This window comes from Theobroma cacao, chromosome 3, assembly GCF_053813885.1.
Source record: "Theobroma cacao isolate CCN51 chromosome 3, ASM5381388v1, whole genome shotgun sequence".
Taxonomy (NCBI): domain Eukaryota; kingdom Viridiplantae; phylum Streptophyta; class Magnoliopsida; order Malvales; family Malvaceae; genus Theobroma; species Theobroma cacao.
Genome location: NC_142641.1, coordinates 38,878,539 through 38,950,627, shown reverse-complemented (window position 1 = coordinate 38,950,627; position 72,089 = coordinate 38,878,539). Strand labels below are relative to the sequence as shown.

Sequence of the window (72,089 nt, the reverse complement as noted above, 5' to 3'; positions counted from 1 at the left end):
TCCATTTTTTATATCCTGCCTACAAGAATAAAGAGGGAAAGCATGTGATCGTTCATCTCTAAAATTGAAGTCAGCAGTGATGCCATGTTATAACAATAACTTATAAAATCAGGCAATGCAAAACGATAAAGGGAACAACATTTTGAAACAAAAAAATGGAAGATATAAATTCCTTCAAGTAGGCGAAGTCATTTGCACGTGTGACCCCCGATCTTGCAAGTCCTTCCGCTTCCCTGGTAATGTGGTTGAGGGATAAGTTGGAAATTCTACTCTTGAAACTGTTAATGAAGTTGCAAACCCTCCTCATTTTTCAAGGAGCTCGATCACTGTTCTTTGCACACATAATGGCATTCTTGGAGTCATTTTCCCTAATAGGCTACTATTATTCAAGTGTTATACATATTGTTGGGTGAGGGCTGATCATGTATCAAATACAAATAAAATGCAGTAAAAATAAATTTAAAAAATTAAATTTACGCCTCACTCTCCTAGGATCTCTTTCATGCTAAATTGAGTATAGAATTAAATTAAAAATAAAAGTATATGATCAGATCACTTTACCTAAATAACAAAAGTTGATGAATCCTTTGTTAAACCACCGAATCAGCCTTCGAAAAAGCTCAACCACCTCATCCCGGTTGTTGTAAACCAAAGCTGTCAAAGGAATCCTTGTGTAACCTCTAATGGTGATCCACACCAATGAATGAGAAAATCCTTCTGTAAGCATTGGGAGTGCTAAGCCTTGACAATGTGCTAGCAAAGATGAGTTTTATAAACTCATAATCCACACAAAATTGTGGGGCTGAACACATAAAAACGAAGTGAATGAAAAACTATTTTTCTTCACCCAAAGAACGGCAAGACAAAAGAATTTCTAATGTGCCGTTCACTCCTTTTTTTTTTAGCCGTTCTCCACTCCCTTGTTTGGAGGCTATAGCAAGGTATTTATACCTTAGATTAATTTTAAACCTAATTACAAAACTATTTTGTAATTACCAATTAATCCAGTAATTTGATTAAATAATTTAATTAAATCCTTAAGAAGTCCAATTAACTTAATTGTTTAATTTAATTAATTAGGCCCAATAACTTAATTAAAAATTTTAATTAATTAAGCCCAACAATTTAATTAAACAATTTTAATCAAGTAGGCTTAATGACTTAATTAAACAAATTCAATCAATTAGGCCCAATAACTTAATTGTTTAATTTAATTAATGAGGCCAAATGACTTAATTAAACAATTTAATTAATTAGGCCCAATGATTCAATTAAACAATTTAGTTAATTAGGCACAGCTTAATTAAACAATTTTAATCAAGTGCTTGAGAAGCTCATAACTTCTAATTTGATTAAGTCCAACTTAATCACCTCTCCCATTTTATTTTCAACATTCATTTTAGGTGTGTGACCCATTAGGCTTCTAACATGTTGGTAATGAACTCAACATATAATTCTTAAGTTAAACTTAGAATTAGATCAATTTAAACTACTTTAAATTTATCATTAATCAAGTTAACTACCTAAAGTTCATAGACGAAGATTGAGATCTAGCAATCCATCATGGCCACCCAAATGTTAAAAGAGTTAAGATGGTTTGACTCAACCTTTCAGTGATCAGCCTTTCAACGTAATTCATTCCCTCATCATATATTTCGGAGATGATAAGAGCATGGTGCGGTGTCTACTCTTATTGATCTCTATATTTGTTCTTAAAGTTTGATCATCAGCTTTATAAAGATTTATGAAATTCCTTTCATAAACTTTAAATCGCCTTGGTCAAGGACTTCAATAAGCTAATATCAACCAAGAACAGCGAGGATATGTCCCCTACATCACTTGAGGTGATGATTCCTATCTTGACCACTCATTTGCCTTCACATGCTTCATGCTATACCCAAAAGCATCTTGTTTAGGCATCCTTGGTTAGGCACCCGTAGAGATGAAATCAAAGCATAACACTTCACACATAAGACAACTTGGTGTCTCAAGTCTAGAGAGTATTTACACAACTGACACATGACAAGTATTGCATAGACCCTTGAGTGAAATACCCAATGCACTTCTCATGGCGGGTCATGTTCAGTGAACTTGCTCTCCTAGGCAAGCACCTACATTCTAGTTCCAAGTATTTCTATACTTCAACCTATGAGATCAGTTGCTTACTTCTCAAGAAAGAACATAGAATGCACTAGTCTCTAAGTATCACTGATGTCCAATCTCAATGATACATTGACCAAGAACATTTTGAGATTATGCTTTGGTGCATAAGGATCTCATAACCATAACCCATTACGGTTCCCTTGCAAGGCATATTAATCTCATGGACTTCATCCAATTAGACTTATAACTTGTTGTAATTGATGTCTTATTGATGAAGGAAAACCTTTAATCATTCAACATGAATGATGTTGTTGCATGATTGGAATCAAGCCTTAACCAATCCCAATTGGCTGTAGGGCTCATCCCAACATCTCCCACTAGCACAAAGCCAATTGCTACCTCATCGCATGTGGATTCAAATCCATCTAGCAATCGTGTCTCCATGTAGACTCGCTTGTGCCCTTTAATGTGGTTAATTGTTTTTATCTATCTTCATGATGTCCACACATCACATCATGTCATATTACTATATCTAGATCCAATGAGACTTAGGTTCTACTATTATGGCTCAATTGTTACATTAACAATGTTTAGAACCCTTTATTAGTTCCATGAACTAGCGATCTAAATATCTTCCCATTTGAGCCCTTTATAATATGATGTATATGACTTTATTTATATACACGTATAGTTCCTTTTGCTTCCTGGGACCATTCCAACTAGACTATGTTGTATGCATCATATGCATGTGTCACTCTATGTTATGCCATTTGGCCCCTTTAAACCTTTTATTATCATTGGGCTCCCACTGAATCCAAGATCCTTTGTGAGAGTAATATTCAAACTCTTTTAAACATCCCATGATGTATATACATCTCAATGTATGCTTATAATTATATTGGTTTGGAATATCATAATGGGTTTTTATGTTGGAGAGATATGGACCAAATCATATTGCAATATGAAGTTGTTTTCTTTCTTGAACATTCATCTGTATGTTTTGCTCTTAAGAAAGTTCCATTTTATATGAATTAATATTCAATCTTTTGATCAATTGAACATATTTCATAATTGATCAAATATTATTGCAAGGATAAACATGAAGCTAGGATAATTAAATATGACATAATTATTCCAAATAATTATTCAAACTTGAAACATATAAGTTTCCACATCCAAATGCTAAAGACAAATGTTTCATCAGCCATTCCCATGGCAATCACATAATTAATGTTTCAAAAACATCTAAATAAATTATCCAATATGTCGATAAAAATAAGAGTGTAACCACCCAATGTAGCATCTAATGCTTTAGGTAGTCCATCCATGTGGTCACCTCCTCAGCCAAGATCCTACTCATCTTTATCTTTGGTCCCTGCAATATGTCAAACATATGAGAACCAACTTTGAGGTATCTTATACCTTTAATATATAAAGTAGAATTATTTAGCAAATGGAACCTAAATCAGAAACTTCAATAAGCTTCTTTTTCTTGCTCACAGTAGCTAGGTACTCCTTACAATTCCTCATCCAATGTCCAAGTTTGCCACAATGATGGCAAATATCCTTTTCTTTGTCCTTTTTGACACCTCCCTTAGGCTTTAAGGCCTTCTCATTTTGGGATTTTACCTTCTTCCTGTTTTGGGCTTTCTTCTTCTGTTGCTTCGTATGAGCCTTGGAAGAAAAAACAAGAAGCAATGATCCCTTATCTTTCCTGATAGACCTCTCTGCTGTGTCTAGCATATTCAAAAGCTCGGAAGAGTGGCTTCCAATCGATTCATATGGAAGTTCAGCACAAATTGACTAAAGCTATCAAGAAGAGATTGTAGAACTAAGTATATACTTAGCTCATGATCCATTGCTAATCCTAATTGTCGAAGTCTTTCTATGAGCCCAATCATCTTCAGCACATGGGGTCTAACATAACTGCCTTCTACCATCTTGCATCAGAATAGTTCTTTAGAGATCTCATATCTCTTAGTGCACCCCTCCTTATCGAACAATTCTCTAAAATGAAGAATCATGGATTGGACATCCATATGTTCATGCTACTTTTGGAGCTTAAGGGTCATACTGGCTAGCATAACACATGTTGCCTGATCATCGTCATCCTTATGACGTTGATATGATTCCTTATCTTCAGCACTAGCATCAGTAGCAGGGACTGGTGGAATAGGAGTGTCAAGGACATAGGATTTCTTCTCCTGTTTCAAGACGATCTTGAGGTTCCGAAACCAATCGAGGAAGTTTGGGCCATTGAGTTTATTTGCATCCAAGATGCTCCGCAATGACAGATTATTAGCCATGTATATAAATCATGCCTAAATAGATAAAATAAAGCAATAAGTAAACATCATGCATAAACTATTTAAAACAATGTTTTAAAATTTTTAAATAGTTCTCCCACTATTTTCTACAAGATGATAACCCTCCATATCACCTTGAGAGATGTCTACTAGGATTCTCGTAGTGGGCTAGGATCCCATCCACATAGTCATGGCCTTGAGTGTGCTCAACAAACCATGATAGGTAGATTAGATAGGTAACTGAGCTTACCAATTGTATCTCTATACAACTCCTAGATCAACTAGGTGACAACACATTGCCTAAACATATCATATATATATTTCGCCTAGCCTTTGCCTCTAGTTTCCATGATAATCAAGTTTCCAAGCATCCGGATTTTATTAAGCTAGTTGAGTAAGACCCACCAATAGCTCAAACATACTCGTGTAAAAGTGTGGCCTTGAGTGTGCTCAATAAGCCTCTGATTAAAAGAGCAGCCAGGTTATCCTGCTATATGGTGGAAGGCAACTTAATCATACGTGGTATGTAACTCAATATTTACCAAGGGATTTTATCCTTTTTCGTTTCATTAAGGTCTCATTTGATTAGCATGCATAGCATTTAATATATCGCATAAAATTAAATCTATCACATGTTGTTCTACTAAGATGGTTATGGAATTTTCTACTCTAGTTATGAACATATAAAGTAAGCATGCTCAATATGATGATGATCTTGCATTTCATTTGAAAAATGTCACTCAACAATTGAGGATCATAGTTCAAATCATTTGGTGCTTAGGTTTGAAAAGATTTAGTAATTTTTTTTTTAAATTACTTAGTAAAGGAATTGATCATATCAAGGCCTTTAGCTAGTTCAAATCATATTTGAATTAATTCTATTAGTAAGTTCTTTCTAATTAAACTTCTTTAATTAGAAACCTAAACCAATTTAGGAAACTTCCTAATTTGAGTATCTATCATAAACCATTTTAAAAGGTTTCATGATCCAAATCATGTGTCCTAAATCTTTTAGGAATGTCCTTATCCACCTTTTAATCTTGTATTATCCATTCACTAATTGTAGAGTTCTAATCATTATTGGAAGTCTTAATTTATTAGTAAATTGATCTTAATTAAAATCTATCCTAATCAGATTAGGATGTCATCAACTCAAGTTGACTTTCAATTTTAATTAAAATTATCTAATCTAATTAGATGTGGATAAATTTAAATCATAATCCTTTAATTTAGGGAGTCCTCATCAAATGAGGAAGACTTAATATTTTTGGAGATTTAATATCAATCAATTTAAAATTGATTAATTCCACCAAGGATTCAAACTCCTTGATTTTAGGCATGTATCCCTAACGTTGAGGAGTCAATGATCAGCTAAGGAAAGAATCTTTCCTGATCATTGAGTGTCCAATTTCTCCAAGAAACAACCTCTTTCCATAAAGTGGTTGCATCCATGGCAATGGGAGGTGCAACATCTATGTGTGGCAGCACCATGCACAACCTTTGTCATGAGTACCGTTTCACATGTAAAGGACATTCATTTAATTTAGTTAAGTGTCCAGCCACTCAAAAACTAATTCAAATTCAAAATTTTATCCTTTAATTGAACCTTTCAAATGAGGATAATATTTTGAAATTTTCAGAATTAATTTTGCAAGATTATCTTGCCATTAAAAACCGATTTCCAAGCTATAATTATTCTCTGAACTATTTTCAAACTTTCAATAATTAATAGCGTAAATCAGCTTGTTTGGCCATGAAAATTTTCAGAAATAATCCTCATTGAACATTTTAATAAAGATAATTTTTCTGGAATTTTTCAGAATTAATTTCAAGAGTTTCTTGTCAATTAAAACTGAAATTCATGCCAAAACAGTGAGCTGGACAGATTTATATTTGCACCAATTTTCTTGCTCGAAATCAACATGTTTGACCATGATATTTTCCAGAAATAATACTTATTGAACATTTTAATAAAGATAATTTTCCTGGAATTTTTTAGAATTAATTTCCAAGACTTTCTTGTTAATTAAAACTGAAATTCATGTCATAATAGTGAGTTGGACTGCTTTCACTTTTTGCTCCAATTTCTTGCTTAAAATCAGCCTATTCAATCATGAACATTTCATGATTTTGCTGTCCACATATCCAGCAATAAATGTGTAACATTTACATATTTTATTTGCTGAAAATTAAGCACAAATAGAAGCAGAATTCTGCACCTAAAACCGTGTGTGTGCTGCCTTACAAGACAGCCTCCAAAACCGTGCCTTATGGTGTCCCTTTTTCTTGTGCTTCCTTAACACAATGTAAAACACTCATTAGTTAAGTCTATATATGATTCAAATGAGTCAAGATAAGATTAAAGGAGGGTACAAAGGTTGCTAGACAGAATTAAATGAAATTGGCAAAGCAGATCTTTTTTGAAAAATTGATTTTAGCAAAACCACACCAAATCAAAATACAAAACAATTATTTGTTACTCAAGCATCCATTGAACATGAACAAGCACTCAAATGGCATTAAAGGGGCTCTGATACCACTGTTGGATGAGAGCTGATCATGCATCAAATGCAAATAAAACACAACGAAAATAAATTTAAAAAATTAAATTTGCGCATCACCCTCTTAAGATCTCTTCATGCTAAATTGAGTACAGAATTAAGCTAAAAATAAAAGTATATGATCAAGTTACTTTACCTAAATAACAAAGGTTGATGAATCCTTTGTTAAACTACCAAATCAGCCTTCGAAAAAGCTCAACCACCTCAGCCCGGTTGTTGCAAACCAAAGCTGTCCAAGGAATCCTTATGCAGCCTCTAATGGTGATCCACACCGATGAATGAGAAAATCCTTTTGTAAGGATTGGAAGTGCTAAGCCTTGACAATGTGTTAGTAAAGATGAGTTTCATAAACTCATAATCCACACAAAATTGTGGGGCTGAACACACAAAAACGAAGTGAATGAAAAACTATTTTTCTTCACCCAAGGAATGGCAAGACAAAAGAATTTCTAATGTGCCATTCACTCCTTTTTTTTTTCAGCAGTTCTCCACTCCCTTGTTTGGAGGCTATAGCAAGGTATTTATACCTTGGATTAATTTTAAACCCTAATTACAAAACTATTTTGTAATTGTCAATTAACCCAATAATTTGATTAAATAATTTAATTAAGTCCTTAAGAAGCCTAATTAACTTAATTGTTTAATTTAATCAATTAGGCCCAATAACTTAATTAAACAATTTAATTAATTAAGCCTAACAATTTAATTAAACAATTTTAATCAAGTAGGCCTAATGGCTTAATTAAACAAATTCAATCAATTAGACCCAATAACTTAATTATTTAATTTAACTAATTAAGCCCAATGACTTAATTAAATAATTTAATTAATTAGGCCCAATGATTCAATTAAACAATTTAGTTAATTAGGCACAGCTTAACCAAACAATTTTAATCAAGTGCTTGAGAAGCCCATAACTTCTAATTTGATTAAGTCCAACTTAATCACCTCTCCCATTTTATTTTCAACATTCATTTTGGGTGTGTGACCCATTAGGCTTCTAACATGTTGGCAATGAACTCAACATATAATTCTTAAGTTAAACTTAGGATCGGATAAATTTAAACTACTTTAAATTTATCATTAATCAAGTTAACTACCTAGAGTTCATAGACTAAGATTGGGATCTAGCAATCCATCATGGTCACCCAAATGTTAGAAGAGTCAAGATGGTTTGACTCAACCTTTCAGCGTAATTCATTTTCTCATCATATATCCCGGAGATGATAAGAGTATGGTGCAGTGTCTACTCTTATTGATCTCCATATTCGTTCTTAAAGTTTGATCATCAGCTTTATAAAGACTTATGAAACTCCTTTCATATACTTTAAGTCGCCTTGGCCAAGACTTCAATAAGCTAATATCAACCAAGAACAGCGAAGATATGTCCACTGCATCACTTGGGGTGATGATTCCTATCTTGACCACTCATTTGCCTTCACATGCTTCATGCTATACCCAGAAGCATCCTGTTTAGGCATCCTTGATTAGGCACCCATAGGGATGAAATCAAAGCATAACACTCCACACATAAGACAACCTGGTGTCTCAAGTCTAGGGAGTATTTACACAATTGACACATAAGAAGTATTGCATAGACACTTTAGTGAAATACCAAATGCACTTCTCATGGTGGGTCATGTTCAATGAACTTGCTCTCCTAGGCAAGCACCTACATTCTAATTCCAAGTATCTCTATACTTCAACCTATGAGATCGGTTGCTTACTTCTCAAGTAAAGAACATAGAATGTACTAGTCTCTAAGTATAATTGATGTCCAGTCTCAATGATACATTGACCATGAACATTTTGAGATTATGCTTTGATGCATAAGGATCTCATAACTGCAACCCATTACAGTTCCCTTGCAAGGCATATTAATCTCATGAACTTCATCCAATTAGACTTATAACTTGTTATAATTGATGTCTTATTGATGAAGAAAAACCTTTAATCATTCAACATGAATGATGTTGTTGCATGATTGAAATCAAGTCTTAACAAATCCCAATTAGCTGTAGGGCTCATCCCAACACATATATGTATAGATAATACTTTCTCAAATTGCTTCAGGCAATTTGTGCTGTGATTCCTTCCAAGAATTTTCAAATCAACATTTTATCTAATCATGAATTTACTAATCGCAAATAATGATGAAAAAAATATATGGGAGAAAATTCCAAAAGCCATTAGGAAGGCGGCTCCTAGTTTCCTGGCCTAATGGCTTGAATTAATTAAGGTGTAATTTTGGTTGATTCCAAATTTAACCTAGGAGGAAATGTCGAAAGTGGAACCTAATTTTCTAATGAACAATTTTTCTTTTTTCTTTTTTTTGTTTTTATTTTGACAATTGTTCTTTCTTTTTTAGTCTAAGATAACCTATGAGATTTTAAATTTATTTATTATCTGGTAATGTACAAGTTGTGTATTAATCGTTTTGGCCCAAGCATCAATGAATATTCTAGGCTAGCCAATTCTCGTCCTCTGTATTTCAAATAGGTTTATTGGTTACTCTAAATAAAAATGCACAACAATTGTAAATGAGAATATAATAACAAATAAATCAAGATTACACCCTTATATATTAATGTTAAAATTTTTAAACTTCATAATTGCATCATATAATTGGTAGTACTCATTTACATAATTATGTTAATTTTTCAATTTCTTTATTAATAATTAAATATACACACTCCAATCATATAAGCCTATTATTAAGCACAATCATAGCATACAGTTTCTTTTAAATTTTTTTAAGGTAAAGTTTTTTTATTTTTTAATATTTGAAAAAATAGAGATTCTAATTTTATTTTATTTAATAGAAACATTATGTACCAATCAATAAATTAAATATTCAAGTGTAATTCCCTTTTATAAAGCAAAAGAGTTAATACAAGATGTATGTTTTGATAGCCCCTTAAGAAATAAGTTAGACATAGAAAAAAAAAAAAAAGAAGCTAAAACCGTCACTCACATTGTGCGTAATTTGTATTCTGATCAGGGCAGGCAGAGATGATCAAAGAGAAAGATGAAGAGGCTCACAACAACCACTCCCAAAAACCACAAGAATCAAGCCCGTTTTAAGCAGGTAGGTATACATGAGCTGATAATTTTCTCACAATCAAAGCTTGAGGCAAACATTCAATGACATTGCAGACCACAAGTAGGCGGAGAAGTCATTTGCCCATGTGACCCCCATTTTGCAAGTCCATCTGTTGATATAGTCGCTACCCTAGGATTAATGTGGCTGAGGAATAAGTTAGAAATTCTAGTCTTGTAGCTAGGAGCTATAGCATTTTTAAAGAGAGGTCAAATAGAAAAAGACATTAAACAGTTAAAAAAAATTTTATATATAATTCAATTATCACTTATCTAAAAGATTAAATAAAATTCAAAAGATATTAGACATATAAAAAAATGCACATTAACAGTAATGATTGTGTCATTTATATATATATGATTGAATAAAACTATAAAAGAAGTCTTTCTCACTCTTCCTGCATGTTTGGTGCTATTCCCCCTCTATTCCCAGTTCTTTTCTGTACCTTTGTTTGGTTTAAAATTAAGACACGGAACAATAATTCTACAGGAATAGAAATTTCATAAAATGGGTTAAAAGTCAGCTTTAGCTATTCCCTTTTCCCCCTAGTAATATCTATTCCATGAGACATGGAATAGCTGTCAAATATGTAATGACCAAAATACCTCTTATAACTTAAAAATATTACAACCCTAGACCTATAAATACTTTTTTTCTTCTCATTTTCCCTTCTTCTTTCTCTTTCTTCTCATGTTCTTTCATCTCTCACTCTTCTCTAACTGGCACTCAACATCGGCGACTACGAAGACGGAAGCGATGTTGACGGCGATGACAGCCACCGAATATGGTTGAAAAGCATCGATCTAGTCCTTTTCGACAAGATTCAATCGAGATCCAGCCAGATTTGATACTTAACGGCCAGATCAAGTCGCGGGAAGCACCCGATCTAGTGTTTCCCGATCAGATCCCACAGTTTGATCTAACACTCCATGGCCAAACCCAACCGCAGGGAAGCGCTGATCTGGCGCCGTAGTGACAAGATCCAACCACACGGTGCACCCTATCAACGTTTTATTACACTAGTCGCCGGCCTATGAAGAAGAAAAAAAGAAAAAGGGAAAATAGAATAAAAAAGAAAAAATTATTTGTAAAATTTAAAATATTAATATTTATATATAATTTAAACATTATTAATATTAATATGATTAAAATATTAAAATATTAATATTTTTAACTATTAATGTTTTATTTATTAAATTATTAATATATTAAATTTTTAATGAGTATAAATAAAAAATAAAAAATTATTAATACTTTAATCATAATAATATTAAATTATTAATTAAAATTTTAATAATTAAATTATACTAAAATATTGATATTTAAATTATTAATTATTAATATTTTAATTAATTATATATTATTAATATTTAAAAAATAAAATAAAAATAAATAATTATACATATAATAAAAGGTATTTTTGTCTTTTTATTTTCTATTCTTTTCTTATTCTAAAGTTATTGTTACCAACCAAACACTGTAATAAGTCATAATAATTATTCCTACTCTATTTCTCATTTTATTCTCATGTAATAACTATTCTATTCTATTTCTCTCTATTCCGCGAACCAAACGTGCCATTTATGTGCAAGAGTTGAAAAGACAATAATTTTTCAAACTAAAATGAAATGCCTCTTTATTTTGTGTGTTCGAGCTCTCCTCTTATTTTCTATTTGCTTCTTAAATTACTAATTAACATATTAGGTTATTGAGTTAAACTATTAAAATATAATATGTTATAATAGGCTATTAGGTTAGTCTGTTAAGACATAATAATAAGCATATATTTATATTAAAATTTAATGAATTTGGATTAGTAAACTCACTTTTATACGTTTTTTAAATTTGATAAGCTTAACATATTACTTTAAAGTTTATTTGCTAGGCTTAATTAGTAATATGCTAACCATAATGACTTTAATTTTATCAAACAATTTAAAACATAAAACTAATTATTAAATAAAAAATTATTTTGAAAGCCATTAAAAATATATATAATAAATAAAATTGAAAAAAATATAATTATTTTATTTTATCAATTTATACGTATATCCTTATTACTTAAAGTTTGCAACATACATGCTAGAGTACATTGATTATTCTGAATAAAAAATTATATATAGATGTGTAGACACCTATTTCAAAAAAAATATAAAATAAATAAAATAAAAAAATAAATAATAAATAAATAATGAATTAAAAAAAAGGGAAGGAATTGAAAAAAAAAAGAAAAATGGATGAACAGGAAAAGACTGAGCGTGTGCTCAGTCCCTTCCCTAGTCCATCATTACAAGGCATGAATGCCCCTGAAAGGCAGTCGAATTTGGGGAAGAGTGGTCACCTCCGGCTACCAACCCCTCATGTTTGCTAGAGCCTTGTGAAATCATGCTCAGAAGAGCATGATTTCACCTCTGGATTGTCCAAATTTTAAGACAATCTAGTTCTTAAAAAGGGGGCTTCAAATCTATAATAGGGGGAGGAAAAAAATAATTTTTTCAGAACAAAAAAAACCAGAGAGAAAAATTCGACAATAAAAAAAAACCCTAAGAATCCCTAGTAACCCAAAAAAACACAAAGAATCAAAAACCCTAAGTTTTCTAGCAGCCATAACCACAAATTCTCAACCAAAAAAATACAAAAAAATCAAAGAAAATATATAAAAAAATACACAATGGGTGAGGGATGAGAGTTGTTTTCTTTTGGATTTTTTTGGTTTGTTTGTTTCAGGGTGGATTTTGATTTGGAAGAGATTTTTGGTGGGTTTGCTGCTGGTTAGAGAGGATAAGAGATGGATCTTGCTGTCGTCGGTTTAGGGGGATAAGATTTGGGTCTTGCTATCGTCGGTTTAGGAGGATAAGATTCGAATTTTGCGTCGCCGTTGGGAGAGGGAGACCCGATCGGCGACCTTGAGGGGTTGAGCAACCGATTGACGAAGAGAGTGAGAGGCCTGTCGTTGTTGAAGGGAGAGCAAGGAGAGAAAGGCCGGTGATAGGAGTTGAAAGATTTGGGGAGAAAAAAAAAGTTGGATTTTTAGAGAAAGAATAGAGAGATCTGGTGGGTAAAGAGAGAAAGTGAGAGGGGAAAATGAAGAGCAAAAAAAAGAAAAGAAGGTTATATACTAGGGTAGTGGACTAAAACGGCATTGTTTTGGGGCAGGAGGAGTGGTCATTGAAACGGTGTCGTTTTGGGAGGAAAAGTTGTAGTTTGAACGGTGCGCCTTGACTTGGGAAGAAGTGGGCTTCTGGAGCTGTTGTGGGCCTCCGCAAGGTCTAGTTTTTGGCTAGTCTAAGCCCAAATCTTGGTATGTTCTGGGCTCTAAAGCTATTGGGTTTGAATCTTTGATGTCTGTTTTGAATTTTTTTGAATTTTGTTTTATTTATTTATTTATTTTAGTTATTTTTAGTAAAATAAAATTACAACTTTATATACAAAAAGAATGAAAGAAGGTAAAAAAATATAGGAATATATATATATATATATATTTAAATATATGATAAGTAATAATAAAACTAGGTAGAAGTAGTTATTTAGTTATAAAAGTAGGTCAAAATATATATATATATAGAGAAATAAAAAATAATTAATTTCACAAGCATAGCATATATATATTGTATCATGCATATCATTGCATATAGATATTTTTGTTTACGAGTTAAGTCCCGATGATGGATTTTTTGAAGATCTTGTGAATTATTTTTGTTTACGAGTTAAGTCCCGATGATGGATTTTTTGAAGATCTTGTGAATGCGAGTTTCTCTTGAAAAGCTCCTTAGGTGAAAGGATGTCCCCGGGTCCCACCAGTATGATGGAAGGGTTCGAGAAACATCTTTAATAAAAAGGCTTTTGCTCGTAATAGGTTCATACTTATGAAAATATTGTTTTTAAAGAAAAACGTACGATAACCCCGATGATGGGATTTACTCGTTAAGCTTGCGAAGGCGAGTCTTTCGAGTAATTCTCTAGGTGAAAGGATATCTTCAGATCCCACCAATATGATGGGCGAATTCGAAAAATATCCTCAATAAAAGGTATTCGTTGGGCATTTTCTCGATTCTACGCCATGCATTACACAATTGCATCATATGAGCGTCAAATTCGCAAAATCAAATAAAGTATTTTAATAAATAATAATTAAGGAAACATAAAAACAAATCAACGGGTTAGGATAACACATGATTAAATAGTATTGTTCGTGGAATAGGCGTCATAGGGGTGTTAATCCTTTCCTGTGCGTAACCGTACTCTCGAACCCAACTTTAACCAAAAAACGTAGACCAATTTATCGTTCTCTCGACGAACCTAAAATTAATTTAGGATTTCGTCAAATAGAACAAAATAAGGTGGCCAATCACACCTAAAAAAAAATGATTGGTGGCGACTCCCAAATCACTCCACGTCTAGCGATCAAGTTTTCGAACCCGGCACGTTACGACAAGATGAAATTCTAAACAACAGTGCAACACTGCAACTTATATTAGAGAATTATATAATAATTTATTTATTTTTAAAGATTAAAATCATAAAAAATAAAATTTATATATCAAAAAAAAGAAAAATATGACAAATAGAAAATAGAATCCACATATGACATAATAAAAAAGAAAAAAAAAGAATATGATTGATGGTTCGTAGAAATTTATGAAAGAAAATTTATAGAGATTTAAAACATATAAAAAATAAAATATAAATAAATAAATAAATAAATAATAACAACATTAATAATATTAATAATATAAATTTAAAGTAAAAATAAAAAAATTGAGTCAAGCATAACAAATTATTTTATTGTTTTTTATTTGTATTAATAAACCATATCTTGATTATGTCTTTATAGGTAAAAGTTTGAATGAGAAATTCTACATAATTCTGATCTACTTTCATGGCGATTTCCTTTGACCTTTTACAAAATATAAGTAAACAATCAACATAGTCAATAAAATATATACATTATATATGTGCTTGTCAAAACCAACATCTATTTCATATTAAATGTTGCGTGACCTTTCATATAATATACTTATAAGCCTTGACTTCATTTTCTTTTATTGCGATTTTTGAATTTTGATGTAATAGTTTGAATCAATCTTTGATTCTTATATATAATAAATTTAAAGATGATAAAAAATTTTATATCTTTCATTGACTAATCAGGTATGTTTGACACAATGGAAGAAATTTATCAAGCCAATGTGAATTAAATTTTCATGATATTAAGTTTCAATAAAAAAAATTTAAATCTGATGACTTTCAGGGTATAACCAATTTTATTATTACTTACTAATCGTTCCAGGCAATTTCTGCTACGTGCTCTAAGATTGTCATATGTGACTTTCAATTCTTCCATATTATAGTTTAATACGTCAGATAATTTCAAGCCAAATGGTAATAAAATTTCAAAATGTTCGTTTTCTGGTCCCCTCTATTTAAAAAATGAGTAAACCATAAGAATTTTGTATTTCAATATCATATCAGACAAGAATAGTAGGCTATTTATATTTGAATTCTCTTTTTTTTGGCAAGAATCAAAGGTTTGATTCACGCTACCTGCCCTTGGATAAGGATCAGCAAAGTCATCGTACACTTGTGTTTTTATTTTCTTTTTCTTCTAAAGATAAGGGTATATGGAAATACGTCATCCAATGCCTTAATGGACTGGAATTTACCTTTTTTTTTTATTAACACCATAGCTTTCTAGAAGAATATCCAAATTCCTAAGTGAGTAAAGCTCATTATCTATGTATTTTAGAATAACCAGCCAATCAAATAGTATCAATTATGTAACTTTTTCAGGCATAAAACTAAGTATGGCTTATCATCAAGAGTTTTATTAGTATTTTTTTTAATTAGTGTCAAATTTGAATATGATATATCTCACCACAGTTAGATGTGAAATGAAAAGTGAGGAGGCTTCGTTTCTTAAGCTGATTTTGTGCGTATGAGTATGTATTGACAGAGATTCCTTTGTTTTAATGTCGATTGCAGAGAGCAAAGCTTTCGTACCACTCAAATTATGTGACCCTCTAGAATCAAGACGTGAAGAGTTTTCTTTTTATTTTTTTTATTTTTTTCCTATCTTGACTAGAGGTGATTGGAAAACTCTGATCGAGATAGCATATCAAAATTGAATTTTCTTTCTCGGTCTAAGTTTGCAACCATAGGTTCAAAACGTGTCTTTCTTCATTGGGAGTTCATAACTTTTTTATATTTTTTAAAGAAAAGACATGTTTCCTCTCTTTCCCAATTTTCCAATCTTTCCATTTTTTATATCCTGCCTACAAGAATAAAGAGGGAAAGCATGTGATCGTTCATCTCTAAAATTGAAGTCAGCAGTGATGCCATGTTATAACAATAACTTATAAAATCAGGCAATGCAAAACGATAAAGGGAACAACATTTTGAAACAAAAAAATGGAAGATATAAATTCCTTCAAGTAGGCGAAGTCATTTGCACGTGTGACCCCCGATCTTGCAAGTCCTTCCGCTTCCCTGGTAATGTGGTTGAGGGATAAGTTGGAAATTCTACTCTTGAAACTGTTAATGAAGTTGCAAACCCTCCTCATTTTTCAAGGAGCTCGATCACTGTTCTTTGCACACATAATGGCATTCTTGGAGTCATTTTCCCTAATAGGCTACTATTATTCAAGTGTTATACATATTGTTGGGTGAGGGCTGATCATGTATCAAATACAAATAAAATGCAGTAAAAATAAATTTAAAAAATTAAATTTACGCCTCACTCTCCTAGGATCTCTTTCATGCTAAATTGAGTATAGAATTAAATTAAAAATAAAAGTATATGATCAGATCACTTTACCTAAATAACAAAAGTTGATGAATCCTTTGTTAAACCACCGAATCAGCCTTCGAAAAAGCTCAACCACCTCATCCCGGTTGTTGTAAACCAAAGCTGTCAAAGGAATCCTTGTGTAACCTCTAATGGTGATCCACACCAATGAATGAGAAAATCCTTCTGTAAGCATTGGGAGTGCTAAGCCTTGACAATGTGCTAGCAAAGATGAGTTTTATAAACTCATAATCCACACAAAATTGTGGGGCTGAACACATAAAAACGAAGTGAATGAAAAACTATTTTTCTTCACCCAAAGAACGGCAAGACAAAAGAATTTCTAATGTGCCGTTCACTCCTTTTTTTTTTAGCCGTTCTCCACTCCCTTGTTTGGAGGCTATAGCAAGGTATTTATACCTTAGATTAATTTTAAACCTAATTACAAAACTATTTTGTAATTACCAATTAATCCAGTAATTTGATTAAATAATTTAATTAAATCCTTAAGAAGTCCAATTAACTTAATTGTTTAATTTAATTAATTAGGCCCAATAACTTAATTAAAAATTTTAATTAATTAAGCCCAACAATTTAATTAAACAATTTTAATCAAGTAGGCTTAATGACTTAATTAAACAAATTCAATCAATTAGGCCCAATAACTTAATTGTTTAATTTAATTAATGAGGCCAAATGACTTAATTAAACAATTTAATTAATTAGGCCCAATGATTCAATTAAACAATTTAGTTAATTAGGCACAGCTTAATTAAACAATTTTAATCAAGTGCTTGAGAAGCTCATAACTTCTAATTTGATTAAGTCCAACTTAATCACCTCTCCCATTTTATTTTCAACATTCATTTTAGGTGTGTGACCCATTAGGCTTCTAACATGTTGGTAATGAACTCAACATATAATTCTTAAGTTAAACTTAGAATTAGATCAATTTAAACTACTTTAAATTTATCATTAATCAAGTTAACTACCTAAAGTTCATAGACGAAGATTGAGATCTAGCAATCCATCATGGCCACCCAAATGTTAAAAGAGTTAAGATGGTTTGACTCAACCTTTCAGTGATCAGCCTTTCAACGTAATTCATTCCCTCATCATATATTTCGGAGATGATAAGAGCATGGTGCGGTGTCTACTCTTATTGATCTCTATATTTGTTCTTAAAGTTTGATCATCAGCTTTATAAAGATTTATGAAACTCCTTTCATAAACTTTAAATCGCCTTGGTCAAGGACTTCAATAAGCTAATATCAACCAAGAACAGCGAGGATATGTCCCCTACATCACTTGAGGTGATGATTCCTATCTTGACCACTCATTTGCCTTCACATGCTTCATGCTATACCCAAAAGCATCTTGTTTAGGCATCCTTGGTTAGGCACCCGTAGAGATGAAATCAAAGCATAACACTTCACACATAAGACAACTTGGTGTCTCAAGTCTAGAGAGTATTTACACAACTGACACATGACAAGTATTGCATAGACCCTTGAGTGAAATACCCAATGCACTTCTCATGGCGGGTCATGTTCAGTGAACTTGCTCTCCTAGGCAAGCACCTACATTCTAGTTCCAAGTATTTCTATACTTCAACCTATGAGATCAGTTGCTTACTTCTCAAGAAAGAACATAGAATGCACTAGTCTCTAAGTATCACTGATGTCCAATCTCAATGATACATTGACCAAGAACATTTTGAGATTATGCTTTGGTGCATAAGGATCTCATAACCATAACCCATTACGGTTCCCTTGCAAGGCATATTAATCTCATGGACTTCATCCAATTAGACTTATAACTTGTTGTAATTGATGTCTTATTGATGAAGGAAAACCTTTAATCATTCAACATGAATGATGTTGTTGCATGATTGGAATCAAGCCTTAACCAATCCCAATTGGCTGTAGGGCTCATCCCAACATCTCCCACTAGCACAAAGCCAATTGCTACCTCATCGCATGTGGATTCAAATCCATCTAGCAATCGTGTCTCCATGTAGACTCGCTTGTGCCCTTTAATGTGGTTAATTGTTTTTATCTATCTTCATGATGTCCACACATCACATCATGTCATATTACTATATCTAGATCCAATGAGACTTAGGTTCTACTATTATGGCTCAATTGTTACATTAACAATGTTTAGAACCCTTTATTAGTTCCATGAACTAGCGATCTAAATATCTTCCCATTTGAGCCCTTTATAATATGATGTATATGACTTTATTTATATACACGTATAGTTCCTTTTGCTTCCTGGGACCATTCCAACTAGACTATGTTGTATGCATCATATGCATGTGTCACTCTATGTTATGCCATTTGGCCCCTTTAAACCTTTTATTATCATTGGGCTCCCACTGAATCCAAGATCCTTTGTGAGAGTAATATTCAAACTCTTTTAAACATCCCATGATGTATATACATCTCAATGTATGCTTATAATTATATTGGTTTGGAATATCATAATGGGTTTTTATGTTGGAGAGATATGGACCAAATCATATTGCAATATGAAGTTGTTTTCTTTCTTGAACATTCATCTGTATGTTTTGCTCTTAAGAAAGTTCCATTTTATATGAATTAATATTCAATCTTTTGATCAATTGAACATATTTCATAATTGATCAAATATTATTGCAAGGATAAACATGAAGCTAGGATAATTAAATATGACATAATTATTCCAAATAATTATTCAAACTTGAAACATATAAGTTTCCACATCCAAATGCTAAAGACAAATGTTTCATCAGCCATTCCCATGGCAATCACATAATTAATGTTTCAAAAACATCTAAATAAATTATCCAATATGTCGATAAAAATAAGAGTGTAACCACCCAATGTAGCATCTAATGCTTTAGGTAGTCCATCCATGTGGTCACCTCCTCAGCCAAGATCCTACTCATCTTTATCTTTGGTCCCTGCAATATGTCAAACATATGAGAACCAACTTTGAGGTATCTTATACCTTTAATATATAAAGTAGAATTATTTAGCAAATGGAACCTAAATCAGAAACTTCAATAAGCTTCTTTTTCTTGCTCACAGTAGCTAGGTACTCCTTACAATTCCTCATCCAATGTCCAAGTTTGCCACAATGATGGCAAATATCCTTTTCTTTGTCCTTTTTGACACCTCCCTTAGGCTTTAAGGCCTTCTCATTTTGGGATTTTACCTTCTTCCTGTTTTGGGCTTTCTTCTTCTGTTGCTTCGTATGAGCCTTGGAAGAAAAAACAAGAAGCAATGATCCCTTATCTTTCCTGATAGACCTCTCTGCTGTGTCTAGCATATTCAAAAGCTCGGAAGAGTGGCTTCCAATCGATTCATATGGAAGTTCAGCACAAATTGACTAAAGCTATCAAGAAGAGATTGTAGAACTAAGTATATACTTAGCTCATGATCCATTGCTAATCCTAATTGTCGAAGTCTTTCTATGAGCCCAATCATCTTCAGCACATGGGGTCTAACATAACTGCCTTCTACCATCTTGCATCAGAATAGTTCTTTAGAGATCTCATATCTCTTAGTGCACCCCTCCTTATCGAACAATTCTCTAAAATGAAGAATCATAGATTGGACATCCATATGTTCATGCTACTTTTGGAGCTTAAGGGTCATACTGGCTAGCATAACACATGTTGCCTGATCATCGTCATCCTTATGACGTTGATATGATTCCTTATCTTCAGCACTAGCATCAGTAGCAGGGACTGGTGGAATAGGAGTGTCAAGGACATAGGATTTCTTCTCCTGTTTCAAGACGATCTTGAGGTTCCGAAACCAATCGAGGAAGTTTGGGCCATTGAGTTTATTTGCATCCAAGATGCTCCGCAATGACAGATTATTAGCCATGTATATAAATCATGCCTAAATAGATAAAATAAAGCAATAAGTAAACATCATGCATAAACTATTTAAAACAATGTTTTAAAATTTTTAAATAGTTCTCCCACTATTTTCTACAAGATGATAACCCTCCATATCACCTTGAGAGATGTCTACTAGGATTCTCGTAGTGGGCTAGGATCCCATCCACATAGTCATGGCCTTGAGTGTGCTCAACAAACCATGATAGGTAGATTAGATAGGTAACTGAGCTTACCAATTGTATCTCTATACAACTCCTAGATCAACTAGGTGACAACACATTGCCTAAACATATCATATATATATTTCGCCTAGCCTTTGCCTCTAGTTTCCATGATAATCAAGTTTCCAAGCATCCGGATTTTATTAAGCTAGTTGAGTAAGACCCACCAATAGCTCAAACATACTCGTGTAAAAGTGTGGCCTTGAGTGTGCTCAATAAGCCTCTGATTAAAAGAGCAGCCAGGTTATCCTGCTATATGGTGGAAGGCAACTTAATCATACGTGGTATGTAACTCAATATTTACCAAGGGATTTTATCCTTTTTCGTTTCATTAAGGTCTCATTTGATTAGCATGCATAGCATTTAATATATCGCATAAAATTAAATCTATCACATGTTGTTCTACTAAGATGGTTATGGAATTTTCTACTCTAGTTATGAACATATAAAGTAAGCATGCTCAATATGATGATGATCTTGCATTTCATTTGAAAAATGTCACTCAACAATTGAGGATCATAGTTCAAATCATTTGGTGCTTAGGTTTGAAAAGATTTAGTAATTTTTTTTTTAAATTACTTAGTAAAGGAATTGATCATATCAAGGCCTTTAGCTAGTTCAAATCATATTTGAATTAATTCTATTAGTAAGTTCTTTCTAATTAAACTTCTTTAATTAGAAACCTAAACCAATTTAGGAAACTTCCTAATTTGAGTATCTATCATAAACCATTTTAAAAGGTTTCATGATCCAAATCATGTGTCCTAAATCTTTTAGGAATGTCCTTATCCACCTTTTAATCTTGTATTATCCATTCACTAATTGTAGAGTTCTAATCATTATTGGAAGTCTTAATTTATTAGTAAATTGATCTTAATTAAAATCTATCCTAATCAGATTAGGATGTCATCAACTCAAGTTGACTTTCAATTTTAATTAAAATTATCTAATCTAATTAGATGTGGATAAATTTAAATCATAATCCTTTAATTTAGGGAGTCCTCATCAAATGAGGAAGACTTAATATTTTTGGAGATTTAATATCAATCAATTTAAAATTGATTAATTCCACCAAGGATTCAAACTCCTTGATTTTAGGCATGTATCCCTAACGTTGAGGAGTCAATGATCAGCTAAGGAAAGAATCTTTCCTGATCATTGAGTGTCCAATTTCTCCAAGAAACAACCTCTTTCCATAAAGTGGTTGCATCCATGGCAATGGGAGGTGCAACATCTATGTGTGGCAGCACCATGCACAACCTTTGTCATGAGTACCGTTTCACATGTAAAGGACATTCATTTAATTTAGTTAAGTGTCCAGCCACTCAAAAACTAATTCAAATTCAAAATTTTATCCTTTAATTGAACCTTTCAAATGAGGATAATATTTTGAAATTTTCAGAATTAATTTTGCAAGATTATCTTGCCATTAAAAACCGATTTCCAAGCTATAATTATTCTCTGAACTATTTTCAAACTTTCAATAATTAATAGCGTAAATCAGCTTGTTTGGCCATGAAAATTTTCAGAAATAATCCTCATTGAACATTTTAATAAAGATAATTTTTCTGGAATTTTTCAGAATTAATTTCAAGAGTTTCTTGTCAATTAAAACTGAAATTCATGCCAAAACAGTGAGCTGGACAGATTTATATTTGCACCAATTTTCTTGCTCGAAATCAACATGTTTGACCATGATATTTTCCAGAAATAATACTTATTGAACATTTTAATAAAGATAATTTTCCTGGAATTTTTTAGAATTAATTTCCAAGACTTTCTTGTTAATTAAAACTGAAATTCATGTCATAATAGTGAGTTGGACTGCTTTCACTTTTTGCTCCAATTTCTTGCTTAAAATCAGCCTATTCAATCATGAACATTTCATGATTTTGCTGTCCACATATCCAGCAATAAATGTGTAACATTTACATATTTTATTTGCTGAAAATTAAGCACAAATAGAAGCAGAATTCTGCACCTAAAACCGTGTGTGTGCTGCCTTACAAGACAGCCTCCAAAACCGTGCCTTATGGTGTCCCTTTTTCTTGTGCTTCCTTAACACAATGTAAAACACTCATTAGTTAAGTCTATATATGATTCAAATGAGTCAAGATAAGATTAAAGGAGGGTACAAAGGTTGCTAGACAGAATTAAATGAAATTGGCAAAGCAGATCTTTTTTGAAAAATTGATTTTAGCAAAACCACACCAAATCAAAATACAAAACAATTATTTGTTACTCAAGCATCCATTGAACATGAACAAGCACTCAAATGGCATTAAAGGGGCTCTGATACCACTGTTGGATGAGAGCTGATCATGCATCAAATGCAAATAAAACACAACGAAAATAAATTTAAAAAATTAAATTTGCGCATCACCCTCTTAAGATCTCTTCATGCTAAATTGAGTACAGAATTAAGCTAAAAATAAAAGTATATGATCAAGTTACTTTACCTAAATAACAAAGGTTGATGAATCCTTTGTTAAACTACCAAATCAGCCTTCGAAAAAGCTCAACCACCTCAGCCCGGTTGTTGCAAACCAAAGCTGTCCAAGGAATCCTTATGCAGCCTCTAATGGTGATCCACACCGATGAATGAGAAAATCCTTTTGTAAGGATTGGAAGTGCTAAGCCTTGACAATGTGTTAGTAAAGATGAGTTTCATAAACTCATAATCCACACAAAATTGTGGGGCTGAACACACAAAAACGAAGTGAATGAAAAACTATTTTTCTTCACCCAAGGAATGGCAAGACAAAAGAATTTCTAATGTGCCATTCACTCCTTTTTTTTTTCAGCAGTTCTCCACTCCCTTGTTTGGAGGCTATAGCAAGGTATTTATACCTTGGATTAATTTTAAACCCTAATTACAAAACTATTTTGTAATTGTCAATTAACCCAATAATTTGATTAAATAATTTAATTAAGTCCTTAAGAAGCCTAATTAACTTAATTGTTTAATTTAATCAATTAGGCCCAATAACTTAATTAAACAATTTAATTAATTAAGCCTAACAATTTAATTAAACAATTTTAATCAAGTAGGCCTAATGGCTTAATTAAACAAATTCAATCAATTAGACCCAATAACTTAATTATTTAATTTAACTAATTAAGCCCAATGACTTAATTAAATAATTTAATTAATTAGGCCCAATGATTCAATTAAACAATTTAGTTAATTAGGCACAGCTTAACCAAACAATTTTAATCAAGTGCTTGAGAAGCCCATAACTTCTAATTTGATTAAGTCCAACTTAATCACCTCTCCCATTTTATTTTCAACATTCATTTTGGGTGTGTGACCCATTAGGCTTCTAACATGTTGGCAATGAACTCAACATATAATTCTTAAGTTAAACTTAGGATCGGATAAATTTAAACTACTTTAAATTTATCATTAATCAAGTTAACTACCTAGAGTTCATAGACTAAGATTGGGATCTAGCAATCCATCATGGTCACCCAAATGTTAGAAGAGTCAAGATGGTTTGACTCAACCTTTCAGCGTAATTCATTTTCTCATCATATATCCCGGAGATGATAAGAGTATGGTGCAGTGTCTACTCTTATTGATCTCCATATTCGTTCTTAAAGTTTGATCATCAGCTTTATAAAGACTTATGAAACTCCTTTCATATACTTTAAGTCGCCTTGGCCAAGACTTCAATAAGCTAATATCAACCAAGAACAGCGAAGATATGTCCACTGCATCACTTGGGGTGATGATTCCTATCTTGACCACTCATTTGCCTTCACATGCTTCATGCTATACCCAGAAGCATCCTGTTTAGGCATCCTTGATTAGGCACCCATAGGGATGAAATCAAAGCATAACACTCCACACATAAGACAACCTGGTGTCTCAAGTCTAGGGAGTATTTACACAATTGACACATAAGAAGTATTGCATAGACACTTTAGTGAAATACCAAATGCACTTCTCATGGTGGGTCATGTTCAATGAACTTGCTCTCCTAGGCAAGCACCTACATTCTAATTCCAAGTATCTCTATACTTCAACCTATGAGATCGGTTGCTTACTTCTCAAGTAAAGAACATAGAATGTACTAGTCTCTAAGTATAATTGATGTCCAGTCTCAATGATACATTGACCATGAACATTTTGAGATTATGCTTTGATGCATAAGGATCTCATAACTGCAACCCATTACAGTTCCCTTGCAAGGCATATTAATCTCATGAACTTCATCCAATTAGACTTATAACTTGTTATAATTGATGTCTTATTGATGAAGAAAAACCTTTAATCATTCAACATGAATGATGTTGTTGCATGATTGAAATCAAGTCTTAACAAATCCCAATTAGCTGTAGGGCTCATCCCAACACATATATGTATAGATAATACTTTCTCAAATTGCTTCAGGCAATTTGTGCTGTGATTCCTTCCAAGAATTTTCAAATCAACATTTTATCTAATCATGAATTTACTAATCGCAAATAATGATGAAAAAAATATATGGGAGAAAATTCCAAAAGCCATTAGGAAGGCGGCTCCTAGTTTCCTGGCCTAATGGCTTGAATTAATTAAGGTGTAATTTTGGTTGATTCCAAATTTAACCTAGGAGGAAATGTCGAAAGTGGAACCTAATTTTCTAATGAACAATTTTTCTTTTTTCTTTTTTTTGTTTTTATTTTGACAATTGTTCTTTCTTTTTTAGTCTAAGATAACCTATGAGATTTTAAATTTATTTATTATCTGGTAATGTACAAGTTGTGTATTAATCGTTTTGGCCCAAGCATCAATGAATATTCTAGGCTAGCCAATTCTCGTCCTCTGTATTTCAAATAGGTTTATTGGTTACTCTAAATAAAAATGCACAACAATTGTAAATGAGAATATAATAACAAATAAATCAAGATTACACCCTTATATATTAATGTTAAAATTTTTAAACTTCATAATTGCATCATATAATTGGTAGTACTCATTTACATAATTATGTTAATTTTTCAATTTCTTTATTAATAATTAAATATACACACTCCAATCATATAAGCCTATTATTAAGCACAATCATAGCATACAGTTTCTTTTAAATTTTTTTAAGGTAAAGTTTTTTTATTTTTTAATATTTGAAAAAATAGAGATTCTAATTTTATTTTATTTAATAGAAACATTATGTACCAATCAATAAATTAAATATTCAAGTGTAATTCCCTTTTATAAAGCAAAAGAGTTAATACAAGATGTATGTTTTGATAGCCCCTTAAGAAATAAGTTAGACATAGAAAAAAAAAAAAAAGAAGCTAAAACCGTCACTCACATTGTGCGTAATTTGTATTCTGATCAGGGCAGGCAGAGATGATCAAAGAGAAAGATGAAGAGGCTCACAACAACCACTCCCAAAAACCACAAGAATCAAGCCCGTTTTAAGCAGGTAGGTATACATGAGCTGATAATTTTCTCACAATCAAAGCTTGAGGCAAACATTCAATGACATTGCAGACCACAAGTAGGCGGAGAAGTCATTTGCCCATGTGACCCCCATTTTGCAAGTCCATCTGTTGATATAGTCGCTACCCTAGGATTAATGTGGCTGAGGAATAAGTTAGAAATTCTAGTCTTGTAGCTAGGAGCTATAGCATTTTTAAAGAGAGGTCAAATAGAAAAAGACATTAAACAGTTAAAAAAAATTTTATATATAATTCAATTATCACTTATCTAAAAGATTAAATAAAATTCAAAAGATATTAGACATATAAAAAAATGCACATTAACAGTAATGATTGTGTCATTTATATATATATGATTGAATAAAACTATAAAAGAAGTCTTTCTCACTCTTCCTGCATGTTTGGTGCTATTCCCCCTCTATTCCCAGTTCTTTTCTGTACCTTTGTTTGGTTTAAAATTAAGACACGGAACAATAATTCTACAGGAATAGAAATTTCATAAAATGGGTTAAAAGTCAGCTTTAGCTATTCCCTTTTCCCCCTAGTAATATCTATTCCATGAGACATGGAATAGCTGTCAAATATGTAATGACCAAAATACCTCTTATAACTTAAAAATATTACAACCCTAGACCTATAAATACTTTTTTTCTTCTCATTTTCCCTTCTTCTTTCTCTTTCTTCTCATGTTCTTTCATCTCTCACTCTTCTCTAACTGGCACTCAACATCGGCGACTACGAAGACGGAAGCGATGTTGACGGCGATGACAGCCACCGAATATGGTTGAAAAGCATCGATCTAGTCCTTTTCGACAAGATTCAATCGAGATCCAGCCAGATTTGATACTTAACGGCCAGATCAAGTCGCGGGAAGCACCCGATCTAGTGTTTCCCGATCAGATCCCACAGTTTGATCTAACACTCCATGGCCAAACCCAACCGCAGGGAAGCGCTGATCTGGCGCCGTAGTGACAAGATCCAACCACACGGTGCACCCTATCAACGTTTTATTACACTAGTCGCCGGCCTATGAAGAAGAAAAAAAGAAAAAGGGAAAATAGAATAAAAAAGAAAAAATTATTTGTAAAATTTAAAATATTAATATTTATATATAATTTAAACATTATTAATATTAATATGATTAAAATATTAAAATATTAATATTTTTAACTATTAATGTTTTATTTATTAAATTATTAATATATTAAATTTTTAATGAGTATAAATAAAAAATAAAAAATTATTAATACTTTAATCATAATAATATTAAATTATTAATTAAAATTTTAATAATTAAATTATACTAAAATATTGATATTTAAATTATTAATTATTAATATTTTAATTAATTATATATTATTAATATTTAAAAAATAAAATAAAAATAAATAATTATACATATAATAAAAGGTATTTTTGTCTTTTTATTTTCTATTCTTTTCTTATTCTAAAGTTATTGTTACCAACCAAACACTGTAATAAGTCATAATAATTATTCCTACTCTATTTCTCATTTTATTCTCATGTAATAACTATTCTATTCTATTTCTCTCTATTCCGCGAACCAAACGTGCCATTTATGTGCAAGAGTTGAAAAGACAATAATTTTTCAAACTAAAATGAAATGCCTCTTTATTTTGTGTGTTCGAGCTCTCCTCTTATTTTCTATTTGCTTCTTAAATTACTAATTAACATATTAGGTTATTGAGTTAAACTATTAAAATATAATATGTTATAATAGGCTATTAGGTTAGTCTGTTAAGACATAATAATAAGCATATATTTATATTAAAATTTAATGAATTTGGATTAGTAAACTCACTTTTATACGTTTTTTAAATTTGATAAGCTTAACATATTACTTTAAAGTTTATTTGCTAGGCTTAATTAGTAATATGCTAACCATAATGACTTTAATTTTATCAAACAATTTAAAACATAAAACTAATTATTAAATAAAAAATTATTTTGAAAGCCATTAAAAATATATATAATAAATAAAATTGAAAAAAATATAATTATTTTATTTTATCAATTTATACGTATATCCTTATTACTTAAAGTTTGCAACATACATGCTAGAGTACATTGATTATTCTGAATAAAAAATTATATATAGATGTGTAGACACCTATTTCAAAAAAAATATAAAATAAATAAAATAAAAAAATAAATAATAAATAAATAATGAATTAAAAAAAAGGGAAGGAATTGAAAAAAAAAAGAAAAATGGATGAACAGGAAAAGACTGAGCGTGTGCTCAGTCCCTTCCCTAGTCCATCATTACAAGGCATGAATGCCCCTGAAAGGCAGTCGAATTTGGGGAAGAGTGGTCACCTCCGGCTACCAACCCCTCATGTTTGCTAGAGCCTTGTGAAATCATGCTCAGAAGAGCATGATTTCACCTCTGGATTGTCCAAATTTTAAGACAATCTAGTTCTTAAAAAGGGGGCTTCAAATCTATAATAGGGGGAGGAAAAAAATAATTTTTTCAGAACAAAAAAAACCAGAGAGAAAAATTCGACAATAAAAAAAAACCCTAAGAATCCCTAGTAACCCAAAAAAACACAAAGAATCAAAAACCCTAAGTTTTCTAGCAGCCATAACCACAAATTCTCAACCAAAAAAATACAAAAAAATCAAAGAAAATATATAAAAAAATACACAATGGGTGAGGGATGAGAGTTGTTTTCTTTTGGATTTTTTTGGTTTGTTTGTTTCAGGGTGGATTTTGATTTGGAAGAGATTTTTGGTGGGTTTGCTGCTGGTTAGAGAGGATAAGAGATGGATCTTGCTGTCGTCGGTTTAGGGGGATAAGATTTGGGTCTTGCTATCGTCGGTTTAGGAGGATAAGATTCGAATTTTGCGTCGCCGTTGGGAGAGGGAGACCCGATCGGCGACCTTGAGGGGTTGAGCAACCGATTGACGAAGAGAGTGAGAGGCCTGTCGTTGTTGAAGGGAGAGCAAGGAGAGAAAGGCCGGTGATAGGAGTTGAAAGATTTGGGGAGAAAAAAAAAGTTGGATTTTTAGAGAAAGAATAGAGAGATCTGGTGGGTAAAGAGAGAAAGTGAGAGGGGAAAATGAAGAGCAAAAAAAAGAAAAGAAGGTTATATACTAGGGTAGTGGACTAAAACGGCATTGTTTTGGGGCAGGAGGAGTGGTCATTGAAACGGTGTCGTTTTGGGAGGAAAAGTTGTAGTTTGAACGGTGCGCCTTGACTTGGGAAGAAGTGGGCTTCTGGAGCTGTTGTGGGCCTCCGCAAGGTCTAGTTTTTGGCTAGTCTAAGCCCAAATCTTGGTATGTTCTGGGCTCTAAAGCTATTGGGTTTGAATCTTTGATGTCTGTTTTGAATTTTTTTGAATTTTGTTTTATTTATTTATTTATTTTAGTTATTTTTAGTAAAATAAAATTACAACTTTATATACAAAAAGAATGAAAGAAGGTAAAAAAATATAGGAATATATATATATATATATTTAAATATATGATAAGTAATAATAAAACTAGGTAGAAGTAGTTATTTAGTTATAAAAGTAGGTCAAAATATATATATATATAGAGAAATAAAAAATAATTAATTTCACAAGCATAGCATATATATATTGTATCATGCATATCATTGCATATAGATATTTTTGTTTACGAGTTAAGTCCCGATGATGGATTTTTTGAAGATCTTGTGAATTATTTTTGTTTACGAGTTAAGTCCCGATGATGGATTTTTTGAAGATCTTGTGAATGCGAGTTTCTCTTGAAAAGCTCCTTAGGTGAAAGGATGTCCCCGGGTCCCACCAGTATGATGGAAGGGTTCGAGAAACATCTTTAATAAAAAGGCTTTTGCTCGTAATAGGTTCATACTTATGAAAATATTGTTTTTAAAGAAAAACGTACGATAACCCCGATGATGGGATTTACTCGTTAAGCTTGCGAAGGCGAGTCTTTCGAGTAATTCTCTAGGTGAAAGGATATCTTCAGATCCCACCAATATGATGGGCGAATTCGAAAAATATCCTCAATAAAAGGTATTCGTTGGGCATTTTCTCGATTCTACGCCATGCATTACACAATTGCATCATATGAGCGTCAAATTCGCAAAATCAAATAAAGTATTTTAATAAATAATAATTAAGGAAACATAAAAACAAATCAACGGGTTAGGATAACACATGATTAAATAGTATTGTTCGTGGAATAGGCGTCATAGGGGTGTTAATCCTTTCCTGTGCGTAACCGTACTCTCGAACCCAACTTTAACCAAAAAACGTAGACCAATTTATCGTTCTCTCGACGAACCTAAAATTAATTTAGGATTTCGTCAAATAGAACAAAATAAGGTGGCCAATCACACCTAAAAAAAAATGATTGGTGGCGACTCCCAAATCACTCCACGTCTAGCGATCAAGTTTTCGAACCCGGCACGTTACGACAAGATGAAATTCTAAACAACAGTGCAACACTGCAACTTATATTAGAGAATTATATAATAATTTATTTATTTTTAAAGATTAAAATCATAAAAAATAAAATTTATATATCAAAAAAAAGAAAAATATGACAAATAGAAAATAGAATCCACATATGACATAATAAAAAAGAAAAAAAAAGAATATGATTGATGGTTCGTAGAAATTTATGAAAGAAAATTTATAGAGATTTAAAACATATAAAAAATAAAATATAAATAAATAAATAAATAAATAATAACAACATTAATAATATTAATAATATAAATTTAAAGTAAAAATAAAAAAATTGAGTCAAGCATAACAAATTATTTTATTGTTTTTTATTTGTATTAATAAACCATATCTTGATTATGTCTTTATAGGTAAAAGTTTGAATGAGAAATTCTACATAATTCTGATCTACTTTCATGGCGATTTCCTTTGACCTTTTACAAAATATAAGTAAACAATCAACATAGTCAATAAAATATATACATTATATATGTGCTTGTCAAAACCAACATCTATTTCATATTAAATGTTGCGTGACCTTTCATATAATATACTTATAAGCCTTGACTTCATTTTCTTTTATTGCGATTTTTGAATTTTGATGTAATAGTTTGAATCAATCTTTGATTCTTATATATAATAAATTTAAAGATGATAAAAAATTTTATATCTTTCATTGACTAATCAGGTATGTTTGACACAATGGAAGAAATTTATCAAGCCAATGTGAATTAAATTTTCATGATATTAAGTTTCAATAAAAAAAATTTAAATCTGATGACTTTCAGGGTATAACCAATTTTATTATTACTTACTAATCGTTCCAGGCAATTTCTGCTACGTGCTCTAAGATTGTCATATGTGACTTTCAATTCTTCCATATTATAGTTTAATACGTCAGATAATTTCAAGCCAAATGGTAATAAAATTTCAAAATGTTCGTTTTCTGGTCCCCTCTATTTAAAAAATGAGTAAACCATAAGAATTTTGTATTTCAATATCATATCAGACAAGAATAGTAGGCTATTTATATTTGAATTCTCTTTTTTTTGGCAAGAATCAAAGGTTTGATTCACGCTACCTGCCCTTGGATAAGGATCAGCAAAGTCATCGTACACTTGTGTTTTTATTTTCTTTTTCTTCTAAAGATAAGGGTATATGGAAATACGTCATCCAATGCCTTAATGGACTGGAATTTACCTTTTTTTTTTATTAACACCATAGCTTTCTAGAAGAATATCCAAATTCCTAAGTGAGTAAAGCTCATTATCTATGTATTTTAGAATAACCAGCCAATCAAATAGTATCAATTATGTAACTTTTTCAGGCATAAAACTAAGTATGGCTTATCATCAAGAGTTTTATTAGTATTTTTTTTAATTAGTGTCAAATTTGAATATGATATATCTCACCACAGTTAGATGTGAAATGAAAAGTGAGGAGGCTTCGTTTCTTAAGCTGATTTTGTGCGTATGAGTATGTATTGACAGAGATTCCTTTGTTTTAATGTCGATTGCAGAGAGCAAAGCTTTCGTACCACTCAAATTATGTGACCCTCTAGAATCAAGACGTGAAGAGTTTTCTTTTTATTTTTTTTATTTTTTTCCTATCTTGACTAGAGGTGATTGGAAAACTCTGATCGAGATAGCATATCAAAATTGAATTTTCTTTCTCGGTCTAAGTTTGCAACCATAGGTTCAAAACGTGTCTTTCTTCATTGGGAGTTCATAACTTTTTTATATTTTTTAAAGAAAAGACATGTTTCCTCTCTTTCCCAATTTTCCAATCTTTCCATTTTTTATATCCTGCCTACAAGAATAAAGAGGGAAAGCGTGTGATCGTTCATCACTAAAATTGAAGTCAGCAGTGTTGCCATGTTATAACAATAACTTATAAAATCAGGCAATGCAAAACGATAAAGGGAACAACATTTTGAAAAAAAAAATGGAAGATATAAATTCCTTCAAGTAGGCGAAGTCATTTGCACGTGTGACCCCCGATCTTGCAAGTCCTTCCTCTTCCCTGGTAATGTGGTTGAGGGATAAGTTGGAAATTCTACTCTTGAAACTGTTAATGAAGTTGCAAACACTCCTCATTTTTCAAGGAGCTCGATCACTGTTCTTTGCACACATAATGGCATTCTTGGAGTCATTTTCCCTAATAGGCTACTATTATTCAAGTGTTATACATATTGTTAGGTGAGGGCTGATCATGTATCAAATATAAATAAAACGCAGTAAAAATAAATTTAAAAAATTAAATTTGTGCCTCACCCTCCTAGGATCTCTTTCATGCTAAATTGAGTATAGAATTAAATTAAAAATAAAAGTATATGATCAGATCACTTTACCTAAATAACAAAGGTTGATGAATCCTTTGTTAAACCACCAAATCAGCCTTCGAAAAAGCTCAACTACCTCATCCAGATTGTTGTAAACCAAATCTGTCAAAGGAATCCTTGTGCAACCTCTAATGGTGATCCACACCAATGAATGAGAAAATCCTTCTGTAAGGATTGAGAGTGCTAAGCCTTGATAATGTGCTAGCAAAGATGAGTTTTATAAACTCATAATCCACACAAAATTGTGGGGCTGAACACATAAAAACGAAGTGAATGAAAAACTATTTTTCTTCACCCAAAGAACGGCAAGACAAAAGAATTTCTAATGTGTCGTTCACTCCTTCTTTTTTTTTTAGCCGTTCTCCACTCCCTTGTTTGGAGGCTATAGCAAGGTATTTATACCTTAGATTAATTTTAAACCTAATTACAAAACTATTTTGTAATTACCAATTAATCCAGTAATTTGATTAAATAATTTAATTAAATCCTTAAGAAGTCCAATTAACTTAATTGTTTAATCTAATTAATTAAGCCCAATAACTTAATTAAACAATTTAATTAATTAAGCCCAACAATTTAATTAAACAATTTTAATCAAGTAGGCTTAATGACTTAATTAAACAAATTCAATCAATTAGGCCCAATAACTTAATTGTTTAATTTAATTAATGAGGCCAAATGACTTAATTAAACAATTTAATTAATTAGGCCCAATGATTCAATTAAACAATTTAGTTAATTAGGCACAATTTAATTAAACAATTTTAATCAAGTGCTTGAAAAGCTCATAACTTCTAATTTGATTAAGTCCAACTTAATCACCTTTCCCATTTTATTTTCAACATTCATTTTAGGTGTGTGACCCATTAGGCTTCTAACATATTGGTAATGAACTCAACATATAATTCTTAAGTTAAACTTAGAATTAGATAAATTTAAACTACTTTAAATTTATCATTAATCAAGTTAACTACCTAAAGTTCATAGACAAAGATTGGGATCTAGCAATCCACCATGGCCACCCAAATGCTAAAAGAGTTAAGATGGTTTGACTCAACCTTTCAGTGATAAGCCTTTCAACGTAATTCATTCCCTCATCATATATCTCGGAGATGATAAGAGCATGGTACGGTGTCTACTCTTATTGATCTCTATATTTGTTCTTAAAGTTTGATCATCAGCTTTATAAAGATTTATGAAACTCCTTTCATAAACTTTAAGTCGCCTTGGTCAAGGACTTCAATAAGCTAATATCAACCAAGAACAGCGAGGATATGTCCCCTACATCACTTGGGGTGATGATTCCTATCTTGACCACTCATTTGCCTTTACATGCTTCATGCTATACCCAAAAGCATCTTGTTTAGGCATCCTTAGTTAGGCACCCGTAAGGATGAAATCAAAGCATAACACTCCACACATAAGACAACTTGGTGTCTCAAGTCTAGAGAGTATTTACACAACTGACACATGACAAGTATTACATAGACCCTTGAGTGAAATACCCAATGCACTTCTCATGGCGGGTCATGTTCAGTGAACTTGCTCTCCTAGGCAAGCACCTACATTCTAGTTCCAAGTATCTCTATACTTCAACCTATGAGATAAGTTGCTTACTTCTCAAGAAAGAACATAGAATGCACTAGTCTCTAAGTATCATTGATGTCCAATCTCAATAATAGATTGACCAAGAACATTTTGAGATTATACTTTGATGCATAAGGATCTCATAACCATAACCCATTACAGTTCCCTTGCAAGGCATATTAATCTCATGGACTTCATCCAATTAGACTTATAACTTGTTGTAATTGATGTCTTATTGATGAAGGAAAACCTTTAATCATTCAACATGAATGATGTTGTTGCATGATTGGAATCAAGCCTTAACCAATCCCAATTGGCTGCAAGGCTCATCCCAACATCTTCCACTAGCACAAAGCCAATTGCTATCTCATCGCATGTGGATTCAAATCCATCTAGCAATCGTGTCTCCATGTAGACTCGCTTGTGCCTTTTAATGTGGTTAATTGCTTTTATCTATCTTTATGATGTCCACGCATCACATCATGTCATATTACTATATCTAGATCTAATGAGACCTAGGTTCTACTATTATGGCTCCATTGTTACATTAACAATGTTTAGAACCCTTTATTAGTTCCATGAACTAGCGATCTAAATATCTTCCTATTTGGGCCCTTTATAATAGGATGTATATGACTTTATTTATATACACGTATAGTTCCTTTTGCTTCTTGGGACCATTCCAACTAGACTATGTTGTATGCATCATATGCATATGTCACTCTATGTTATGCCATTTGGCCCCTTTAAACCTTTTATTATCATTGGGCTCCCACTAAATCCAAGATCCTTTGTGAGAGTAATATTCAAACTCTTTTAAACATCCCATGATGTATATATATCTCAATGTATACTTGTAATCATATTGGTTTGGAATATCATAATGGGCTTTTATGTTAGAGAGATATGGACCAAATCATATTGCAATATGAAGTTGTTTTCTTTCTTGAACATTCATCTGTATGTTTTGCTCTTAAGAAAGTTCCATTTTATATGAATCAATATTCAATCTTTTGATCAATTGAACATATTTCATAATTGATCAAATATCATTGCAAGGATAAACATGAAGCTAGGATAATTAAATATGACATAATTATTCCAAATAATTATTCAAACTTGAAACATATAAGCTTCCACATCCAAATGCTAAAGACAAATGTTTCACCAGCCATTCCCATGGCAATCACATAATTAATGTTTCAAAAACATCTAAATAAATTATCCAATATGTCGATAAAAATAAGAGTGTAACCACCCAATGTAGCATCTAATGCTTTAGGTAGTCTATCCATGTGGTCACCTCCTCAGCCAAGATCCTACTCATCTTTATCTTTGGTCCCTGCAATATGTCAAACATATGAGAACCAACTTTGAGGTATCTTATACCTTTAATATATAAAGTAAAATTATTTAGAAAATGGAACCTAAATCAGAAACTTCAATAAGCTTCTTTTTCTTGCTCACAGTAGCTAGGTGCTCATTACAGTTCCTCACCCAATGTCCAAGTTTGCCACAATGATGGCAAATATCCTTTTCTTTGTCCTTTTTGACACCTCCCTTAAGCTTCAAGGCCTTCTCATTTTGGGATTTTACCTTCTTCCCGTTTTGGGCTTTCTTCTTTTGTTACTTCGTATGAGCCTTGGAAGAAAAAACAAGAAGCAATGATCCCTTATCTTTCCTGATAGACCTCTCTACTGTGTCTAGCATATTCAAAAGCTCGAAAGAGTGGCTTCCAATCGATTGATATGGAAGTTCAGCACAAATTGACTAAAGCTATCAAGAAGAGATTGTAGAACTAAGTATATACTTAGCTCATGATCCATTGCTAATCCCAATTGTTGAAGTCTTTCTATGAGCCCAATCATCTTCAGCACATGGGGTTTAACAGAACTACCTTCTACCATTTTGCATCAGAATAGTTCTTTAGAGATCTCATATCTCTTAGTGCACCCCTCCTTATCGAACAGTTCTCTAAGGTGAAGAATCATGGATTGGACATCCATATGTTCATGCTGCTTTTGGAGCTCAAGGGTCATACTAGCTAGCATAACACATGTTGCCTGATCATCGTCATCCTTATGACGTTGATATGCTTCCTTATCTTCAGCACTAGCATTAGTAGCAGGGACTGATGGAATAAGAGTGTCAAGGACATAGGATTTCTTCTCCTGTTTCAAGACGATCTTGAGGTTCCGAAACCAATCGAGGAAGTTTGGGCCATTGAGTTTATTTGCATCCAAGATGCTCCGCAATGACAGATTATTAGCCATGTATATAAATTATGCCTAAATAGATAAAATAAAGCAATAAGTAAACATTATGCATAAACTATTTAGAACAAGGTTTTAAAATTTTTAAATAGTTCTCCCACTATTTTCTACAAGATGATAACCCTCCATATCACCTCGAGAGATCTCTACTAGGATTCTCGTAGTGGGCTAGGATCCCATCCACATAGTCATGGCCTTGAGTGTGCTCAACAAACCATGATAGGTAGATTAGATAGGTAATTGAGCTTACCAATTGTATCTCTATACAACTCCTAGATCAACTAGGTGACAACACATTGCCTAAACATATCATATATATATTTCGCCTAGCCTTTGCCTCTAGTTTCCATAATAATCAAGTTTCCAAGCATCCGAATTTTATGAAACTAGTTGAGTAAGACCCACCAATAGCTCAAACATACTCGTGTAAAAGTGTGGCCTTGAGTGTGCTCAATAAGCCTCCGATTAAAAGAGCAGCCAGGTTATCCTACTATATGGTGGAAAGCAACTTAATCATACGTGGTATGTGACTCAATATTTACCAAGAGATTTTATCCTTTTTCGTTTCATTAAGGTCTCATTTGATTAGCATGCATAGCATTTAATATATTGCTTAAAATTAAATCTATCACATGCTGTTCTACTAAGATGGTTATGGACTTTTCTACTCTAGTTATGAACATATAAAGTAAACATGCTCAATATGATGATGATCTTGCATTTCATTTGAAAAATGTCACTCAACAATTGAGGATCATAGTTCAAATCATTTGGTGCTTAGGTTTGAAAAGATTTAGTAATTTTTTTTTTAAATTACTTAGTAAAGGAATTGATCATATCAAGGCCTTTAGCTAGTTCAAATCATATTGAATTAATTCTATTAGTAAGTTCTTTCTAATTAAACTTCTTTAATTAGAAACCTAAACCAATTTAGGAAACTTCCTAATTTGAGTATCTATCATAAACCATTTTAAAAGGTTTCATGATCCAAATCATGTGTCCTAAATATTTTAGGAATGTCCTTATCCACCTTTTAATCTTGTATTATCCATTCACTAATTGTAGAGTTCTAATCATTATTGGAAGTCTTAATTTATTAGTAAATTGATCTTAATTAAAATCTATCCTAATCGGATTAGGATGTCATCAACTCAAGTTGACTTTCAATTTTAATTAAAATTATCTAATCTAATTAGATGTGGATAAATTTAAATCATAATCCCTTAATTTAGGAAGTCCTCATCAAATGAGGAAGACTTAATATTTTTGGAGATTTAATATCAATCAATTTAAAATTGATTAATTCCACCAAGGATTCAAACTCCTTGATTTTAGGCATGTATCCCTAACATTGAGGAGTCAATGATCAGCTAAGGAAAGAATCCTTCCTGATCATTGAGTGTCCAATTTCTCCAAGAAACAACCTCTTTCCATAAAGTGGTTGCATCCATGGCAATGGGAGGTGCAGCATCTATGTGTGGCAGCACCATGCACAACTTTTGTCATGAGTACCGTTTCACATGTAAAGGACATTCATTTAATTTAGTTAAGTGTCCAGTCACTCAAAAATTAATTCAAATTCAAAATTTTATCCTTTAATTGAACCTTTCAAATAAGGATAATATTCTGAAATTTTCAGAATTAATTTTGCAAGATTATCTTGCCATTAAAAACCGATTTCCAAGCTATAATTATTCTCTGAACTATTTTCAAACTTTCAATAATTAATAGCCTAAATCAGCTTGTTTGGCCATGAAAATTTTCAGAAATAATCCTCATTGAACATTTTAATAAAGATAATTTTTCTGGAATTTTTCAGAATTAATTTCAAGAGTTTCTTGTCAATTAAAACTGAAATTCATGCCAAAACAGTGAGCTGGACAGATTTATATTTGCACCAATTTTCTTGCTTGAAATCAACTTGTTTGACCATGATATTTTCCAGAAATAATACTTATTGAACATTTTAATAAAGATAATTTTCCTGGAATTTTTTAGAATTAATTTCCAAGACTTTCTTGTTAATTAAAACTGAAATTCATGTCATAACAGTGAGTTGGACTGCTTTCACTTTTTGCTCCAATTTCTTGCTTAAAATCAGCCTATTCAATCATGAACATTTCATGATTTTGCTGTCCACATATCCAGCAATAAATGTGTAACATTTACATATTTTATTTGCTGAAAATTAAGCACAAATAGAAGCAGAATTCTGCACCTAAAACCGTGTGTGTGCTGCCTTACAAGACAGCCTCCAAAACCGTGCCTTATGGTGTCCCTTTTTCTTGTGCTTCCTTAACACAATGTAAAACACTCATTAGTTAAGTCTATATATGATTCAAGTAAGTCAAGATAAGATTAAAGGAGGGTACAAAGGTTACTGGACAGAATTAAATGAAATTGGCAAAGCAGATTTTTTTTGAAAAATCGATTTTAGCAAAATCACACCAAATCAAAATACAAAACAATTATTTGTTAATCAAGCATCCATTGAACATGAACAAGCACTCAAATGGCATTAAAGGGGCTCTGATACCACTGTTGGATGAGAGCTGATCATGCATCAAATGCAAATAAAACACAACGAAAATAAATTTAAAAAATTAAATTTGCGCATCACCCTCCTAAGATCTCTTCATGCTAAATTGAATACATAATTAAGTTAAAAATAAAAGTATATGATCAAATTACTTTATCTAAATAACAAAGCTTGATGAATCCTTTGTTAAACCACCAAATCAGCCTTCGAAAAAGCTCAACCACCTCAGCCCGGTTGTTGCAAACCAAAGCTGTCCAAGGAATAGTTGTGCAGCCTCTAATGGTGATCCACACCGATGAATGAGAAAATCCTTTGTAAGGATTGAGAGTGCTAAGCCTTGACAATGTGCTAGCAAAGATGAGTTTCATAAACTCATAATCCACACAAAATTGTGAGGCTGAACACACAAAAACGAAGTGAATGAAAAACTATTTTTCTTCACCCAAGGAATGGCAAGACAAAAGAATTTCTAAAGTGCCATTCACTCCTTTTTTTTTTTCAGCAGTTCTCCACTCCCTTGTTTGGAGGCTATAGCAAGGTATTTATACCTTGGATTAATTTTAAACCCTAACTACAAAACTATTTTGTAATTGTCAATTAATCCAATAATTTGATTAAATAATTTAATTAAGTCCTTAAGAAGCCTAATTAACTTAATTATTTAATTTAATCAATTAGGCCCAATAACTTAATTAAACAATTTAATTAATTAAGCCTAACAATATAATTAAACAATTTTAATCAAGTAGGCCTAATGACTTAATTAAACAAATTCAATCAATTAGACCCAATAACTTAATTGTTTAATTTAACTAATTAAGCCCAATGACTTAATTAAATAATTTAATTAATTAGGCCCAATGATTCAATTAAACAATTTAGTTAATTAGGCACAGCTTAATTAAACAATTTTAATCAAGTGCTGGAGAAGTCCATAACTTCTAATTTGATTAAGTCCAACTTAATCACCTCTCCCATTTTATTTTCAACATTCATTTTAGGTGTGTGATCCATTAGGCTTCTAACATGTTAGCAATGAACTCAACATATAATTCTTAAGTTAAACTTAGGATCAGATAAATTTAAACTACTTTAAATTTATCATTAATCAAGTTAACTACCTAGAGTTCATAGACTAAGATTGGGATCTAACAATCCATCATGGTCACCCAAATGTTAGAAGAGTCAAGATGGTTTGACTCAACCTTCAGTGATCAACCTTTCAGCGTAATTCATTTCCTCATCATATCCTGAGAATGTCACGGACAATGACAAGCGAACTCTTAGAAAATTAGTAATGGGTTTCTTCTTTAGCGGAGAAGTGCTCTACAAAAGAAGTCGAGATCAAGTACTTTTGAGATGTGTGGATGTTACGGAAGCCAACAAAATAATGAAAGAAGTTCACGAAGGAACTTGTGGAGCTCATGCTAATGGACATATATTGGCTAGACAAATTATGAGAGTTGGTTATTATTGGTTGTCGTTGGAATCAGTTTGCATAAACTTTGCTCGAAAATGCCACAAGTGTCAAGTTTATGCAGATAGAATCCATGCTCCACCGGCCCCATTGCATGTTTTCACAACGCCTTGGCTATTTTCAATGTGGGGAATGGATGTGATTGGGCTTATTACGCCAAAAGCCTCTAATGGACATCGATTCATATTAGTGGCCATTGATTATTTCATGAAATAGGTAGAAGCAGCTTCCTATGCCAATGTGACACAAAATGTGGTGTGCAGGTTCATCTAAAGGGAGATCATATGCTGGTATGGGCTACCGAAAAAGATCATTACCGATAATGCAAGCAATTTGAATGGTGTGATGGTGAAGGATGTTTGCGCTAAATTCAAGATCAAGCATTATAACTCAACAACTTACCGTCCGAAGATGAACGGAGTGGTAGAGGCAACCAACAAAAATATCAAAAAGATTGTTGAAAAGATGACTGAAGTTTATAAAGATTGGCATAAGAAACTTCCTTTTGCCTTGCATGCATATCGAACTTCTGTGCGTACCTCCACCGGGGTAACTCCGTACCCATTAGTATGTGGTACAGAAGCAGTTCTACCTGTTGAAGTAGAAATCCCATCATTGAGGGTGTTGATGGAAACACAATTAAAAGATGCTGAGTGGATCCACTCCAGCTACGAGCAATTAAATTTAATTGAAGAGAAAAGGCTCGCAGCCCTTTGTCACTGCCAGATGTACCAACGAAGGATGATGCGAGCATATGAGAAAAAAGTTCATCCAAGGCAGTTCCGAGAAGGAGAGCTAGTTCTCAAGAGAATACTCCCTAATCAGATGGATTTTCGGGGAAAGTGGATGCCAAATTGGGAAGGACCATATGTGGTAAAAAAGGCTTTTTCAAGAGAAGCTTTGATTTTGGCTAACATGGATGGGGAGGATTTGCCTAACTCGATAAACGCAGATGCGGTGAAGAAGTACTATACTTAAAAAAAAAAAGCGGAGGGGTCCATGGCTGAAAACTCGAAAAAGGCAGCTTGAGGTCGAAAAGCAGAAAGTTAAAATGAAACTTAAAGATGTCAGCCCGAATGGAACACAAGATCGAGGTAGAAGTACATTATGAATGGAGCTCCACAATTTCATAAAACAGGGGAAGTTAAGGAGTTTGCAACCTACAAATTTGCTCAAAGCATCAATCAAGGACAATTCTTGAAGTCGAACATCAGATTATTTGCTCAGAATGGTTTGAGTGTTCATTACTTAAGATCTAATGTTTGCTCTATAAATTCTCTTTGCCTTATATTATTTGATTTCTCATATATGAAATTCTCCTTCGCCTCTTTATTTTAACCCTTTTATTCTTTACCATCCCATGATTTCACATAATGATTGTCATAGAAATGAATGATGACTGGTGAAAGAAATAAACTAATTAAGCAAAAAAATTACGTTCATTGTTCAACAAAAGACTTGATGATGAGAAAAAGGAATGGCAGAGCTTTAAACTTGAGCGAAAAAAAAAAAGAGTCAAATGTCAAAAAGAAGGGGGCACGCCTAAGGAAAATCAAGAATGCCAGCCAATGAAGTAAGGCACAAGACGAAAGTCATTGAAAGCTGCAGTGAAAAATTAGATGAAGCAAAGGTCTTGGAACCTTAATGAATCATAAACATGAAAACATTTTATCATTTCAATCATGCATGCATGCCTAGCCATACACACGGTCATTTTCAAAACAATAATCCAAATTAATTCATGTCCCAAGCTTCGAAAGTAGGAACCCACCTGACCTAAAATGTTGAGGTTGTAGAACTTTGATAAAAAGATTTGAGTTTTTCATTGTGAAGTTAATCCAATTAAGTTGGCATTTATGAATTAAATCGAACCTGTTTTGAGATAGGTCTAACCTAAATTAAGTTTAGGAATTTCAATTTTGTTTAAATCGAACCTGTTGTGAGATAGGTCAAACCTAGATTAAGTCTAAGAATTTCAATTTTTAAATCGAACCTGTCGTGAGATAAGTCGAGCCTAGATCAAGTCTAGGAATTTTAATTTTTTAAATCAAACCTGTTTGTGAGATGGGTCGAGCCTAAGTCAAGTCTAGAAATTTTAATTTTTTTTTAAAAAATCGAGCCTGTTTTGTTTTTAGATAGGTCAAGCCTAAATTAAGTTTAGGAATTTCAATTTTGTTTAAATCGAACCTGTTGTGAGATAGGTCAAGCCTAGATTAAGTTTAGGAATTTCAATTTTAAATTGAACCTGTTGTGAGATAGGTTGAGCCTAGATAAAGTCTAGGAATTTCAATTTTTAAATCGAACCTATTGTGAGATAAGTCAAGCTTATATTAAGTCTAGGAATTTCATTTTTTAAAATTGAACCTGTTTTGTGAGATAAGTCGAGCCTAAGTCAAGTCTAGGAATTTCAATTCTTTAAGTCGAACCTGTTGTGAGATAGGTTGAGTCTAGATCAAGTCTAGGAATTTCAATTTTTAAGTCGAACTTGTTTGGAGATAGGTCGAGTCTAGATCAAATCTAGAAATTTTTGTTTTTTCTTAATTGAACATATTTTGAGACGGGTTGTGCTTAAGTCAAACTTAGAAATCTCATTCTTTTACGAACCCAGGTCAAGCCTAGATACTTCATGTTTTTAATCAAACTTGTTTTGAGATAGGTCAAGTCTAGATCAAATTGCTAGAATCAAACTTGCCCCAAGATGAATTGAATACGGTGTCTATGTCTTTGCACTATTCTTGATTCTCAAGAATGTACAAAGAGGGGCAACTGTAAACACCTATTTCAAAAGAATAAAAAAAAGAAAAAAAAGCTCAAAAATAAAAAATTTAAAAAAAATTAAAAAAATTAATAAAAAATAGATAAAAATAATAAAAAAATAAAAAAATGATGATGAATGAACAGGAAGGGACTGAGCGTGTGCTCAGCCCCTCCTCCAGTTCATCATTACAGGGCATTAATACCCTTGAAAGGTAGCCGAATTTGGGGAATAGTGGTCACCTCTGGCTACTAATCCTTCCTGTTTGCCAGAGCCTAGTGAAATCATGCTCAGAAGAGCATGATTTCACATTTGGATTGTCCAAATTTTTAGACAATCCAGTTCTTAAAAGGGGGGGTTTCAAACCGATCCAGAGGGAGCATTTTGAGGGGCAAGAAAACTGAGATTCAAAAAAAAAAAAAGAGTTTCAAACCAAAAAAAAAATTAGAGAGAAAACGTTTCAAAAAAAAAAAGTCTAAATCCAACTAGAAATTTTTTATTTTTCAAATAGCAACAAAAAAAAAACCCCAAATCAAATCCGAAATCCTAAGATCTAGCAGCCAACTACCTAACCACAATCAACAACAAAAAAACAAAAAATACATAAGATATATAAAAAAAAAAGAGGAAAGCGGAGGGTGATTTGGGTTGCATTTTTGATTTGGGTATATTTAGGGGATAGTGAGATCTGGCCGACGGTAAGGTAACGAAGAAGAGAGAGAGAAGACTTTTGGTTTGATCTTATTGCCACCGACCGACGAAAAGAAAAGATCCGAACGACACCGGCGGTGAGGTAAGGCCAGATCAGCACCGGTAGAGAGGGGAAGAACACCTGGGCCGCCTGTTAAAGGCAAGCCACCGACGTAAGGGAGAGTGAAGGCCGACGGTGAAAGGGGGGGCCGTGGCTTGAAGCTAGAGAGAAAGGAGAGCATTTGGGCTAGAGAGAGAAAGAGGAAGGTGAAAATAATAGAAAAGGCCAAAAAAAAGGTTTTTATATCTAGGTGTAAAAGAACCAAAAGGCACCATTTCAGGGAGCGGGGAACTGAAAGGTTCAAGGCGAAACGGTGCCGTATAGAGTAGTGTCCCAGGTACCAAACATCGCGTTTCGAATTCTGCCTTGTGGGCCTCAAGAAGCAGATCGGGTGTAGCAGATTTGGGCTTCTGTGGGCCATTGAGCTGGACTAAACTGAGCCTAGAAATGTATAATCCTTCTCTTTGATATGGGCTTGTTTCAATTGCTTTTGGGTCTAACCCATTTTGTTAAATAAAATACATTTTTTTGTTATAATTTAAACCATATTAGGAAAGGTTATTTATATATAATTATATATATAATATGAATGTTTATTTTAATCAAAATAAAAAAATAATAATAATAAATAACTCATGATACAAACATAAAAAATAATAATAATATAATGGAACGGTTATTTGAGTACTACTACCTAAAAAGGACAAAGAGTTGCCTCTTTCGAGTGGATTTTTTTGAGAGTGAAGTTCGAGACGGATTTTCACCGAAGCGTCGGGATAAATCCGAACTCTAAACTTCAATACCTGTTAAATCAAATAATCGTTGTCAAAAATAATATATATAAAAGAAAATTTATATAATGTTGCATGTGAATTTAAATTAATATAATTAGTTAATTAGCTTAAATAAATATTACTAAATAAAGGTAATTTAATCGTTTAAAAATTAATTAATTATTTATAAGCTATATAATCAAGTAAAATATTAATCAATAACGTCAATTAAAGGATATGGATTTAAATAGAAAACAAAAAATATATATAAATAAATAAATAATCCATAAAAATAACAAATAGTAATAAACATATAAACAAGGTGATAAATTATTAAACACATAATTGGATGAATTATAAACCACCTAAGTCAATAAACGCGTGCATGTAGATATCATCATTTTATCCTGTCATAGCATGCCACATTTATCTTGCAAATGGTGCGGGATTTTCGATGATGGGATTTTCCCGAGGAGCTTGTAGAGACTAGTTCTTCTGGGGATATCTCTAGGTGAGAAAAATTTCGAGACTTCACCAAAGCGTTGGGATGATCTTTGAGTGATTTTTTCAATAAAAGATTGTCGACTCCATCATTTAAAATTGAATAAATCATAACATCATTTTACGATTACATCACGTGCATCCGTGAAACCAAATAAAAGACTCAATCAACTAACATAATAAAAAAAATTAACTAATAAGCAAGGATTAAGGTACAATAGGATAACTTAAGATTAAATGGTACCGTTCATGGAACGGGCGTCACGGAGGTGCTAACCCTTCTCCGTGCGAAACCGCACTCCCGAACCTTTCTCTGAAAAACGTGGACCAGTTCTCGTTCTAAACTTAATTTAGGACTTTGTTGATTAGAATCGGGTTAATAGGTGTCCAATCGCACCTAGATATAAGACGATTGGTGGCGACTCCTAAACCACTTTATTTTCGTCGACGTCTAGCGGTTGGGTTCTCAGACCCGCACATTACGACAGTAATAAGTATTGATTTGTAAGCAATTTCATAGGTCACCCCACCTAGATATTTTTCATACCAAACATTACTTCAGTAGTACATAAAAAACATTCTCTCATCTCTCTTTCTTTCCTGTTTCTATTATTTTTTTTACAATACAAATATTCATTTATTATTTATAATTATGAGTTTTAATCACAATAGATTTTCTATTGGGTAAGAGTTTGATTTTACCTTGGAGTGTGCCGATCGGTTTTGAATCATCTGGACATGGATCGTGAGGTGCGCATGAGGTTCAAGTTTGTACGCTTAAGTGGCTTGAACCAGATGTGGACGTCATTAAGAGTGGCGGTCTACGTTATTATGATGATTTACGGACAAACTTAAGTGCGGTTTTGATTCGGGGGCGGAGGGTAAGCTAACAATGGGTTTTAAAAATATTTATTTTTTATATATATTTCATCAATAGGCCCTCAAAAATTTTTGGAAAATTTTATTTATTATATATTATTAATGGCTCACTCAAAATAAATTTTTTATTTAATAATTAATATAAATAAAAAAATCAAACAACCTCACAAACCTGCTTTAACTTTACCCTAATTTAAGTTTCTCTACACCTATTTCTCTTTTTCTTTTCTCTTCTCTTTTGTGTCTTTTTATTTTTATTTCTCTTTTCTTGTAGCTAACCATTAAAATACATTTTATTCTTCAAAAGATATTTATGAGCTTGTGAGTTTGGACAAAGAAAGATAGAGATCACCCACCACCATTGTGTAAAATTAAGATGAGGTAAAGTTTTCTTTTACCTTCTTCTTTCTATTTATATTATTTAACTATTATGTGAAATCTTGTATTTCATATTTAATTATTTATATTTTATTCATTATAGTTTTATATTTTATTTTTTAAGTTTAAATAAAAATAAATAAAAATATTGAATATTGACTACATTGTTTTTTTTTTCAGATTTGATTAAAATATGAATAAGTTGAAAACAATTGACAATTTTTTTAAAAGAAAAGAGGTAGATCGCTCAAATGATTCTCCTACACTTGAGCCACCAAACCTTAATACTTCAACTCATGAACAAAAGCAGTGCAAATCAATGCGTCCAAGGCTCAATCTTGAAGAAATTGATGCTTTTCATATAGAACCTGACCCTGGATTATGACCAATGATATGGGAATTTCCTATCAATCAAAGGGATGAAATTCGTCGTGCTTATCTCAAAAGTGGGCCATGTCAACCCATTCTTAAGACGTATCCTCTATCAGATGATGATCATCCTTGTCGTTTTCAAGCTTCTTGGTTTGAATTATATCTGTCTTGGTTAGAGTATTCTTGTGACAAAAATGCTATATTTTGTTTGTCATGCTACTTTTTTCATAAGAACACCTCGAATCATCTAGGTTCAAATGCATTTATTGAAAAGGGTTTCAGAAGTTGGAAGAAAGTAAATAGTGGAGAAAATTGTTCACTTTTGAATCATGTTGGGAAAAATCCAAATTCCCCACACAATGTTGCTATAAAATCTTGTGATGATTTATTTAAGAAATCCCAACATATTGATAGGCTTATCAAAAGACAAGCATCAGTAGAGATCTTGAATAATCGGCTTAAGCTCAAAGCTTCTATAGATTGTGTTAGATGGTTAACTTTTCAAGCTTGTGCATTTAGAGGTCATGATGAAAGTCCATCCTCAAAAAATAGAGGAAATTTCATTGAATGCTGAAATTCTTAGGATCTTACAATGACAAAGTTCATAAGCTTGTCTTGGAAAATGCTCCACGTGTTACTAAGTACACATTCAATGATGTTCAAAAGGAGATTTTACATATTTTGGCTAATATGGTGAGAAATTCAATTAGAGAAGAAGTGGGAAATGCTAAGTTTTGTATTATTATTGATGAAGCTCGAGATGAGTTTAAAATAGAGCAAATGGCTATTATTTTGAGATTTGTTGATGGTGATGGTTTTGTTCAAAAACGTTTCTTTGATCTTGTACATGTTAGTGATACCAGTGCAATGACTTCGAAGAAAGAGTTAGTGTCTGTTCTTTCTCGTTATAACCTTCAAGTTGAAAGTATTCGAAGTCAAGGATATGATGGTGCTAGTAACATGCGTGGTGAATGGAATGGTTTACAAGCTTTGGTGCTTAATGATTGTCCATACGCATATTATGTGCATTGTTATACTCATAGATTACAATTAACTTTTGTTGCAGCATTTAGAGGAGTAGTTCATATTCATGAATTTTTTACATAGTTGATTTCTATTGTAAATATTGTTAATGCTTCTTCCAAACGGCATGACCAATTACAAGCTGCTCAAGCAATTGACATTGCAAACATGATTGCTAGTGATGAACTTGACACAAGTAGAGGAGCAAATCAAGTGGGAACTCTACAAAGAGCTGGAGATACTCGATGAAGCTCACACTTTCATTCTATTTATAGCTTGATGAGAATGTTTGATGCAACTTGCACTGTTGTGGAAAGTATTATTGATGAAGGGGCCAGTTATTCACAAAGAGGTGATGCTTCTGCTGCTAGTAAAATATTAGCATCATTTAAATTTATTTTCATATTACACTTGATGTATGAGATCATGGGAATCACTAATGTTCTTTGCCAAGCATTACAATTATGCTCTTAAGATATTTTAAATGCAATTCATCTTGGTTTTACTACAAAATCACTCCTTCAGAAGTTGAGAGATGATAGGTGGTCTAATTTATCTGAGAATGTGAAAAATTTTTGTCAAAAACATGAGATAGAAATTCCTGACATGGGTGCACGATATATCTTGGGCGAAGGTCGATCTCGTCAACCAAATGTAACTGTGGAGCATCATTATCGAGTTGATATATTCTTAGTGACGATAGATACTCAGTTATAAGAATTGAATTCGAAATTCAATGAGTAAGCTATGGAACTTTTAACTTTAAGCACTGTTTTGAATCCTAATAACAATTACAAATCATTCAATATTGATAATAACTGCAAGTTAGCAGAGAGTTTTTATTTTCAAGATTTCACAGAACAAGAAAAGCTTATTTTGAGGTTACAATTGAGGCATTACGAGTTCTATATACCTCATTATCAAAGTTTTTAAGATATTAAGATACTTTCTGAATTTTGTCAGAGATTAGCAGAAACAGAAAAGTCAAAGAATTACCACTTGATTGATAGATTAATTCGCCTTATTTTGACTATTTCGATTTTTACAGCAACTACAAAGAAAGCCTTTTCAGTAATGAAAATTGTGAAAACAAGACTCCAGAACAAAATAGTTGATGAGTTTTTTGCAGATAATTTAGTTATTTATATTGAGAAAGACATTGCTAGTCTTTTCAATACAAAGTCAATAATTGATGAATTTGAATCTATAAAATATTGTCGAGCACAACTTTCTTAGATAATTATTATAATTTTTTTTTATTTTTTTACTTACATGTTATATAAAATTATTATCTATTATGAATCTTTTGATTGTTGGTTAAATTTAACATATTAATTTTAAAAAAATTTAATTTTTAATTTTTTTATTTTTGACTCTCAACAAAAATTAACTAGTTTGGCCCATGTTTTGATTGGACATATACCATGAAATTCGGTCCGCTGTATATGGATCGTGCGGTGTGCATGAGGTTCCAATTTGTCAGCTTAAGTGGCTTGAACGAGATTTGGACCTCATTATGAGTGGCGGTCTACGTTATTATGATGGCTTACGGATAAACTTAAGTGCGGTTTTGGTTGGACGTGTACCACGAAATTCGGTCAGCTGGATATGGATCGTGAGGTGTGCATGAGATTCCAGTTTGTAGGCTTAAGTGGCTTGAACGAGATGTGTACCTCATTATGTGTGGCGGTCTACGTTATTATGATGTTTACGGACAGACTTAAGTGCGGTTTTGGTAGGAGATATACGACTAAATTTGGTCAGCTTTTATTGTTAATTAAAAGCTTTTTCAGACAAGTCTTTTTTAATATTGCTGGTGGGTTCGGACAAGTAGTCATTCAGCAGGACTTTTCTGGATACAGTACAATATCCAGATAGTTTTTATTTTATGATGCTTGTATATCCTTTCATCTAAGTTTTTTGTTTTTAAGGATTTTATTTTATTGATTTTTTATTTATTTATGTATTTTTTTTAAAAAAATTATTTATTAGACTTGGGTAGAGATTGAATGATTACTAAATTTAAAATTTTCAGGACAAGGTAAACGCAAGTTGCATTGTTTGAAATAATTGTTCCAAGAATCATCATGCGGGGCCAGCTGTCACGGCTGCTTAGAGAGAACCAACAGGTGACACGGCCACCTACTAATCATGACCTTTACTATTGGACAGAACTGCTCAGTTTGACCTTGTTTAAAGCTAAAAGCAAGCTGGAATTATGGAGTCTATATTTGATACAAAGGCTACCGCTACATTAAGAAGCTTCAAAAAATGTATGTATAAACTTTTACTATATTCTTTTCACTAAATATATTAATTAACTTTATAAACTTGATGTTAATTTCAATGATTAAATAGCTTTGTGTCTAAAATTTTGAACTCTAGCACAAATGAATAGTGGTTAAGAGGATAATCCGAATACCGATAGCAAAAGTCTTTGATCTGTAGGAACGTTAGATACCTTATATGAGCACAAGAGCCGACATGTTCCTTGTTGTTTTTTAAAAGATATTGATTCAACGTTAGATAACTTTTTCGTCAAATCTTTGAAAAAAGTCTAAGAATTTTTTAGCACAACAAATGAGAAAAATGTGCTGCATTACACTATTCTGAATCCTTTAGAACATACAAGGGCCAAAAGCTAAAATTATACATGTATTTGCATGTTTTTGTATCTAATAATAAAATCTGGAGAAAGAAAGGCTAAGATTTATTATTGTCAACACACATTAACTTGTTTCAACCAAAGGTAATTAATGGGTTATGCATACTACTCATGCATTATGCCAGCCAGAAATGGTAACAAAGAACTAATCAAACCTTTTATTTAGAGCTATGATGTGTGCTTTTCTAATTAAAAGCGTCCACCAAGGTTATATACACTCTAATTGCCTCTTTTCTTCCATCTGGACAAAAGTGGAGGGATGCTTTGTTCATGTCTGAAGAAATTTTCTGGATCAATCATTGTTTTCACACTTATCAACTTATCAAAGTTATTCTTAAAATATTTATGACCCCAAACACTTGCTTGTGCATAACTAGTGCTATCTTTGTTGTTAGTTCCAATGTCAAGATCTCTATAATTGATATATGCCTCTCGAGGTGATTTTGAAACAAAGGAACTCATATAGCTATAAACTCTCCTAATCCAACTTACGTACCTCTGGGAATTGTTGTTGTCTTCTTTTTGCCAACCTACAGCGTATAAGATTTTGTATAAGTTGCCAGCTCTATGCGGAAATGGAGTTGCAGTCTCTGGAATCTCATCCATTTCCCCCCCATAAGCCACAAAAAGTACACCGGCAGATTTTGCTTCTTCCTCATAAAGCTTTGACCATAGCCCTTCTAACGAAATTTCAGGAACAGGTTCCTTTACGTAGTCAGATTTTGCTTTGAAGGCTGGACTAAAGAGAGGACTTTGAAAAGTCCTATCAAGTAAAACATCCAAGGATTTACTCCTAATTTGGCCAAAGTAGAGAATAGATTCAATCCAACTCATTTCAGTGCAATCTTCCTTTACTAGTCCAAGCTCCGAAAATCTCTCTTGCATCAATGGAACAAGCTCATCAACGCCACCGAGAAAGAATAATCTAAAGGAAGCTAGAACAGTCTTTTTCCCATCTTGACTAGAATTCACTCTTCTTAAGGCAACAGAGGAGTATGTTTCGTCAGGCAGCTTGTGTGCAATATATTGCCAACGGTGGACAAGTTTGATCGCATTTTGTTCTAACGTTTTGCTAACGATGCATCCAGTCACAGTTGCTGGAATAGGAACCAGCTTTAATTTCCATGCGATGACGATGCCGAAGCTACCCCCTCCACCTCCTCGAATGGCCCAAAATAAATCTTCTCCCATGGCTTTTCTATCAAGGATTCGTCCATTAACGTCAATGAATTGAGCATCAATTATGTTATCAGCAGCAAGACCGTATTTTCGAAATAATAAGCCATAACCTCCCCCACTAAAATATCCACCAACACCTACAGTGTGACAAACACCGGCTGGGAAGGCAAGAGTTTTACTTTTTTTAGCAATTCTGTAATATAGCTCACCAAGAATTGCTCCAGACTGAACCCATGCAACTTTGTTTTCCACATCAATGTCAATTGATCGAAAATTAATCAAATCAATAATGACAAATGAAACTTTAGAAACATAAGAAATGCCTTCAAAATCATGGCCACCACTTCGAGTTCTAACTTGAAGTCCATGTTTTTTTGAACAGTAAATTGTTGCTTGAAGATGGGATTCATAAAATGGTGTTATAATGACCTGTGGTTTGGGGGTGGTTGGCGTGGAGAACCTGAGATTATGCATTGAAAACTCCAAAACAGACGAATATGAAGAATTATTTTGTGCATAGATGATTTTCGAAATGAAAGAGGAGTCTTCGGAATGAAGGGAAAGGCAATGAAGAAAACTCTCATGAGTATGAGCTGAGGTTGCCCATGACAATGAGAAGAAAGCAGCAAAAAGAAATGAAAATACTAGAAAGTGGGGAGACTTCATTTTTTTGAAGCTAATTTTGTGCATATGAGTTTATCGAGTTCCCTTATTTATACAGTGCAAAGTGCATTGCTTACATAGGAGGTCCAATGATATGTGAACTTTCGGTATGATATAATAACCCTTTATTTTTATTTTTAATTTTTCCTTTTGAAGGGTTAGGTGATGACTTAATATAAGCCTCTTTGAACTGAAGTTTATTCTTAAATAAATGTGAAACAAAAAATTTATAAAACTTGAATTTCATGGCAACTTTCCAAGTTAACAATGAACAAGAACAAAATTGGAAAATTGTATTGTAAAATCTATAAATCTTAATGATTTCGGAAGGTTTCTGTTGATTTCTTCTTCGAATTTGGTGTATTGCGTAATCAAATCAGCCTGACAATAAGCTTGGATTCTTCAATATCGCAAATGATGATAAAAATAAATTTCCAGTATTGGAAAAGTCATCAGGAAAGGGCGGGTATCTTATGGTCGACTTTAACTTTGGATAACGATAAAGGACTCCCAAACAAAGCCCACCAAAAAAATCTGAAAACCGAATCAAATTTTTTATTTTTTATTTAAAAACAACTCAATAATATTTTAAATTCTTAATCGAGTAAAATACAAAAAATTATTGATTTTCTGTACATTGTTCCAGTCCGAGCACCTAGCCTAGGATTGAAGGTTAGCAAATTCTCCTCCTATAGGCTATAGTATTAATGTACCCCAAAGAAATCTCCTCTTCTTAAACTCTCTATATTTGAAATTCGTTATTGATTACTTTTAAACAAAAATGTAGATCTATTGTGAATTAGAGAATGTTGATGGTACGTAATAAACAAACTTTTCCCTCTTATACTATATAATTTCTATTTCTTTACGAAAGGTTTGAAGGAAATATTGAAAGAAAATGAGATAAGAGGGGAACGAAAAGAGGAATTTAAAGTTTCGTCTATTAATTATAATTAGTAATATTCTTATGCAATTGATTAACTCCCGTTTAGACATTCAAACAAAATACGCAAGTGCAGGTACTGTATATAGTCAAAACATAGCACTTATCGCTTCTTCCCAAAAAATCACGCACAAGCTGTCTACCATTCATAAGAATGTGAAAGCGATGCCGTCATTATTGGGCAATATTATGAATGAGGACCCTCACTGGATATTTAGTCAATATTTCACCAACCGCTGTCAGATACCTGGACACAAATGTTCCACGAATATATTTATAATTTTGTTATGTATTTATTTGAATAAATATGCGCCAAATTCGTAAAGAAATACATTAAAATGAAATTTAGAGCACCAACTAGAAATTTAGAGAAAGAAATGTTGAAATTTATCGAATACATTAAAATACCCTAGAAAGTTTTGACCACAAACCCTTCAATGCAATTTCAGGGATAGGTTCTTTCACGTCGTCTGATTTACCTTTGTAGGATGGGCTTATAAGAGGAGTTTTGAAACTCCTGTTCAGCTAAATATCCAAGGATTCATTTTGAATTTGGCCGAAGATAAGAACGGATTCAATCCAACTCATCTCAATGTAATCTTCCGTTGCTAGTCTGAGCCCATGAAATCTCTCTTGCATTAAGGGAACAAGCTCATCAATGCCACCAAGAAATAAAGGAAGCTAGAAGTGTTTGCTTCCCATCTTGACTAGAATTCCGCCTATTTAAAGTAACCGAGGATTACATTTCATCCGGAAGATCACGGGCAATATATTGCCAACGGTGAAGAAGTTTGATTGCATTTTGTTCTAAGGTCTTGCTAATGGCGAATACAGTCACAGTCGCTGTAAGATGAACCGACTTTAATTTCCATGAGAGGACAATTCCAGAGCTACCCCCTCAACCTCCTGGAATGGCCCAAAACAAATCTTCTCTTATGACTTTTCTGTCAAGAATTCTTCCATTAACATCAATGAATTGAGCATCAATTATGTTGTCAACAATAACATCGTATTTTCCAAACAATAAGTCATAATCTCCTCCGTTAAAGTATCCACCAGTTCCTACACTGTGACAAGTTCTAACCGGAAAAACAAGAGTTCTATTTTTTTTCACCAATCTCGTAATAAAATTCACAAAAAGTTGCACCAGATTGAACCTATGCAACATCATTTTTTACAGCAATGGCAACTGATGGAAAATTAAACAAGAGTTCTATAACAAATGGAACTTAAAAACATAAAAAAGACCACCACTTCTTGTTCTAATTTGGAACTTTTGTTTTCTTAAGCAATAAATTGCTGCTTGAAATCAACCAATGGAATTCTGGAGGAAAGGGAAAGACTGAGAAGAAAGGAGTATTCCTGCTGCGACTGACAGCGACGGCGCCCAGAAATGTGGGGAATGAGTTTCAGTTTTTAATCCTTTTTCAGGGAAAAAGAAATTTTTTGGAGGAAAAGGAAATCAGTAAAAAGATAGATGGATGAGAGGGAGAGGATGAAAAAAGAGAGGTGTTTCAGCAGTGGCCGACGGCGGAACGGTGGCGAAAGGAGAGAAGGTTATGAATGGTGAGGATTTTTAGAGAGGAGGAGAGGCGTTGAGTGACAAGAAAATGGGATTTTAAGCGCTTTTGGGATATTTATAGGAATCTTAAACGGCGCCGTTTCAAGGGAGAGGATGAGACAAAGGGGAAAGACTACTGAGAGGAAGCGGGTCGGATCAGTCAGACCCGGCCCTTAGTCTGGTTGATCTTTGAAGTATGCTGGCCGAAATACAACCCAATTTTTTAGAAGAGTTCGCCCACCTATGCATAAATCTCAAACTCAAGTAATATTTTTTTATTTTATGTGTCTATTTTGATTAATAAAAGTATTTATAAATTAGTAAACAATAAGTTAAAAAATTTAATGATAATGACAATCTAATTAAATTGAATAATAAAAGATAATTATTTGGAAAAAATTTTAAAATAGTGATTTATAAAAAAAATTATAAGTGAGAATTTTTTTAAATGAATGAGGGTTATATATACTCTTCCTGTTAATTGAAAAATTCAAGTAATTTATATTTTTAAAATAAATCAAATTATGACCTCAAGCATAACTGGAAAAAACTTCTATTTTATTTTCAAAGCCTAAAAAATATCGTAGTGTGGTTTACACTAAGAATCTATTTGACCTGATTTTTTATTAGCTTAAAAACTATTATAAAACTTTTATGAAAAATAATAGTTTTTAAAATTAAGTTGAAGCTGTTTACTAAATTTTTTTTTAAGTTTTTTTTTATAAGTTATAATTTTGGTTAAAATTATCGTAAAAGATATTTTTTTAAGAGGATAATATTGTAATTATTTTTAATAAATGAGGATATTTTTAAAACAAAAATAAAATTTTTTTATATTTTTAAAAAAAGAAAAAAAAAAGCTCCTCATAGAAGCTTTTCCTGAAACTTTTCTTTTAAATTTTATTATTTAAAAAACAGTTCTTTTTTTTTTAAGAGCTTTTTAAAATTTATATTTGACTTACTTTTAAAAAGTAGATAAATTAAAAAAAAAATCAAACCAAACAAGCACTATTTAATTAAAAGCTTGTATATATTAGAGCTGATTTAAAAATTTTATATAAATTATATATGCTCTTTATTTACCAAATCTTCTATCGAACAATATTTTGTGAGCCATTGACCCTGAACTCTCCTAACCATTTCTCATTTTCTTTATTGACAATCAAGTGTTTGTTACTATGTGAAAGGCATATGATTGGAAAGCACAATGTTCTGAAAGTGATCAGAAAAGAAATTGCTCGAAGCTCAAGTGAGATTTGAGCATGTTCTTTGGATTTTTTAAGATTGATTTTGTTAGAGTTGTTATGGAGATTCCAAGTTCCTGAAGTTAATTCTGATTTGAAAACCAGCTCAGGTTGAGCCAGGTTTTAACTGTTTGACTTTAAAAGAAGGGCTTTACTCCCCACCCATTTCACAGAGCCCATGAAGCCTATAAATGAGTCAATTAGCATATGGGCTGTGACCATAGGAGTAGGATCCCAAGCACATAAGTTTGTTGTCCCTCATCTTCTTTTCGGATCACTAAAACTTCATTCCATTAATGCACAAGTGTCAACTCTACTTTTAATAATAATAATAAATTAATAATTTTATTAAATTATATTTTTCGTTAAACAAGTATTGAAACACAACATGTCAGCTTAATTTTCAAGTGAAAAGACACTCTTATATAAGTAATCTTCATATTATAATCATCTTTAAAGATATGATATGTATAGAACCTTACATCGGAGGACCAATTCAGCAATCAGAATTGTTTTTTGCTGTAAAATCAAATTTTGTTTGGTAGAGTTCATGGGACGTAGATTATTGATGAACTAAAGATTGAATGGCCTAACCTAATTTTATCTTTAGGCTGAAACAAATTCATTGAAGTATATTTATACTCTTTGCTTTGATTATTAATAATATGTACCCAAAAGTCAACAATCCCTTTCTATTTTTTGGAAATGTTGATTCAACACTAGATAACTTTTCTACGAAGTGTATGACAAAATTCAGAGAATTTTTTGGCACAACAGATCAGCAAATATGTAATGCATTACACTATTCTGAATCTTTAGAACATAAAAGGGCCAGAGGCTAAAAATTATACTTGCATTTGCACGTTATTGTATCTACTAATGAAATCTGGAGAAAGAAAGGCTAAAATTTATTATTGTCAACACACTTTAAATTGTTTCAACCAAAGGTAATGAATGGTATGTTATTTAGTAGGCTAGGCATACCACTCATGCATTATTCCAGAAACGGTAACAAAGAACTAATCAAACATTTTATTTAGCACTATGATCACTATCGAAATCATTACTCTGCTTTTCGGATTAAAAGTATCCACCAAAGTTATATATACTCTAATTGTCTCTCTCCTTCCGTCAGGATAAATGTGGAGGAATGCTTTGTTCGTGTTTGAAGAAATTTTCTGGATCAATCATTGTCTTCACCCGCATCAACTTATCAAAATTATTCTTAAAATATTTATGACCCCAAACACTTGCTTGTGCATAACTGGTGCTACCTTTATTATTAATTCCAATGTCAAGATCTCTATAATTGATATATGCCTCTCGTGGTGATTTTGAAACAAAGGAGCTCATATAGCTATAAACTCTCCTAATCCAACTTATGTACCTCTGGGAATTTTTGTTGTCTTCTTCTTGCCAACCTACGGTATATAAGATTTTGTATAAGTTGCCGGCTCTATGAGGGAATGGAGTTGCAGTCTCTGGAATCTCATCCATTATCCCCCCGTAAGCCAAAAAAAATATACCTGCAGATTTTGCTTCTTCCTCATGAAGCTTTGACAATATCGCTTCTAATGCAATTTCAGGAATAGGTTCCTTTACATAATCAGATTTTGCTTTGAAGGCTGGACTAAGGAGAGGACTTTGGAAAGTCCTATCAAGTAAAATATCCAAGGATTTATTTTGAAGTTGACCGAAGTAGAGAATAGATTCAATCCAACTCATTTCAGTGCAATCTTCCTTTGCAAGTCCAAGCTCTGGAAATCTCTCTTGCATCAATGGAACAAGCTCATCAACGCCACCAAGAAAGAATAAATTGAAGGAAGCTAAAACCGTCTTTTTCCCATCTTGACTAGAATTCACACTTCTTAAGACAACAAAGGAGAATGTTCCGTCCGGAAGCTGGTGTGCAATATATTGCCAACGGTGGACAAGTTTGATTGCATTTTGTTCTGATGTTCTGCTAATGGTGAAAACAGTCACAGTTGCTGGAACAGGAACCAACTTTAATTTCCATGCGATGACAATGCCAAAGCTACCCCCTCCACCTCCTCGAATGGCCCAAAATAAATCTTCTCCCATGGCTTTTCTATCAAGAATTCGTCCATTAACGTCAATGAATTGAGCATCAATTATGTTATCAGCAGCAAGACCGTATTTTCGAAATAATAAGCCATAACCTCCCCCACTAAAATATCCACCAACACCTACAGTGTGACAAATACCGGCTGGGAAGGCAAGAGTTTTACTTTTTTCAGCAATTCTGTAATATAGCTCACCAAGAATTGCTCCAGACTGAACCCATGCAACTTTATTTTCCACATCAATGTCAATTGATCGAAAATTAATCAAATCAATGATGACAAATGAAACTTCAGAAACATAAGAAATACCTTCAAAATCATGGCCACCACTTCGAGTTCTAACTTGAAGCCGATGTTTTTTTGAACAGTAAATTGTTGCTTGAATATGGGATTCATGAAATGGTGTTATAATGACCTGTGGTTTGGGGGTGGTTGGCGTGGAGAACCTGAGATTATGCATTGAAAACTCCAAAACAGACGAATATGAAGAATTATTTTGTGTATAGATGATTTTCGAAATGAAAGAGGAGTCTTCGGAATGAAGGGAAAGGCAATGAAGAAAACTCTCATGAGTACGAGATGAAGTTGCCCGTGACAATGAGAAGAGAGCAGCAAAAAGAAATGAAAATACTAAAAAGCGGGGAGACTTCATTTTTCTGAAGCTAATTTTGTGCATATGAGTTTATTGAGTTCCCATATTTGTACTGCAAAGAGCATTGCTTGCATAGGAGGTCCAAAGAAATGTAAACCTTCGAAATGAGGGAATGGCCTTTTATTTTTTATTTTTTCCTTTGATGGATTGCTTGACTTTTCTTTTTAAAAGCAAAGCTTAGCTGTATTGATTGGGAAGGAATAATTGGCAGGAGACTTGGTGCGGCATTATTGAAGATTATGATCTTAATATAAATTTGAACCAAAAAGATCATAAGACCTGACTTTCTTGACAAATTGACACGTTGAAAACGAACAAGAACAGAATTGGAGTATTGTATGGCAAATCTATAAATCTTTATTGATTTTGGACGGTGTCTACTGATTTCTTCTTGAATGTCGTGTATTACATAATCAAATCAGCGCTTACGACGAGCTTGGATTCTTCAATATCGCATAATGATGATAAACGTAAATTTCCAATATGATACTCGATCTTGTTAATTTGTGGTTCTGTATTTAAAAAGTCATCAAGAAAGGGCGGCTACCTTACGGTTGACTTGGACTTTCAATAATGATACAACAACTCATTGACATTTTAAACACTATCTGTTCTTAGTCAAGTAAAATACAAAAAACTATTGCCTTTCTGTACATTGGCCCAGCCCGATCAGCTAGGATTCAATGTGCTGGCAAATTCTCCTCCTATAATACCATCAGCGGGTTAGGGAACCCTATCATCTCAACGTGGAATTTGAAAGAGTTATAAAAATTTTTCTCTCCTTAAGGGTACTCGACAAAACAAGTTTATCTTCTCAAAGAGATATTATTTTTTTATTTGAAAGATAAGAAAATATTATTGAATAGAAAACATAAACATGCAGGACCACTCTTCCAAAGATAAGAAGACAAGGTTCCGCATGAAGAGCACGTCTGAATTACAAAGACACTCTGTAGAACTACCCAACCCCGAATGAGAACAAATGACCATGAACAGGACAACCTAAGTAAAAACTGATGACAGAAGGCACAACATAACAAATAAAAAAACAAAAAAATCATCCGGGAAAAGAGACAACAGCTCCAACACAAAAAGCAGCCCAAAGGAGTAAGCAGCAGAAAACAAAACTCAAGGCAACAAAAATCAGCAATCATCTGCAAAAGTCCGAAGAAACGAAGCCAACAAGATCAAAACGTAGACAACTCAAAATTATTTTCAACGGGATGAACAATCAGCATATCATCAACTCTTTCAACTCCAGCTTTGGCAAGGGAATCTCATTGAATTTATTAAATATTTGACAAGTATGATTTTAAATTTTAAATAATATAAATCATTCTTTATGATTTTTATTTTTTGTTAATATATAAATAAAATTTTTACATCGAAAAAATCCTTTGTGCAAATCTCTCAAAAATATTTTATAATTGGAGATTTTCGTTCATGAATTGGATATACATTATTAACGCACATTAAGGGAACATGGAAAGATAATGTAGTTTCTCAATTTTCCTAAACTATTCCAACACTTTGATCAAATGTATGAGTTTTTCCAATGCAATTGAAGACAATTAGATATACGTTCTTGAATTGGGACTTTTTTTTTTTTCTCTCTTCCGTTGGCAGTATCTATTTGTGAAACGTAGAAAGGTTCTTAGGTCTTTTGGCTTAGCTCTGATAGTGCTTTTGTGGCAGGAGCAATTCATTGTTACCTTACAATTGGTCCCTGCCGTTTTTTGTCGTCCTTTTCGTCTTGTCCTTGTGGAGTCTAGCCACCGTGTAGAGATTTTTTTGTAATTGTACAGCTCTTTTCCCACACTAGCTTCTATGCCATTAGAGTCCTAGGCTAACAAGGCTAAAGGCATGTCTCGCATCTAATAGTGATGGATGGATATAATTACGTTTTTTTTTAAAAAAAAAAAACACTTACCAGTAAAGGTAATTGAAAAGCGAATTGTACTAACCATAACTTCTCTTTCCAATGCAAAGGAATGTGCTCTTAGCATGTAAAACATTTCTAATGCAGATGGGAGTGGTCGGTAAGAGACTGTCCTTTTGCTTAGAACTATATAATTTTAAAGCATTACAAAAGATGAATAATTTACACAAGTGCGGATAGGAAAGTACAATGCTAAATTATTTGAAATGATATTAATTACCTCCAAAATAATCAGCTCGTCCATATTACCAGGAAAAATAAATTATTAAATATTTTTGTTTTCTTCTACAATCATTTACCAAATTCTTATTTTTTTAAAGATATATAACAACTCCATAAACTTTAAATATTATGCCCATAATCGAGTAAAATGCTAAATTTATGAATATTCTGTACGTTGTTCCCAGCCCGAGGATATCCAGGATTCTAGGCTAGCAAAGTCTTCTCCTCTAGCTAATACTGTACCCCTCCAAAAAAAAATTTCTTCTCTTCTATACTTCAAAGAAGAGTATAATTGACTATTTTCAAACAAAAATATCAATATTTTTCAGGCAAAATAAAATATCGAATATTCATTTATTAAACTTGCGTAGTGATTTGAAATGATTACCAAATCCGAAAATTACTAGTTGCGTTTGTTTTAAAAAATAAAGTATGCAAAGAACTCAAGCTGGGTCGGCCGGCAACTACTCTTAACCTCTCCTATTGGACAAAACTGCTCACTCCGACTTTATTTAAAGCTAAAAGCAAGCTGAATTATGGCGTATATATTTAACATAAAGACAGCCGCTACATTAAAAAGCTTAAAAAAATTGTATGTATAACTTTCACTATATATTTTTAATTTAATATATTACTTAACTTTATAAACTTGATGTTAATTTCAATGATTAAATAGCTTTGTGCCTAAAATTTTGAACTCTAGCACATACGAATAATGAGTAAGTGGATAATCCGAATTCCAATAGCAACTGTCTTTACTTTGTAGAAACGTAGGATAGCCTGTATGAACACAGAAGGCAACAATCCCTTTCTGTTCTTTGGAAGATACTGATTCATCAGTAGGTAACTTTTTCACGAAATCTTTGACAAAAGTCAGAGAATTTTTTGGCACAATAAATTAGCAAATATGTAATGCATTACACTATTTTGAATCTTTAGAACATAAAAGGGCCAGAAGCTAAAAATTCTACTTGCATTTGCACGTTATTGTATCTAATAATGAAATATGAAGAAAGAAAGGCTAAAATTTATTATGTATTTATTTGAATAAATAAGTGCTAAATTCATAAAAAAAACATATACATACATGTATTAAATTGAACTTTATAGCATCAAATAGAAATTTAGAAGAAGAAATGCTAAAATCTATCAAATAAATTATTCAACTGATTACTTTACTTAATTGTCGAAAGTCACTCATTTTTAAAAAGTCACCTTTTGATATCCAATTATAAAAGTTAATGCTGTAGTTAACTAGCCATTAGAAACTCATGGTTATTTGACGTGATATTTAATGTCAACTTATTGTGACCATGTGAATGATGCCACTTGACATAGAAGCTAATATAAATATGCCATGTGACTAAGATCAGCAGATGTAAAAAAATAATGTTAAAAAGTCGTTAACTTTTAATGGTTGAGTGATCAAAATGATAATTTTTGTAAATATTAATAATTAAACTGTGATTTTTCAAATATTAAATGACTAAAATAAAAAACTCAAAAAATAAAATGATCAAATGAATAATTTACTCAAATTTATTACAAAGAAAACATACTCCAACTTGTTTCAAAGATCAGCTACTCATTGATACATAATAAATTAATCAGGCTAGGCGTATGCCAGAAATGCCATTGAAGAAACTCAGAAATTCTTTATTTTACAATACAATTATTTTTAATAAAATATTTTATTGTCTTTTTCTAAAAGTGTTTTTCGCCAAGCTCATACTAATGAGCTTTTTTCTTACGCGAAGAAAAAAGAGGAGGGATGCTTTGTTCATGTCTGAAGAAATTCTCTGGATCAATCATTGTTTTCACATGCATCAATCTATCAAAGTTATTCTTGAAATATTTTCGACCCCAAATACTTGCTTGTGCATAACTTGTATTACCTTTATTGTTGGTTCCAATGTCAAGATCTCTATAATTGATGTATGCTTCACGAGGAGATTTTGAAACAAAAGAGCTCATATAACTATAAAGTCCTCTAACCCAACTTATGTAACTTTCAGAGTTTATGTTGTCTTCTTCGTTATATAAGATTTTGTACAAGTTGCCAGCTCTATGTGGAAACGGAGTTGCAGTCTCTGGAATCTCATCCATCATTCCTCCATAAGCAAAAAAACCAACAACAACAGATTCTACTTCTGCCTCAGAAAGTCTTGACCACAAACCCTTCAATGCAATTTCAGGGATAGGTTCCTTCACATAGTCAGATTTACCTTTATAGGATGGGCTGATAAGAGGAGTCTTGAAACTCCTATCCAGCAAAATATCCAAGGATTCATTTTGAAGTTGGCCAAAGTAAAGAATGGATTCAATCCAACTCATCTCTATGCAATCTTCCGTTGTTAGTCCGAGCTCAGGAAATCTCTCTTGCATTAAGTGAACAAGCTCATCAATGCCACCATGGAAGAGTGAACTAAAGGAAGCTTTAGTTGTTTGCTTCCCATCTTGACTAGAATTCACCCTACTTAAAGTAGCCGAGGAGTACATTTCATTAGGAAGATCATGTGCAATATATTGCCAACGGTGAAGAAGTTTGATTGCATTTTGTTCTAAGGTCTTGCTAATGGAGAAAACAGTCACAGTCGCTGGAACATGAACCAACTTTAATTTCCATGCAAGGACAATTCCAAAGCTACCCCCTCCACCTCCTCGAATGGCCCAAAACAAATCTTCTGATGATACAATTCCAGAACCCATCAGAAAGGAAGGCGGCCAGCTACCTGGCCTGCGGCTAGCAAGGTGCAATTGCTTGACTTGAAATTAAAACCATGAGGAAAGTTCAAAAGTGGCACCATATTTTCAAATGGACAATTCTTCTTCTTTTTTTAATAATTTTTTATTTTGACCATTGTTCTTTCTTTCTAGTCGAAGACAACCCATGATATTTTAAATACATCCAAAATCCAGTGATTTCCATTTTCTGTATATAATCGTTTTGGCCCAAGCATGGAGGAATATTCTAGGCTAGCAAATTCTCTTCCTCTGTATTCCAAATATACTATATATGGTTATTTTTCATAAAAATGAATGATTATAGTGAATTAAAAAATAATATTAATTATATCAAGATTTCCATCTATCTAACATGTTGGTCTACGAATCTTATGCCCGACCTAAAAATGAGTTGTCATCAATTTTTTTTTATCTAAATGTGATTGGTTACTTATTTAAATTTATTTTTTAATAATATCCTATACTTAAATTTATTTAATAAATAGATTTTGGTGTATGAAACAGTTTTAAGATTTAGGAGTTTTGTTACATGGAAACAAGGGTTTTTTTTTTTTTGAACATGCATGGAGAGAAGGTATTAACACTCCTACGATGCTTGTTTCAAAAATAGTATCAATCAATCCTGTGTTATCTTATTTTATTTTTAATTAATAATCCTTAATTTAATATTTACTTATATTTCCCTTTATTATACTATTAATTTTTTTGAATTTTTCTTACATTTTTTTCTTTTTACCCATTATTTAGATATTAAAAACTTTCCCTAAGCTTTTCTAGCACTTTTAACAAAAACTAAGTAGAATCACCTCACCTCATGAATATTCAAGAAAATCATTGATTTTCTTGAAGAGACTCCATTATCGAATTAATTTGATATTTTATAAAAAGAAAATTTCGATTAAATATTTTACTCCTTGTTTCTTTTTGTTTGTTTTCTAATTTTTTTAAAAAATTTATACCCTTTTTATATTTTTATATTTTTTATTTCTCTTAGAATAAATAAAAGTCTTCTAATATTGAAAATTTTCTAAAATTTCCACTACATTTGATAAAATTTAAGAATTTTTTTTCTCACATAGGAATTTTCAAGAAAATGTCACGCATAACTTTCTTTGAAATTTTATGATTGGTTAGAATTTCACTTGCTTGTGTAACTAAAAGTAAAATGCAAATGGTGCAGGCAAATAAATATCATGCAATTTGCAAATTTTTCAGAATTTTATTTACTATGCATTTGTTTTGATTTTTCATGTGTAATAATTTATTTATAATTTTCTTTGCGAAAATAACCTTTAGGAAGCCCTCCAACACTTTTGATAAGGCTCCATAATCATTTTCACTTGAAAAATTTAAGAAAATTATTTTCCTAATTAATTAATATTTTTAAATATTAAATTTATTTGCGTAGGAATTTAACTTTATCACGTGTTTATTTTTTAATTACTATTTTTATCAATTTCATAAATTGAATTATACACATAAAATAATAAAAATTAAATAAGCAATGAAACATGGGCTAGGAAAATAAATCTCCAATGGGCTTAGTCTGGATGAGCCCGTTAAGGCCTGCAATCCTCAGTTGGGTCGAGCTTGGGCTGGTCAGCTCAACACTTTCCTTTTTATTTTCTCTCAATTCTCCCCTCCCCCTAACCCCAAAAATCCTAACTATAAAAGCAACCTTTTTCCATCTCACAACTCCCATTTCTCTCTGTGCATCTCGCCGGCCCTTCTCTCTTCCGAACGGAGACACCCAACCAAATTCTGACGGGTTACCGTCGCTGCGTTAACCACGGGCGATCGCTACTCGCCGCTCGCTGAGGCCAGTAAATACCAAAACAATTAGATTTCAATTCCTATCCTCACCTTCTTTCCTTTAATTGGGTTCTTTTTTTTTCTCCAAAATCCTCTTCTTTTCTCCTAAAATATCACCTCTCTCTTCAAACCTAAATACTAGATTTACCTTCGGTCGCCGCCAATCTTGCATCACGCTTTGGAGTTTACCCATGGCACTTTTTTTAACCCATTACATCTCTTCTTGCGGAATTGTGATCTTGCAGAGCGTTTCCTCCATCTGTTATTTATCTTTACTGTTAACGTCTTTTGGGTTCGTGTTTGTGCTTCTGTCTGCCTCCATTATCCTTCCGGGTTCCTTCACCAATGATTGGGGTCAGTGGTGCCCTTTTAACACCTGGTTCAGTCTTACCCATCAGAGCTTCCATGTATGATCGATCATCTCGGAAGTCGTTCGTGTATATTCTTTTGCTACGTAGATTAATCCTCTTCATTTGACATCTGCCTCTCTCCATTCATGCCTCCCATACTCATCTACCTTTACCATTATGTGTCAACCGTCAATTCTTCTATTATATATTTCCCAAGGAAATTGCCTTTTCAAAGTGGGATTTCTCCTTATACCTCACGAATGCATACTTTGCGTGTCTCGGTTTAGTCTTTCGTAAGTTTCGAATGCCTCTTTCAGTATCTTCCATGTGATCCTGGGGCTTAAGTTGCCCTCAAAAACAATTTGCAGACTAGATTTCCAATTATCCACAATATCCTCGACTCTTTGACTCCATGATCTTCCCCCTAATCCTAGTTGGGCATGATTATTCCTATTCAATAACGAGTGATCGTTTTTCTTCCAATTCCCACGCTGACCTTCCCTCTCCGTTTTCTTTCGCTGATTCTTTAGCTCCACGAGGATATTGACATCAAATTGTTTATATTGAATATAATTCAGAAGTATACAACTCAGGACATTTTGTTGCTATATTATTAAATCTAAAAATATCATTATTTAAGAAATAGTGTACGCCATACGCATATTATTTTCCATGAGTTAATGGCAGTTTATTATGACCTCTTGCAACAAAATCGTCTCATTGTTAGACCCTGTTCCAACATGATCAGAATACTAATTGCCTCACTCAGCCCTCATCTCATCCATAGCAAAAAGTTAGAAGAGTACATTGGCTTCAAGGTAAAAAACTATGTCGAATTTTTTGCATCACTTTCCTTGAATCTATTACTAAAAACAAGTCATGTGGGCTTTCTCAAAAAAAAAAAATTCATGTGTTTAAAATTATTGACATTTACCATTTGTATTTGGTTAAGTCAACAATTTAATGGCTTAAATTATTATTATTATTATTATTATTATTATTATTTTGCTGGAACAAATTTAAAGAAAGTAAGCTTAGAAAAAACTTATATAGTCCAAGATATTAGACTCGAAAGACAAACATAATTCACCAAAACAATTGAAGCACATTGATTTTAAGAATCTTATTCTAATTGTTGTATTCAAATTAAAAAGTAAACAAAAGGAAAAACATTAACCATTTTATTTTGGAGGATATTACAGTAAACTTTCTTCTTTTACCAAGACGAAAGAGGAGGGATGCTTTGTTCATGCTTGAAAAAATTCTCTGGATCAACCAATGTTTTCACATGCACCAACTTATTGAAGTTATTCTTAAAATATTTAAAGCCCCAAATGCTTGCTCGCGCATAACTTGTGTTGTCTTTATTGTTAACTCCGATATCTAGATCTCTATAGTTGATATATGCTTCCCGAGGAGACTTTGAAACATAGAGAGTCATGTAACTATACAATCTCCTTATCCACCTTATGTACTTTTGAAATTCCAAATTTTCCTCTTCTTCTCGAGCAACAGTATACATGATTTTGTACAGATTGCCAGCTCTATGTGGGAATGGAGTTTCAGTCTCTAGGATCTCATCCATTTTCCCCCCATAAGGTATCAAGTTCATTGCAGCATATCTTCCTTCTTCTTCATAGAACCTTCGCCACAACCCCTCAAATGCAATTTTTGGTATAGGTTCCTTTACATAGTCAGATTTTACTTTTATAAAACCTTTGGTAAATGCAGTCCTATCAAGCAAAATCTCCGAGCGTTCCAATGGAAAATCAGAAAAGTAAAGATGAGATTGAATCCAACTCATTTCGATGCATTCTTGTTTCACTAATCCAAGCTCGGGAAATCTTTTTTCCATCAATGAAAAGAGCTTATCAGCCCCACCAAGAAACAAGGATCTAAAAACAGCTTGAATTGTTTCCTTTCCTTCTTGACCAGAATTTACCCTTGATATGCTAACAAATATAAATAGATCGTTAGGAAGCTTGTGTGCAACATATTGTGAACGGTGGATAAGTTCGGTTGCATTTTGTTCCAATGTCCTTGTGACTGTGAAAACAGTAACATTTGCTGGAACAGGAACCAACTTCAATTTCCAAGCAAGGACAACCCCGTAGCTACCTCCTCCACCTCCTCGGATTGCCCAAAATAAATCTTCTCCCATGGATTTCCTATCAAGAATTCTTCCATTAGAATCAATTAAGTGAGCATCAATAATATTATCTGCAGCAAGGCCATATTTTCTGATCAATGTGCCGTAACCTCCTCCGCTAAATTGGCCACCAACACCTACAGTATGGCAAGTACTAGCTGGAAAGGCAAGAGTCCTACTTTTCTCAGCAATCCGGTAATAGAGTTCACCTATTGTCGCCCCGGCTTCAACCCAAGCAACACTATTGTCAACATCGATATCAATTGATCGAAGATTAATGAAATCAATAAGGACAAATGGAACTTCCGAAACATAAGAAAGACCTTCCATGTCATGACCACCACTTCGAATTCGAATTTGCAAACCATGTTTTCTCGAACAGTAGATTGTTGTTTGGATATGAGATGCATGCAAGGGTGCAACAATGACTAAGGGCTTCGGGGTAGCTATTGTGGAAAATCTAAGATTTTGAAAAGAAGATTCCAAAATAGATGAATATGAATGATTGTTTTCTGAGTAAACGACTCTAGAAATGGAAGATGAGTCGTTGGAATGAAGGGAAAGACAATAAAGAAATTTCTCATGTGATCGAGCTGTGATAGCCCATGAAAATTGAAACAGAATTGCAAAAAGAAAGGCAAACGTTGAATAGGGAGGTAACTTCATTTTGCAGAGCAGGGATTTTGCGTATGAAAGTATGCTATTAGAGTTACCCTATTTATATGCTACAGGGTTTAATGCTTGCTTTAGGACTTAATAATAGGTTTAAAAAATGATAAATGACTGCCGCACCATGTATTTGAAAATAGTGTCAGGCTTGACTAGTTATTACATGAAAAGTTTCATTGACTCTGGCCTTGGATATGGCTCAGCAAAGTCATAGCATTCTAGATGAATATCCAAATTCCAAAATAGAATAAAACTCACCCTCTACGTATTTTTGAAACAACCAACCAATCAAATGCTATCAATTATGGATATTTTTCAATCACCAAGTTGCCTGTGATAATGAGAAGAGAGCAACATGAAGCGGTAACATTGAAAAGTGAGGAGGCTTCGTTTCTTAAGCTGATTTTGTGCGTATGAGTATGTATTGACAGAGATTCCTTTGTTTTAATGTCGATTGCAGAGAGCAAAGCTTTCGTACCACTCAAATTATGTGACCCTCTAGAATCAAGACGTGAAGAGTTTTCTTTTTATTTTTTTTATTTTTTTCCTATCTTGACTAGAGGTGATTGGAAAACTCTGATCAAGATAGCATATCAAAATTGAATTTTCTTTCTCGGTCTAAGTTTGCAACCATAGGTTCAAAACGTGTCTTTCTTCATTGGGAGTTCATAACTTTTTTATATTTTTTAAAGAAAAGACATGTTTCCTCTCTTTCCCAATTTTCCAATCTTTCCATTTTTTATATCCTGCCTACAAGAATAAAGAGGGAAAGCATGTGATCGTTCATCTCTAAAATTGAAGTCAGCAGTGATGCCATGTTATAACAATAACTTATAAAATCAGGCAATGCAAAACGATAAAGGGAACAACATTTTGAAACAAAAAAATGGAAGATATAAATTCCTTCAAGTAGGCGAAGTCATTTGCACGTGTGACCCCCGATCTTGCAAGTCCTTCCGCTTCCCTGGTAATGTGGTTGAGGGATAAGTTGGAAATTCTACTCTTGAAACTGTTAATGAAGTTGCAAACCCTCCTCATTTTTCAAGGAGCTCGATCACTGTTCTTTGCACACATAATGGCATTCTTGGAGTCATTTTCCCTAATAGGCTACTATTATTCAAGTGTTATACATATTATTGAGTGAGGGCTGATCATGTATCAAATACAAATAAAATGCAGTAAAAATAAATTTAAAAAATTAAATTTACGCCTCACCCTCCTAGGATCTCTTTCATGCTAAATTGAGTATAGAATTAAATTAAAAATAAAAGTATATGATCAGATCACTTTACCTAAATAACAAAAGTTGATGAATCCTTTGTTAAACCACCGAATCAGCCTACGAAAAAGCTCAACCACCTCATCCCGGTTGTTGTAAACCAAAGCTGTCAAAGGAATCCTTGTGCAACCTCTAATGGTGATCCACACCAATGAATGAGAAAATCATTCTGTAAGCATTGGGAGTGCTAAGCCTTGACAATGTGCTAGCAAAGATGAGTTTTATAAACTCATAATCCACACAAAATTGTGGGGCTGAACACATAAAAACGAAGTGAATGAAAAACTATTTTTCTTCACCCAAAGAACGGCAAGACAAAAGAATTTCTAATGTGCCGTTCACTCCTTTTTTTTTTTAGCCGTTCTCCACTCCCTTGTTTGGAGGCTATAGCAAGGTATTTATACCTTAGATTAATTTTAAACCTAATTACAAAACTATTTTGTAATTACCAATTAATCCAGTAATTTGATTAAATAATTTAATTAAATCCTTAAGAAGTCCAATTAACTTAATTGTTTAATTTAATTAATTAGGCCCAATAACTTAATTAAAAAATTTAATTAATTAAGCCCAACAATTTAATTAAACAATTTTAATCAAGTAGGCTTAATGACTTAATTAAACAAATTCAATCAATTAGGCCCAATAACTTAATTGTTTAATTTAATTAATGAGGCCAAATGACTTAATTAAACAATTTAATTAATTAGGCCCAATGATTCAATTAAACAATTTAGTTAATTAGGCACAGCTTAATTAAATAATTTTAATCAAGTGTTTGAGAAGCTCATAACTTCTAATTTGATTAAGTCCAACTTAATCACCTCTCCCATTTTATTTTCAACATTCATTTTAGGTGTGTGACCCATTAGGCTTCTAACATGTTAGTAATGAACTCAACATATAATTCTTAAGTTAAACTTAGAATTAGATCAATTTAAACTACTTTAAATTTATCATTAATCAAGTTAACTACCTAAAGTTCATAGACGAAGATTGGGATCTAGCAATCCATCATGGCCACCCAAATGTTAAAAGAGTTAAGATGGTTTGACTCAACCTTTCAGTGATCAGCCTTTCAACGTAATTTATTCCCTCATCATATATTTCGGAGATGATAAGAGCATGGTGCGGTGTCTACTCTTATTGATCTCTATATTTGTTCTTAAAGTTTGATCATCAGCTTTATAAAGATTTATGAAACTCCTTTCATAAACTTTAAATCGCCTTGGTCAAGGACTTCAATAAGCTAATATCAACCAAGAACAGCGAGGATATGTCCCCTACATCACTTGAGGTGATGATTCCTATCTTGACCACTCATTTGCCTTCACATGCTTCATGCTATACCCAAAAGCATCTTGTTTAGGCATCCTTGGTTAGGCACCCGTAGGGATGAAATCAAAGCATAACACTTCACACATAAGACA

At 32.6% G+C, this 72,089-nt stretch overlaps 2 protein-coding genes and 4 pseudogenes across 2 annotated transcripts; 1 reads left to right on the top strand and 5 right to left on the bottom strand.

Annotated features, from left to right (window-relative positions):
- Window positions 1–36,695: 36,695 nt before the first annotated feature.
- On the bottom strand, window positions 36,696–37,055 carry LOC148763805 (uncharacterized). Its single transcript, XM_088804624.1, has one exon. The coding sequence runs from the start codon at window positions 37,053–37,055 to the stop codon at window positions 36,696–36,698; it is 360 nt and encodes a 119-aa protein (XP_088660750.1).
- Window positions 37,056–48,170: 11,115 nt separating this feature from the next.
- LOC148763804 (uncharacterized) lies at window positions 48,171–48,752 on the top strand. Its single transcript, XM_088804623.1, has 2 exons — window positions 48,171–48,473; window positions 48,588–48,752. Exons 1-2 carry the CDS (start codon window positions 48,171–48,173, stop codon window positions 48,750–48,752), a joined length of 468 nt encoding a protein of 155 aa, XP_088660749.1.
- A 2,332-nt stretch (window positions 48,753–51,084) lies between these two features.
- On the bottom strand, window positions 51,085–53,044 carry LOC148763803 (tetrahydroberberine oxidase pseudogene; annotated as a pseudogene).
- A 4,601-nt stretch (window positions 53,045–57,645) lies between these two features.
- Window positions 57,646–59,598, bottom strand: LOC148763802 (tetrahydroberberine oxidase pseudogene; annotated as a pseudogene).
- Window positions 59,599–63,386: 3,788 nt separating this feature from the next.
- Window positions 63,387–64,364, bottom strand: LOC18605533 (tetrahydroberberine oxidase pseudogene; annotated as a pseudogene).
- Window positions 64,365–67,674: 3,310 nt separating this feature from the next.
- Window positions 67,675–69,392, bottom strand: LOC18605531 (tetrahydroberberine oxidase pseudogene; annotated as a pseudogene).
- Window positions 69,393–72,089: the final 2,697 nt, after the last annotated feature.

Coding starts and splice junctions, on each gene's coding strand:
- LOC148763804 (XM_088804623.1), top strand. CDS start 48,171: ATGGTGAGAAATTCAATTAGAGAAGAAGTGGGAAATGCTAAGTTTTGT. Junction 48,474..48,587: donor GGAATGGTTTACAAGCTTTG/GTGCTTAATGAT, acceptor TTTTTTACATAG/TTGATTTCTATTGTAAATAT.
- LOC148763805 (XM_088804624.1), bottom strand. CDS start 37,055: ATGGCTAATAATCTGTCATTGCGGAGCATCTTGGATGCAAATAAACTC.